Here is a 72,089-nt window from a genome sequence, read left to right as displayed (position 1 = left end):
TTGGGCTAATTGAACAATCTATGGCTTTTTAAACTGTGTCTGTGTTATTGTTTTCGTTTGTATGTATTTTTGTGTTTTTATATTGTAAACTGGCCTGTGATCCTCGAAGGAAGGGCAGTATAGAAATTTTAATAGTACTAGTAGTAACAAAGGTGTCAGGTGAGCCTCCCTGGGGAGAGCATTTACAAACCTTATACAAATTCCTAGAAGCCAAATTAAGAAGATAGGCCTTCTTCATTGGTCATAAATGCAAAATTGATAGGAAGGAAGCTGGTGTTTTGCCATACATAACTTAGAGAAATAGGGACTATGATTAGAGCTTGGGGAGCTATGACCCATTCCATCTGGATCGGGGGGAGGGGAGCCTGTTTGTGCACCAAAACTGATGCAGAAAACTAGTAGTACAAGATTATGTGCATAGCCTGCACTGCCCCAGAGACATTCCCATAAGCTGCAGATACCAGACCAGCTCTGGGCAGAGGCTAGTTGAGCTCTGAAGGCATGGTCCACATACTACATGATAGTGATCTTTCAAAGAAGTGATATGCAGACATACTCCAAAACAGTTAGCTAGCTCCCTGTGTCATTTTATAAAGCCACTAGCACATGAAGTTAAATTGAAGTAGCAGCAGTAGTAAACAGCTTCTCTCCGGTGCTTATACATTAACAAGTCTGCTTCCATTTCTGTTGGCCATATTCTAACATTCCAGCAGCCCACAAATGCTCCCAAGCAGCTGCCATTCATTAAATCCAAACTGCCAAAGGCCAGGGTCCTCCCAGAGAGGCTCACTGTTGGATTTGTAAAGAAAATAAATAATCCCCAGGTCTTCGACATTCACCAGCTATGATGCAAAGTGCTTCTGCCGTGCCGGAATACATAGCCGTGTGCTATTCGATGTAAAGGAAAGGATCCATGGTATACCAACCATTTCTATATAGACAAGTGCATATGTGGGACTACAAGAACCCAGAAACAAGTTGTTGGACTAGCAGATTCCAAACACTGGATTAAAAATATCAGAAGCTTGGGGAGGCTATGGGAGTGAAGTCTCTTGTTTCAACGGGTTTTCATTTCATGAAGGCTGCCATCCAGGGAACTGCCTACAGTACAATTCCCATGGGACAAAGGGCACATATTGGTAAAGAACGTACTGACTCCATTTGTGTTCTGGTATGATGTCCCACTTCAACTTGGCTAACTATGCTTGCATGGAACATGATGTCTCATGCACCCATCTCTAATGAACTGGCTGGAGTTCACCACTGCCACAAGAGTCCAAAGCACATGTGCTGAAGCCACATGGTGCACTCAAACATTCATACTGAGGCAATCTAAATATAGATCTGGGTACTCCATATGCCCAGATAAAGCAGAATTTTAATCAACCAATGTCATCAAGAGGAAAAGGTGAAAAGAGCAGCCCCTCTCTTATTCAGAACACAGAGCAATGCTCATATTATCCTTGCTAATCCTCCTAGTCGAAAAATAGGCCCTCCATAGCTCTTTTACAATCTCTATGGACTGGAGTCAGTTGCTTCTCTCTTTCCAGACACTTGCATAAGGTTTCTGTTGCTGGGCACTATGCTAATCCCATCACTAAACTCATGCTTTCACATATACACCCAGCTGTTATTCTGTCAATTCCCCACCTAACACCTGACCCCTAACCCAGTGGAATATACCTCAGATGTTCCTGTGAAAACTAGGGTTTCTGAGGCCCAAAGATCTGAGGAACAACATGGAGCCCAAGCCAGAGGCAGCACAGAGCCCAACTATTTCCTTACTCCTTATATCACAGGTGAGGTATGTGGCCCTCCCATGCCTCCTGAAGTTCCCCACACCTCCATCACATCAGGGTTTCATTCCATTCCTGTAAATTGGAAGAAGTGGCATTTTATTTGATTAAAAAAAAATGGTTGATGGAAGTTTATATCCTGTCCTCACAACTAGATCTGCTTTTCTTGAATCTGGCATTGAATCTGACACCCTCACATATTACCTCATGTACATGTGAAATTGCCTTAAAATTATGAGTTTTATAAAGCAAGCTGTTCTCTTTGTCCTTCTGGTTTCTGATCGTTTGGTTTAGTCATGTACCACGTGACTGTGTTTCCAAAACTTTGCTCTCCACAACCATGGGAAAAATGTCTATGAGCTAGGGATAACAAAAACAAACAAACAAACAAACAAAACCCCACCCTATGCCATTCCCCACGCCTTTGATGCTCCTCTGTTTGATTGTTATTCAGAAAATGGATGGGTGCCCTCAACTTTTGATCACCTCTCAAAACTCTTTTCAAATTCCTACCACATGATTTTTAACAGTGCAATGAAACAGGTCTGGGTTTTGTCAGTGTGGAAATGAGAACAATTTTCCTAGTTTCAAAATTGGGAAGAAAAGTAAATCTCTCAGAAAGAGGTCTTTCCAATGTGTGTTATTGTGTGCATCCCTAAGGATAAAGAGGTCTTGGTCTCCACATACAATGCCATGGTCTGATTCTCACTAACACTCTTGTCTCACTTTTTAACACTGCTGCCATGGGAATGATTCTGTACCTCTGAACACAATCTTAAGCAACCCAGTGTTGAAAGCTTTGCAAGGGCACAGGAAGATTCTACGAAATATTTACGCAATCATATGAGAAGTACAGTACATTCCGGGATCAAACCTATAAATCCAGGACTGTCCCTGAAAAATTGGGACACTCAGAGAGTCAGCAAGTAACAATGTTGAAGGCAATGTAGGTTGATGCTACGACATGAAAAAATGGCCAATATGGTCTTACAAAACTGGATATAAGCAAAAGCAGAGAGAAGGACTAGAAGTTGGGAGCTCACAGGTCTGCAATATACTACAATAGCGGTGGGGAACCTTCAGTCTGAAGTCCTAATTAAGTCCATCAGGCCTCTCAACTTGGCTCACAAGGCCATTTCAGCTAAGCCAAGCCAAGCCACACCCACCCTACCCTACCCTACAGCTGGTGGCTAGGTGAAGTTGCTGAAGGGAAGTTAAATACGCAACAGAACAAACAACAAAGGTGATGTGAGAGCACAACTTTGACCCATATTCCAGTCGAGAAACAGAATGAGAAACTGACTGGCACAGAATAAAGGAAATGATCTTCTCTCCTGCCAACAACTCATCATGACTATAAACTGTGTGTTGTGATTAAACAGCCTTTAAAAACAAACACACACATGCTTAAACTGGCCACTGAAGAAAAAGCAGCTATGGGGCCCCGGTCCAGAATTTGTTCCCAGTACAGATGAAGGTTCAGTGCTTCCAAAACCTTCCTTCATTGTTTCTATTTACAAGCAGAAAGTGGGCAAATAGCAACCCTGGGTGTGTGTGTCATTTCTTGGTGGGAAATTGGTGCAAGGCCTTGATCCACTGCTGTGGTCCGAAGGAATGTTATTGCATCTTAATACCATGCATCCTTTTTTCTTCTAGGCCAGTTCTTATCCCTGTCCCCAGAGTTTAAGAAAGGCACATCATTGATCAGACCTGCCTTCTGCATCTCACAAATAGATTCAAAGTTGCAGAGTAGTCCATTGCCTTTGCTTTGCCCTTTGCCAATTGCATATCAAACACCCCTTTCTCTGCCATGGCTATGTGCCACAGACCCTGTAGCCAGGCATCAAATGTCAACTCAGCTGTTTTCCAGATCCTTGCAACATCTATCTGAGCCACTGCTAGCACAGATGGTATCCAAGGCTTGTATAGCACATTTTCATTGCCCATTCAGGAGCGCCAGCATTGGAGAAAGCGTCACGTCCTACATGGTAATTATTCCCACGCCTCTAAAATCGTATACCAATAGGTTGCTATCCTTGGGCAGTCCCAGCACATATGTCTATAAGAGCCACTCTGCTCACATCTAGTTGTAACTCTGCTAACCTTAAAACAAGTGACCATTTTTAGCACACATTTTTTCAAAAACAAACAAACAGTATTTATAGTAACGTATACTTTGGCCCTGCCATACTCTAAGTATCTTCTCTTTGAGGGAGAAATTACAACTGGTGCCAGTCTTTAAAAGTGCTTCCATGTACTATGTGTACTTTTGTATGGCAACAGTGCAATATGGCAAATAAAATGCCTTTATATCCCACCTTAACCTTTCTTGAACAAAGCCAACCCTCCATTGCCCAGATATATGACACACTCTATTTCTTGATTGTACTAGAATGAGGTGCAGTGATCTTTAGTTTAATGGTATCATTGTAATACTGATGTGTTGCCGCCTTGGACTCCTTTGGGATGAAGGGCAGGATATACATTTAATTAATAAATACATTTTTTAAAAAAATATACATTTCCTCAAAAAAACTAGGGATTGTCACAAATAACATAAAAGACAGGTACTTCCCTATGACTTTTCCTAACATGTCACCCACAGTCACCCACAGTCACCCAGAAGGTTTACTGGGCCTAGTACCCTAGGTGTGATCTTTTTGGAGGGTTGGCACTACAACTGAGAAGGCCTGTTTCTGTGAGGTTTCTAGCAGGTATGTCCAACAGGGTCTCCCCTGCTGAATGCAAAGATTGATGTGGCCTACATAGGGGAGGTGGTCTGCTAGTCTCAAGCTGTTTAGGGCTATCTATCTATCTATCTATCTATCTATCTATCATCTATCTATCTACACACTTATGACAGTAATAAGACCCTGAACCTAGCTCAATAGCAAATAGTCAGCCAGATCCCTAAGCAGAACTGTAATACAGTATGTGCATTTACCTGTCCAGATGTGCCACTCAGTACCCTGACTGCAGCATTCTATGCAAATTTGTATTATCAGTACACTTAAAAATAATTAGCTTAATGAGTATAGCAGCACTCTACACAGTTTCAAGTATCCCTCTTGTTTTTCTCCAAATACTTTGAGGTACCTCCTTCCACAATATTCCTTGATATCTTCCTCGGTTTGACCTTGCAGAAGCATCACTTTCTTGTATCCAGGAAATAAAACTTCATTTCCCCTCATTCTGTTCATGGATGACACATTTCCCTCCAGTTTTTGACCTGCTCCAGAAGGACCACAAATTTGAAATTAAATGCAAAAAGTCCTGAAGGTCGTCACGTGAGGGGAGAACAGCTGAATGGGGTTTATGGGACAAACAGGCTGCAAACACGGGAATCCTCTACAGGTAACCACAATGGATTTCTTACTGTACATACCTGCAGCTATTCCATTTCTTCAGAAAAAAGAGGTAAGCTTTTTCTAGTCTCCGCTTTCTCTTCTGTTTGCTTGCCCCAGTTATCAGCCTCACACAGTGTATATATTTGTATTCCCATACGTTGGCCTCACAGGCAATTTCACAGATTTACTAATGGAGGCAAGTTTTTCCTCAATACACTTTCTTAGGAACTCTTGCTGAGAGATGTGAAAGCACTCCAGAAACTTGGTGAAAGACAAGAGGCAGGATTTTTGTGGCTCTTACCCAAACACACCTCAAAGTGCATTTCAGACATCAAGAGTCACTCTTAGTTTACGGAAATTAGCTGATTTCACTTAGGTCAGGAACTATTTCGGAACTCTAGGCTGTTCCTTGAGGTTATGTATTTGTTTTCTAGCAATGCAATAGATTTATGCTATTTATGCTAAGGCTGGCCCTACACATGTGCAATACGTCAGCAGAGTTTACAGGATACTGAAAAGGTACCTCTGCCTGGTGTCCTCAATAAAAAACCATCTACACCTTTCCAACTGGAATAGGTTGGAGCACAGCATTTATTAATTGCCTCTGTCAGAAATCTTACATTTGGTCTCCTCACTGTTTGGCTTAAGTGTCCTATAAATAGGGTATGTTTGGTGTTTTTCCCTTCAGCCTCATAACTATAAACTGACTGCTGGTTGGCTTTGGAAAACATGAAGAACATTATTCAGGGAATTGTATAGCCCTGTTTGATGGAAGCTTGAAAGTGGATTAATTTCAAGTCAGACTCAGTTGGCACATTTAAATATGTATGTTTTAAACCCATTTGTAACAGGTTCATCTCCTTGAGCCTTAGAAATCAAAAGCCTGGCTAGCTCCACGTCTGCAATTATTTTAGTTACAGTTAGGCTGGCATCTATTTTTAGCAGCAAATTGTTTCCCCGAGATGAATTTGTCTGCTCATTAACATTGGCAGAGCTTACTGTAAGATTCTCTTTCACAGCTCTTACCTATACCCATCAATTAAAAAATAAACAAAGTCTTCATTTTTTGAGGGAGAGGGAAGAGGAATTAGTCTTCCAAATCAACTTTTTATTTCTTAGAGTAGAGGTGAAAGCAATGCACCAAAGTAAGTTTTCCAGGCCACTAGAAGTGTCCCATCAAGGAATGTTAAAAGCTGTATCTAGACATAAGCCTGAACATCCCATGTATACAAATGAGAACAGGGACTCACATACCACCTCCACTCATCCCTGGGTGTGTGGGCTGCTCTTCAGACAGTTACAGACTTAGTGCAAAGGTCTGAGGAGTTTTTGAGTATTCATTCATTGAAAGCACTTAGAAGCTCTTGCCATGATCAGGAACCCTGCAGAGCCTAAGCACATTTAATCAAACAGTAGTTGGGTAAAGTTGTGCACCCTTGCCCTGTCCCCATCTTTACATTTTACATGTACAGCAAAATGCCTGGGCATAGCTAAAACACCCTCCACATTCAGGTTCTCACCAAAGACTTTAGGGTATAAACATGAAGCAATTTGAGCTTGGAGAAGAAGGGGTATTAGAAGGTCACGAGGGAAATAATGAGGGAATCATGTTTTTCTCCAATCTCCCTTCTGTTTCCCATCATGCCAATGAGCAAAGACAGCCTAGGACACTGAAGGAAGATGAATTGGGGGTGAAAATATATCAGTAGCTGAAGTTGCTTCATGACTGGTGGAGTTTGGGGGAATCCTAAACTCCCATTTATTTGTGTTACGTTTTGGTTTTTTAAGTCCCTAATTACCAGATAACTGAAGCCTCATCTCTACCATCCCATCTGTGATTGGCACCGTAATCTGAGGATGTGGCTCTGCCATTTTACTGAGCACCTGAAACTTACAAGCCTTCCACACAAAACTTTTTAAATGGGTAAAAGTCAAGGGGTTCATACAGAGAAAGGTAAAGCAGCTGATTGAACTGACCCAACAACTCAACAAGTTACAATTCCATTTTCAGATCCAAAATTTCTTGGGTTAAAAGTACAGATAGATCTAAACCAAGAATGGATGGTTTTTGCTTCCTCCCTGCCTGCTGAACAATTTTAAAGTAACTTTGGAAAGGCTGGGCATCGGAATGCTCTCCTAATCAAGACCACTTTGCAGTTGGATCCTTTCAGTTTTGTGATAGAGCGAAGCTTCAAAGGGAAAAGGAGCTGGAATGTGAACTCCCCCACTCCCTGCTGGACTAGGCTGGTTCTAGCCACTCCCCCCCCCCCCCGTCATAGCAAGCACATATCTGGGAGAAAGTAGTGGGTTAGGGAATAATTCCACAGACCCCTTTGCCTCTCAAAAGTCTACTCCCTTCACAGGCTCCTGGACATGGGTTTGTAGCTGAACATCTAGCTTGATCATCTAGCTTGAACATCTAACCCAATACTGTATCCCAGGGGTGTGGGCAACCTTTTGGGCCTCAAAGGCCACAAGCAACAGTTGGTGGACAGTTGGGGGAATACATGCCAGGGGGCGGTGTGGGGAGACAAAGAAGGAAACCCTGTAGCAGCAAGCCGTAAAAACAGCAGCAAATGAAAACATGGCAATAGTTGGGGCACTTGGGGGCTGCACACGATACTCATATGTGTGTCCAACAAGCTGTGGGTTTTCCACATGTTGCCTATCCAATACAGCACATATTTCATATTGCTAGATGCAACGTAATGGTGACTAGAAGCAGGCCACTCCAAGCCCAGATCCTTTTATTCTGGCTAGATTTCACCTCGCCTATACTGATGATAGAAACTCTGCTATCTCAGGGAGAAGAAAACATCTCATTATCCTCTAGTCTTTCCTTCCAAAAGCAAACCCTTGATTACAGGGCTGAGGCTTTAGGCAAACAGTGCCTGCCAGCCTACCCACTGGCATGAATAACTTAAGGGATTTTGTTACGTTTCTGGCAAAAAGAAGCACTTGTGTAACAAGCCATTAACACAGAGGCCTAAGTGAAGACAGAATCACAAGGAGGGGGAAAAACGCAATTTACAATCCAGCAGAAGCTATAACCATGGAATGCCTCATAAAAGCACGTCATTTTGCTGTTTCTCGTCTACTTTCATTTAACTTTCAAAAGAGTTTGAAGATTTCAAAGGAAAGCTACATGGGGAAAGTCGCACATTACCTCAAAAGTGCAGGAAGCTTCACATTTGAGAGTGTGCCAAAGTTGACAATTAGATGCCACATTTTACTGAAGACTTCTCCTCTCCCTCTCCCCTTTCTTAGACATTTTCTAACACCATTGCCTCCCTCCACCCCTCCTTCAGCTTGGAAGTCAGTGAATGAATTCCACATGTACTACAGTTTTGTACTTTCACAGACTGCTTAAAAGCCGAAAGTATCAGATTTCACAGTGCTGTGAAGAAGCTGGAAGGACTTCAAAGCACTTCTGAAACATCTATTACTTTATTAGAGTGGGACAATAGTTTCTCCATAGAAGGTTGAAACGATCCTGCTAATCTCAGCTGGATTCAGACACCTACCTAAGTATATTCACACGCCCTCATCCTCACCACAACTATGTCAACCCATCTGACATGTCACAGGCAGGAACAATGATCAATGCAGAAACTGAGTCAAATTTTGCCTCAAACCTTCCACAGGTATCGGGGTGTTGTTTGTTGTTTGTTGAGGGAAAATATCAGGAGTGTGGCATTGTTGTTATGGTAAAGGTAAAGGACCCCTGGATGGTTAAGTCCAGTCGAATTCGACTATGGGGTGTGGCGCTCATCTCCTCTTTCAGGCAGAGGGAGCCAGTGTTTGTCCACAGACAGCTTTCCGGGTCATGTGGCCAGCATGACTAAACCGCTTGTGGTGCACAGAACACTGTGGCGAGTGCCAGAGCGCATGGAAACACTGTTTACCTTCCCACCACAATGGTACCTATTTATTTATCTACACACGCTGGTATGTTTTCGAACTGCTAGGTTGGCAGGAGCTGGGACAAAGCAACAGGAGCTCACCCCGTCACACAGATTTGAACTGCCGACCTTATGATCGGCAAGCTCAAGAGGCTTCGCGGTTTAGACCACAGTGCCACCTGTGCCCCACATTGTTGTTATAATGCCACTTTAATGCCACTTTAACAATGGCCTGTGATGAAGAATCCTAAGGTAAATAGTTGGGTGTTTGGTTTTGCTTCCATGAGCATTGTACTGTATGTACTTTACTGTAAACCAAGGACTTCAGATGAAGCTTGAAGATCATTCATATAGCCTAACTGTACCAGCAGAAACATCATCCAGGACTTCTGTTTGCTTAAAGGAATAGCTCTTCTGTTCTACTGAACAGCTGGGAAAGATTGCTTGTTGTTGTTTGTTTGTTTGTTTGTTTGTTGTTAAAACCAAATAATTTCACATATTCTTGGTGCCTTTGGGGTCAAATAATTTCCACATATTTGGCCAAGGGTGACTGAGGCCCAAAGTATTGTCGGGTAAAAAGCATGGTGATGTTTCTCCAGAACCTTCATCTATAAGCAAATTATTGCAGTTTGGCTTTCCATTATTGGGATATAAACCATCTCATCCTCTGGCAACGTTGCTTATCAACATCTCCTATAGTCTTTGACTACTGCCTATTTTTACAGCAAAACTTGTATCCTTGTTAACATTTAGCATAGGATTTCTTAATTCAGGGATAGCTAATCATAGCACGGGTGATTCTACAGAGTGATACTGGGTGTTATTTCTTCTCTAAGACCACAGGGGGCTTATCACTAGCCCACTCAAATCTTAGTTGATGTGAATTTTAACCCGTTTTAGTATTCTAACTTTTTGTATGTTTCAAACTACAGTGGTACCTCGGGTTAAGTACTTAATTCGTTCCGGAGGTCCGTACTTAACCTGAAACTGTTCTTAACCTGAAGCACCACTTTAGCTAATGGGGCCTCCTGCTGCTGCCGCGCTGCCGGAGCATGATTTCTGTTCTCATCCTGAAGCAAAGTTCTTAACCTGAAGCACTATTTCTGGGTTAGTGGAGTCTGTAACCTGAAGCATATGTAACCTGAAGCATATGTAACCTGAAGCATATGTAACCTGAGGTACCACTGTATTGCTGTACATTTTTCTTGTTTTTTTGCTTTGTCCTTTTGTAAACTGTTTTGAGGTTTGTTTGTTTGTTTGTTTGTTTGTTTTAAAAACCTGTAGGGCTTGCATTTCTAAGGTATGATGGGTAGATGTCATCGTCATGTCTAGGAAAACCCTAGAGAGTATTGTTATGTGAATGACCATAATAATTGCTAACACCAACTGATCAAACTATAAATCCTGAGACATTTTGGGAAAGCTACTACAGTGATGTGAATTTTACATTTGCAGTGTAGATAGTCACATGATATACTTAATGGGACTGCTGACTTTTGAAAAAAGAATGGTTGCCAGATTTTGGGGACATAGGAATCTAAGAAGCAGCTTTATCCCAAATCAGACCACTGGTCCATCTAGTTTAGAGTTTATTGTCTACACAGATTGGCCAAAGCTCTCCAGACATCTCTTAGGTGTCTCTAAGAGATTGAATCTGGGACCTTCTGCATGCAACGAAGATGTTTTGCCTATATCCTAGATCATAAATACCACATACTGGAAGCCGCAACTAACAAGAGTACTGCTAAAACCGGCTCCACTCTTTCAGAGAACTCATGTTTTTACAAATCTTCCTTAAATAAGCCCATTCTTCTAAAAAATAATTGTCTGGCTAGATGATGTGGATAGATTTTGAAAGTACAGTGTAGCTTCCCTTCTCGATGTTTTCTCCAAAATTTAGTAATGGGAAACTGATCAAAGGCAAATGACATCTCAATTTTCATTACTGCTATAATCTGCCTAGTAATAAACCAGTGTCCAAAGTTCAGTCGTGGATACTGACCATTCATGGTTTATTACTAGACAGATCATTGCAGTAAAACTATACGCCTCAGAGCCCCAAAAAGTTATTTGAAAGTGACTGCAGCAGATACTGGGCTGTCATATGTTTACAATAAATCATTTTCCTTTCCTACATGATGCTTCCCTTGTGCGGATGACTTCATATAAAAATATTCACCAGCAAACACCACCCGCAGGAATGGACATTAGTAATACTTCAAAGTCTTTTAACAAATGTATCATTTTAGCATCTGGACCAGCCCCACTACAGTGGTACCTCGGGTTACATACGCTTCAGGTTACATACGCTTCAGGTTACAGACTCCGCTAACCCAGAAATAGTACCTTGGGTTAAGAACTTTGCTTCAGGATGAGAACAGAAATCGTGCTCCAGTGGCGCAGCGGCAGCAGGAGGCCCCATTAGCTAAAGTGGTGCTTCAGGTTAAGAACAGTTTCAGGTTAAGTACAGACCTCCAGAACGAATTAAGTACTTAACCCGAGGTACCACTGTACTTAGTAGCAAACTTACCACTAGGTAAGCAAAGCAGGTTCCAAACAAAAAGTTGGAGTTCATGTGTGCATAAGATCCTTGTCCCTTTCTTGTTTTCTAGAGCTTTCGGAAACCAAAGTTAAATGATATCTGAAGGACAAATGAAATGCCAAGTTTTCATGGACTAGAGTACATTTCGTCAGATGCAAGTAGGGATAAAAGCAGTATCCCAAGGAATAGAAGTACCTAATTCATGATCCTAGTCAGAAGCAGAACATGATTATCAAAGGATTCATCACATAACTCCAGCATGATGCACTTTGTTTTGAATTTCTGCCAAACAGATTTGATAAAAGGCTATGCTCAGAAGGCAAAATGTCTTCCTTGTCTCCAGCGTTTTTAATTAAACATTAAGCATGACTTTTGCTGAAACAGGTATGGTGTACAACGGGCAGCCTACATTCCTGTCAACTTTTAACATTGTTCAGTATTTGAGGAATTTCCCCCAGCTGCTGTGTCCCATAGGCCATGGGAATGTGGCATGTGTTTTGAGGACATTTCTAAATATCAAGCCAAATGATGGGCTTCAACAGGGTCCTACTACATGGCGAATAAAGACATTTATGTGACTGACTTTATTCTAGTCAATAGAGAATACCAATAGTAAATTCATTTTGTCCTGTTTTCATTCACTGAGGTAATCAGCCACTTTTGCTTTGCATTACTTTTGATATATTGTGGATGTGACCATATCCCTCTAAATGTACATCTGGGAGTTGTTTGGATGGCAAACGAATGAGATCACACCAGGATGATGAATTGTGCAGCCACTTAAATCACTGATACACAATCCTAAGCACATTTTGGGATGAATTAACGAGGGGAAATGACTTGGAAAAACACTTATGTTAACTTCTGATCATCTCATCAAACATATTAGCTATGGCTGAAATTAAAGAAGAGAGCTGGACCGTAAAGAAGGCTGATCGCCGAAGAATGGATGCTTTTGAATTCTGGTGCTGGAGGAGACTCCACCTCATGAGAAGAGAAGACTCCCTGAAAAAGACTCTGATGTTGGGAAAGATGGAGGGCACAAGGAGAAGGGGACGACAGAGGACGAGATGGTTGGACAGTGTTTTCGAAGCTACCAACATGAGTTTGACCAAACTGCGGGAGGCAGTGGAAGACAGGATTGTCTGGCATGCTCTGGTCCATGGGGTCACGAAGAGTCGGACACAACTAAATGACTAAACAACAAAGGAGGAGGAGGAGGAGGAGGAGGAGAGAAAGAACTTACAAGCTGGAAGCATTTACATTTTCTGCAAAGTGCTTCATGCGTTCTGGGAATCCAATGTAACGGTTGCCTGATATAGAATTCTAGTAACCCATGTTCACTTGGTTTCCAATAAACAGGTGTGGTTCAGCACAGGCATACCTCAGAGATATTGTGGGTTTGGTTCCAGACCACTGCAATAAAGCAAATATCAAAATAAAGCAAGTCACACAATTATTATTTTTTGTTTCCCATATGAAACTTATACAGTGGTACCTCGGGTTAAGAACTTAATTCGTTCTGGAGGTCCGTTCTTAACCTGAAACTGTTCTTAACCTGAGGTACCACTTTAGCTAATGGGGCCTCCCACTGCTGCCACGCGATTTCTGTTCTCATCCTGAAGCAAAGTTCTTAACCCGAGGTACTATTTCTGGGTTAGCAGAGTCTGTAATCTGAAGTGTCTGTAACCCGAGGTACCACTGTACTTATACTGTATTGTAAACTATTAAACCAGGCCCTGCATGGCTGCAGGGGCAGGAGGGTAATAACCTGGCTCCAGCCCTAGCCAGCTCCACTCCTGTAGTCGGGGGGAGGGAGCTTCCCTTCCCTGGAAGTGGCCGGGCTGCCTGCAGTTGCTACCGTCTCCTCGTAAGGAGCAATATCTGCAAAGTGCAATAAAACGAGGCGTGCCTGTATATTCCCACAATACAACATTATAACATCCCCGCTCTGATATCTTTGAGTTAACGGAGGGAATGCAAATGTTTTCAATGCATATATAACAAACATTTAAGAAAGGAGAACAGCAAAAGACAAACAAAACCAAGGACCTCCGTGATGGACCACATTCTAATACTGGCTGAAACAATAGCTTAATACTGCTCCACCAAGCAACACAATAATGGAAACAATGGATGATATCTAACCAAATCATACCCAGAGCAGAGCCACATTCTTTAAATCCATTGATTACAGTGAACCTAACCTGAATCTATCCTGACTACTCGGATATCAATGATATGAATGGGTGTAGCCAGGATTTATATTAGAGAGGGCAGGATCAATGTTGGGGGGGGGGGAGAGAACAGAGCTATCTTAGATGTGATTGGTCAGTTAAGTATTTTTATTTATTTACTTGATTTAGAGGGGGCAGCTGCCCCTCTGTCCGCACCCCCCTTGTCTATGCCCAGGCTGATATGATACATATGTATGGCTGTCAGATTCCATAGTGTTTAATTGAGAACATTTATCAAAATTAGTTATTTAAATACCACAATTGAAGAACTATTTCTAAAAGAAGCAGCATATGAAAGACTGGAAGGATTCGCCTAGGAACATTTTAGTACTTTAAATTATCATTTTCCATACATAGCTATAGCTTTCCACACAAGCAATGGAAGCAAAATAATTTCTGAGAAATTTTCCAGAGGTAAATTTTGAAGGTTGACTAGAACGGCTCTCCTCCCCATCTGAATGAACATAGTCCAAAGAATCTTACAAAAAACAACAACAACCCAACAGTTGTGAAGACATAATCATATTAACCAACATCTGTACAGCCTGACCCTGCAAGTTTACTTGGAACAAGGCCTAGTCAACACATGCAGCAGAACAGCACCTCTTCAGACTGCATGCAGGCAATCACATTTTTAAATGTTTCTGTATGTTAAAAGCTCCCTACAAATTAAAAGCAACTAAATGAGCTAGACTAGCGCCTCTTTCCTTGATGGCCTAGTCTTCCGTTTCCAGGCTAACAGATTGAGGTTGAAGCCTGACAAGACAGAAGTACTGTTTTAGGGGGACAGGGGGAGAAGGGGGGGCCGCCCTGGTCCTGAATTGGGCAACTGTGCCCCTGAAGGACCATGTGTGCAGCCTGGAAGTCATTTTGGACTCACAGCTGTCCACGGAGGCACAGGTCAATTCTGCATCCAGGGCAGCTGTCTACCAGCTCCATCTGGTACGCAGGCTGAGACCCTACCTGCCTGCGGAGTGTCTTGCCAGAGTTGTGCATGCTCTGGTTATCTCCTGCTTAGATTACTGCAATGTGCTCTTTGAAGGTGACCTGGAAACTAATCCAGAATGCGGCAACTAGACTGGTGACTGCGAGTGGCCGCTGAGATCATATACAACCAGTCCTGAAAGACCTACATTGGCTCCCAGTACATTTCCGAGCACAATTCAAAGTGTTGATGACCTTTAAAGCCCTAAACAGCCTCAGCCCAGTATACCTGAAGGAGTGTTTCCATCCCCATCGTTCAGCCCAGACACTGAGGTCCTGTGCCAAGGGTCTTCAGGCGGTTCCCTCACTGCGAGAAGCGAAGTTACAGGGAACCAGGCAGAGGGCCTTCTCAGTACTGGCGCCCGCCCTGTGGAACACCCTCCCATCAGCTGTCAAGGAAATAAACAACTATCTGACTGTAGTCTTACCACAGCTGCAAAGGATGGGGGGAACTTCTTCTTCCCTAATAAGCATAAGGAGATTGTGAAAATGTAATGTTGCTCTAGAACTTCTCTAACTAAAGTTTGGAGCACTTTGGACATCCTTCTGCACTTTGGACATTAGAGCTTGGTGCTAGATCTGTTAACAAAGGTATCAACGGCATTCATTGCTACCACAGCACATGCTGCAAGTGGTTTGTTGCCAAATATAAACCTAAACTAATACAGTGGTGCCTCGCAAGACGAAATTAATTCATTCCACGAGTTTTGTCGTCTTGCGATTTTTTTCGTCTTGCGAAGCACGGTGTCGGGAAAGTTTTGGAAAAGCTTCAAAAATCACCAAGGTCTTTAAAAACCTCAAAAAAGGCTACCACACCGCGTTCTATGAGTTGCTCCTCGAAGTCAAGTCGCAACTGTATTAACGGTGTTAAGAAAAAGGAAACAAACTTGCAAGACGTTTGCGTCTTGCGAAGCAAGCCCATAGGGAAAATCGTCTTGCGAAGCAGCTCAAAAAACAAAAAACCCTTTCGTCTAGCGAGTTTTTTGTCTTGCGAGGCATTCGTCTTGCGAGGTACCACTGTATTTTGTAAAAATGAAATCCACTTAACGGGAAAAGATACTTCTCATCAGCAAACATTCTTCTACAACACCAAATCTTATGTTCAGATTCTTAGCATATCAGTACACTTATTAGAGGAGCAAACCCATGATCCTTAATTTATTATTGGTAACAATTTCTGTAGATATGGTATTCAAGATATGGTTCTGGTAATCAAACATAAGCAAGAAGAAGAGCAAGCCAGATCCCATGGTCACCAGCTGCAGTTTTACTATAGTTTCTAACTCTGAGACAGTGATAGCGTTCCATGGCAAAGACTCTTGTTAAATGTGCCAAGATGTAGTTGCAGATATTTTTCTCAGAGCAGCTTCTGTTTTACCTCTGTACATGCCTGCTGGATTTTGGAATGTGTCTTACAGTTCCTGGATTGTGCAGATAGGCTGATGTCCTAAGAGTAAAACAGTTTACAGCAGACCATGGTTGGTAGTGGTTTTCTGGAAATGCCCCAGAGATGCTTCCGCAAGCTTCAGATGATAGCTACACTTTTAAAAAGAGGTTCTTAAATGATGAAAAGACTGGTGGCCTATTGAGACTGAGATGCAATTGTGGGGTTTTTTTAAAGGTATTCCTCCCCACCCCCAAATGCTAGTTTTCTTCATAAGGCTGGCATATGGCAAATGTTTGTGTTTATTCCCATAGCTTTTGGGATCAAAGTTGCTGTGGTTAAAAGCAAAATTGTGAAGGATAGAAATGCCAGCCTTTTTTCATTCTATGTTGACAGCATTATGGCTGATGTATCCCCACTTTTATTCTTGAAGCAATCAATAAGGTGGTTTAATGGCAGTCTCCACCCAACAAGTGGTGTTCAATCAGATATGTACCAGATACACTGCTCTTCTGGAAGTTATTGCGGTTACATTCCTTCGAACTGTAAGAATGTTGTATTATAGGGCTTGACTGTTGAAAGCTCATCATGTATGTGCATCAAGTGATAGGCTTGGAGGCAAACAGCTACTTGAAGGATGGGAGTTGTAGTCCAAAATATCTGGAGAACACCACACCACACTTTAGGGAGAAACCATAGCTACATGGAGTACAGTGGTACCTCGGGTTAAGAACTTAATTCGTTCCGGAGGTCTGTTCTTAACCTGAAACTGTTCTTAACCTGAGGTACCACTTTACCTAATGGGGCCTCCCACTGCCGGCGCGCAATTTCTGTTCTCATCCTGAAGCAAACTTCTTAACACGAGGTACTACTTCTGGGTTGGTGGAGTCTGTAACCTGAAGCGTCTGTAACCCGAGGTACCACTGTATCTTGGGTCCCTGGTATGATGTCCATAGACAGCAGTGTCCTCTTAGCATCCATCAAGGTATCAGGTTTTTTAAGAATGGGGGGTTAGAAAACTTTGTTTAAAACATGGGTGGTGGGGGGCTGGCTCAAAAGCCAAATGAAAGCATCCAGACACAACACCTTACTTCGCTTTCCCCCGAATGCCTCTGACTGGTTTTTTATAACTGCTTTTGGTAGAGGTTGTTTGGTTGCAGCGTTTACTTATGTGTTGTTTGGTTCTTCTTTTCTTTTGTTTGTGGATGTATTGCCTAGTTTTGCTTGGGAGTGTTATGCAAGTTTTGGGGGTGTTACCTGCTTTTTGGCTGTCTCCTTTTTGGTTTTGGAGTGGGTACGTTTTGAGGGGGGGGGTGTTCTGAACATCAGTTTTTCCTCTGTGGAATGGGCATTTCTTGGTGCTCATTACAGCTTCCCAAAAAAAGTTGAGAACTCCAAGGTTACAGGATGTGCAACGTTTGGTATTCCAGATTTCTGTTGGAACTTTTCCACCCCACGGATTCTGATGACGTGTTGCAAGGTGCTAATAGGTGAAGCCTCCAGAAATGCATACAGTTGTGTAAATATTTTTCAAAAATGAGGGCATACCCTGATGAAGCAGAATGTTGCCATCTGGAGAGTCATGGCAAAATAAATAAACCCATTGCTCTTTGTAGTATGTGTATTCTTACTGCTGAAATTCGGTATAGTTGCACTTCAGAAATTACCAGTGGAGAAAACATCTGAGGCCCGAATTATGGCTAGGGGTGCGGGGGGAGAGGATATCAGGTTAAAGAAGGGAATCAATCTACCATAAAGGTTTCCTGTGCATGCCCTATTCAAATAATTAGGAGCTATAGTTTGCAAAGACTGGGTTATGTCCAAAGTCTAAGGATCAAAAAATGTTCCAACTTGTTTCCTGGGTGCTACATTAGCAGAAAGTGAATCTCAATCAATATGCTCCGTAAATGCTGTTTTTACAGTATCTCTATTAAGGTTCATCTATCTTAGATTTTCAAACTGGGTTCAATTCACATCCAATTCACTTGTTGCTCCTATTCTTGTGGTATAACGACCTATGAGACCTGAGGGTAGTTCACTGAAAATAAAATAATCAGCACAATAGTTTTCTGTTTCAGTGATAAAAGGGAAATTAAGGCTGCTTTCCTAAACACTGTTACATAAGAGCATGTCCCACTAAACTCATAGGACTTAGCTCGATGTAGATAGCCACAGGATTGCAGACTGATATACAAAACAGTGAAATAAACTGGATATACAAGACAGGGCAATAGACAGCAGAAGAATTACCTTTGACTCTCAAGAGTACAAAAAGGAAAATGAATATGCTGGCGCAATTCTTGCTTTTTAAAGTTATGGGAAGGTCTTCCTAACATGGAAGACATTTCAAAATTCTCAGTTAATGGAAAAGAAATGGACCTCAATCTATCAGGCAGTGAGTGAACATAAATTCCAAAGTATGAGTGAAATTCTATAGAGATGTGGTTTTTCTATTGAGAGATCTCATTACACAAGTACATTCAAAATATCGATTCTAAAGTAAGGACCTGACCCCACCACAGAGAATGTGAAGATACCTTAATATATGCATTAAGAACAGGGATACGTTTTTAGGGGGGTGGGGAACAAAGTAAGTATGAGAAATAAAGATAAAACAGTATCTAGTTTATTATGTATAGAAAGAGATTTCCAGAATTTACAAACACCCACGTATTTCATTCCAGGGATATTTTGATTTAAAGAGTTCGCCCAAGTTTCATTTCTTCTTCTTCTATATATATATACAATGGAAGACTTAGATTTGTTTTTCTGATGTTTTCAAAGTTCCTGTGCAACCAACAATTTTAAAACCCACACTTGTAAATACCATGCACAGTTCATTTGCCTTTTCATTAATACAGCCTAATGTTTTACAGGAACAATACAAAATATTATTTTATTTTTGAAAGAATTCAGCTCAGTCACAGGGTTATCTTACAAATCATTAGATTGGTAAATATGACTGTACAATCCAGATCCACGGGCCCATTGATCCATATTATATTATATTCTGAATTACAATCTTAAAAAGAATAGTACCCTACTCTATTCTTAAATCGCCTTGTTTTTTAACAGTTTCCCCCACCCCAACCCCACTCTGTTTACAACAGAATATAGTATACCTCAGTTCCACATCAAAAAAAGATGTGCTGTAGGAAAAGTTACATTTTTAATTAAAAAAGTACATGTATAAATCAAAAACCTATGTTAAATATTTAATACTCTTCAACCAACATTAACAGTTTGTATGTAATAATTTACACTGGTGATTTGTCGTACAGGTTTTTCAGCAGCAAATTAAAATGTCATGTCTTATGTAAATGAGCTAGTAGCATGCCCATTCTCACCATTTTAAAGTGGGCACATGAGTTCACTGTAGCCAGCTAAGTCTTTATGGTAGAGGAGTAAGTAATCATAGACTCATTGTCCAGGTGTCACAGTGCTTTTGCTTGGCACAAAAAAAAAAAAAAAAAAAGAATAAGAAGAAGTAAAAGAAGAATGTGCAGTTCAGTCAACTAACTCCTGAGGTTTGTGTAAAGTAAACAAATTGAACTGGATGCATCGTACCCATCTACTGGGGAAGAAGATGTGAGGTCCTAGTTGTGATACACAAAACAGAGTCTGGATACTCATGAGTTCCAAGAAGGATATTCTGAGGTTGTATAGGTCATCGATCTGAGAATAAAAGAAAGAAAGTTCATGTAAACAATATTTTAAAACATCTAGTGCCATAAGCAAAGATTAACAATAAAAGCTGATGCAACGCTCATAAATCTTTTGCAGCTATAAGGGCATCTGCAAAAATGACCATTCTGAATAAAGGTCTACATATTACATGCATGTCATTCCATGATTCTTTCTTGGAGGGCTGTTTGAACAGGTAAAGGAGATCTTGGTCAGGGAGGGACAAAGAGAAAATGGCTTAGGGGAAGGGCAAAGGACTGGGAATTCCAAGTGTGAAATACCCTCTTTGTCTTCTCAAGCTACCTCATCCAATCTCCACCCAAGCTAACATCACTTGCAGATGCCTTTATCCATTAAAAACAACAACACATTTTCAGAGTGCAATAATAATGGAACTATACATAACAGGTAGTTGGCTCTTCTGTTACAAGTACACGCTACAATTGGCCAGACATCAAATCATCTATCAGCTCTCATGTTATGTTATTACATAGGGTCGGAGCCAGAATTTCCATGAACACAACTTCACTCACAGGACACTCTTGTTACAGTAAAGGAAGAGAGATGATTTTCACTAGTTTCTCATCCGCCCTGCAGCCCCTTGTAAAACTTTTCTGGGGGCTGAAGAACCTTCTGGAATGAAGGCACAGGAGGCTGCGAAAATTGCCTCTCCTCCCTCCAGCAGGAGTTCCCACTGGATCTCAGTCCATTCTGCCAAAAGAATGAGTATTTCAGCATCAGAAGGAGCACTCCAGGTCCAGTGCATAGTTTGTAAGTTGAAGTAAAGTAGGGCTAGGAATGGGGGGATATTTTGTTTTGTAAGATTCAAAGCTAAGCACCAAGGATAATTGTAGAGTTTTTGTGCACATTAGACGTGATGAGTGGTGTAACTCAAGAAACCCAAGGATAACAAATGCAAATATGGATCATTGCTTCTAAACCAGAGGGCAAAACAATCACTGATAGAAAGGTGTTTTCTGGTACTGTACCTGGTTATTATTCTTCCTTATGTTAGCTCAGCTTTTTGATGCCTACAAACCTTCACAGAGCTAGAAGGACTTTCCCAAAACCTGTCTGGCAAAAATGTGAATCAAAATTCCTACAACTGCTGAATTTGTTTTGAGTCGACTGCAGTGAATGATTTGCCTTTAAACGTTTTGCAATTCTCAACTAAACAAACCAAATTGCTTACGTCAAGTCTTAGATGTGTAAGAGTACCTGTATGTATTTTAAAGACTGTTTGTTCCTAGAAATAGAAATAGAGCATTATTCCGCTTTAATAAAATGTTGAGACTTTCCACAGAGACATGGAAAGACTGAAAAGATTGCCTGTGCTTTATGCGCTAATTGCTCAAGAAACCAAATTTATTTTGTATGGCCCTTCACGTGAACAGGAAGCCTCTCCTTGCAAATGTGTGGTATGTTGTGAGTAACACCCCGGAGAATTCTCTCACAGATCTTTTTACATACTTTCAAGCTTTCTTCTGAACTCCTGTTGCCAATCTACAGAAAAATCCCAACTGGAATATCTATAGGAAATTTAACATAGCTTCACAGCTTTAAACTGTGTTGGGCCTAAAATTAAGGTAGTACTGCCATATTTTATTTAAAAGGCTTGTTAACAAAGAAAGAAATTGCCTCATTTAAACTGGGAAGGAGCTAGGTGTACATGGTTTGCTTTTCGTTTCATATCTGGCTCCCTTCCAGTATGGCTGAATGAACAAGCTTAGTGCAGGAACAAACTGTACCCAACAGAATGGTCACATGCTCTAACCTGCAATGGCTATACAATCACAGAAACAGAGAGTGAAACGTATAGCTCTGCTACGCAGGACAAAGCTTGTTGCTCTGAGATGTTTTATATAGCACCACACTTCAGCTAATGTTGCTCTCATCTACTTCCTCTCTTCAAACATGACGGAAGGTACTTGGAAAAGAAGAGGAACGTCCCTCCAGGGTGGGTAAAAGTAAATATTTTTTAAATTTAGATTCTTAATGTAAGTCCTTTAAGAATAACCTGCTTTAAATATATATATCAGTATATAATACGAAACAAACATTCAAGTCTATACTAGCCATCACTTAAAACTAATCCATGGCCCTATATTTTGTCTGAGTTAAAAGCTGTTTTCTATGTAAAATGTGTGTGTGGAGAGGGGACAAGCAGAACAAGAAAAATGTGTGATTTCTGAGGTTTATCATCATAAAAATAACAGTCAGTTGTGTACTCTGCATATCATTGGTCACTATGAGTATTTAAACTGTCCTGAAATTCCCCAAGAAACTGGTGCTGGTTTTAGACCTGCATAAGTATGCATATAGCATTTCTGTGCAAGTCCAGGGTTCTGAAAATTCTTGAGAACAGTAACTGGCTTGGTTTTATTTCTAAGTAAATACTTAGAAAACACCAAGCAAACACACAGGACTCCAAGCACACACACACACACACACACACACACACGATCTCTCAATGATCCCATGGTCAGGACAGGAAACCATGGGTTTGTCTCATCTGTAATTAAAATTTGCAATGTACATCACAATATTGGCAACCCCTTCTGCTTCTGCTTCTCTCTATATATAATACCTCCTTTTTGCAATGAGTGTGCAACATGCCTCATTGTGTGCAGGAGTTTAGTGTTGCTACATTTACCAAAATACTTTACAGCTGGCTCAAGATGGTATGCTCTGTTCATTTATCCCATGCACGAATAGCAAGGTATTGTCTATTGGTGATATATAAACACAAGATTTCTGCATAGGAAATCAAGAATTTATCATGGACAAATCACCATTGTTAGCAGTTTGTGTACTTTTGCAGAACCCAATATGGAAGAAAGAGCACACTAGTTGCTTAAGGGTATTTGCACGGGTAGACAAACGGGTAGACAAAGATCAGGCCCCATCGCCTTCTAAATTGGAATCAGCGTGTTTTTACATGAGTAGAATGTGTCCTTTTATTTAAAATGCATCTCTGGGTTATATGTGGGGCATAGGAATTTGTTCCTCCCCCCCCCCCCCCCAAAATATAGTCTGGCCCCCCACAAGGTCTGAGGGACAGTGGACCAGCCCCCTGCTGAAAAGGTTTGCTGACCCCTGGTCTAGAGTAATATCCTTGGGCAATTAATATGCTGTTTAAAGCCTAGACACACAGAACAACTTCTGAAAATGAAGCAACTGAGAAGTAGCATGAGATGCAACCTTGGCATGATTCTTGCACATCTCCCACTGCACAGCACAACTTTTACAGAAAAATAACAAAACATTGAAAAAGGAATTTAGCATGTGCAATCATGTAATTCTCAGGTATAGCTTTAGGGTGGTATATAAATCCATATTATTATATATCTTGACATATAATAGATGAATATACTGTTGGGGTTTTTTTTTAGCAACTTGACACATAAGATTGTTCGCTTCTTTCTTGAGAGCCACCCTCACGTACAGGTTTATCATTTAACACCAAATAGTGTTGCTTTCTGAATGCTAAATATGGGGAAATCTTCTTTTGGTAAGATTTTAATGTGGGCTTTTCAAAACTGCAGTACAGCAACACCCTATGATTTAAGCTGATCTGATTCACACATACAATAGTGTTGCCTTGTGGACATTTGATATGTTACTAATATGTAGTGGATGCTGCCTAAGAAACTAATCGAAAACTTCTGAGACGATTAGAAGTACTCCCATCTTTTAAAAATCAAAATTCTCTCCTCATTAATAGTAAATGAATTGTATAAGATGTTGAGTAAGTTTGGAGGAGAGCGTCTTTCCCAACATAAGTTAGCGTTTGGATACCCCTATTGTTTCTTATCAACAAAGATCAGTGTTTCCTTAACAACGCGTAAAACTGTGCAGAGGACAGGAGTTTTAAGAGAGGGTTCTCTGACTTCAGTGTGTTGTGGTAAGGGTCGTTAACATTAATGACATCATTGTTGGCAGCTTGAAAATAGGGAAAACCTGTGTTTAATCCATTTCCTACTCACCACAGGCTTCAAGCTGGATTCCCCAATAATATGGCTTTGTGGCTGACTTTATGGAAGACATTGGTAATGCAAGAAAAATGTACTTGAAGGGGGGGGGGGGAGCCCTAACTTGCATCTTATACTACAAGCTACCTTTGACAAGTGGTCTCTGCTCAACATCTGCTGCAAAATACATGAAGATAACACTAATGCATGATCCAGCTGGCAAACCATTTCCCTTTTTCAAGGCTGTTCAACAAGAGGGATATAAGGCATTTACGTCATGTGCATAGTGCTATTGAAGTACACTTTAATATTACAAATATTCACAATGTTTACCGAAGAAGCTTATTCACATTCATCTGTAAAGCTACAAAGCTCTAAGCCCTTTTCTTTAAAGATCTCCTCAAGCCATTCAAGCTCCTGATGGGTATTCCAACTAAACACCAGGATGAACTTTCTGACAGTAAGAGCTGTTCGACAGTGGAATGGACTTGCTTGGAAAGTGGTGGACTCTCCTTCCTTGGAGGTTTTTAAGCAGAGGTTGGATGGCCATCTGTCATGGATGCTGTAGTTGAGATGCCTGCATTGCAGGCGGTTGGACGAGATGGCCTTCAACATCCCTTCCAACGCTCCTGATTCTACGATTCTATTCTAGGGTACAACTTTCACATAGGCATTGTAACAAGAATTGCTGCGAAATCAAGTGGAATCTTCTTTTTCCAAAGACTGGAAATGTGTCGACGTTTTATTCACCCATGACTTCTTGCCCAACTGAGAACATGCTTCCTAGGTGTCTTTAAACCTAACGTTTTTCAAAACGATGAAAACGCACTTACAAATCAAGAGATAAGCAGCAGCAACTTTGTTTTCCTTCCTTGCCTACTCAGGCTGATTCCCATGGGCCACCCAAGCTCAGCAATTAGGTCATAACTTCTAGACCCAGGAAGCTCGTGCGCTGCCCTTTATTCTGAAGTAGGTCTCAATTTCTTCTAAGCCTCTGGGAAGCAGCCTGGTCTGGGAAAGCATGCAAGCACTCGCCTAAGCATAGGCCTACCATGGGATTCCTCTTCCAGCACCAGCACCTCACCATGGCTCTCCTGAGGAGTAACTTGCCTCATAAGTGGCTAGGAAGCAAAGAGGACCTCCCATGGCCACCATGAGTTCCTTGGAGCAGAGATTAAATAAAAATGTAAAAATAAACCATAATAATAACCTTGTACCCAGAATTTACTTGTATCTGGCAGCCTAAAAAATTAATTAAACCCATTCATGATCCTTGACTGTTATGTTCTGGACAGCTCTGATGGATCAACTTCCTCTGACGAAGTTTGAGAGTAGACTGAGGCCTTTTATGCCCCTGTTTCCAAACTACCTTCTCCAGGCTCCAACCCTCTGGCCTGAAGACAGGCACCTCTTTCATTCCATAGCCTCCCTCCTGGTGCACTCCCAGCACTGCTGGCCTGGTGATGTGTGATGGGAGATATCTGGTTCTTCAGGCTCCAGGGAAGAAGTCAACGAGATGTCCAGACTCTGTCCCTATAGGCCTTGGGGGTCTGGGAGGTTCCTCTGGGAGTTCTTGTCCAACCTGCTCAGGCATAATGGCCTCCCTATTTCCCACAGCTCTGAGCTCTGGCCCAGACCTGGTTCCCCCTCTGGTATCCCTGCAGCCTCTGGCTCTGCTGGTTACATGGATCATGACATCCTCTTCTCTTCCCTTCCCAAGTGCAATGGTCACTAGTTGTCTGCTATTCCCTCACCCTTATAAAGCAATTCAGGTTGCAATCCTACACAACTACCTGGGAGAAATGATAACTGAGGTGCATGGGACTTACATCTGAGTAGACTTGTAAACACCATCTGTATATTAGTCCTTCTGTAGTAAAGTGTAAAGATCTTGCACCCCTGAAGCTTTTCCTCGGACTCACCGAGTTAAGGCTAGGCTAGGATAGGATGGGATAGGATGATGGGAGATATGCCCAATTATGTCTTAATATAGTAAACTTTCTCAGTTGAGAGGTGGCCTATTTCTTTCTAAATCTGGCCTTGTATAAAGGTAAAAAGAACAAACTAAAGCCCTTAGGAGTTTACTGAGTGAGACTATGAGGAGAAAGGAAGGTGGTATGCAAGTACTCTTAAGTGTTAAGAGATAGGCGGAAGTCGCTGAACACAGAAGTCAGGGTACAAAGCAGGGAGAAAAGTAAAAAATGTAGAGTTGGAAAGGATGCCAAGGGTCATCTAGTCCAACCCCCTGGAATCCTGAAATTAATCTGCTATTGGGATGGAAAGGAGTCATCATTTAAGATGCTTTTAAATAATTCACTGTAAGTAACTTCAAAAATCATACAAAGACCTACACAGAAACAGGATGAGCTGTTCCTTTCTTGCTTAAGCAAGACGCTCTTATGTGGAAGTATACAGGCCTCTCGATTTAGCTATCAAGGTATTTTGGACTTCAGTGGGATTAACCTCGAAAGCAGCATGGAATTACTTAATCAGCTCACACAGCAAGAGTTGAACTTGCTGGTGCACGTTTTTCCTACATTTATTGTATACTTCAGTATCTGTTTCTGCACTGCTTTCTCAAAAGCACTAGCAACCTCCATTTCAATAGATAACGTGAACAAATTTAACAAATAAATACATTTTACATTTTGAAGTAAATATAAAGTTAAAGGAGCACTTTAATTAATGAAGGTCAAGCAGACACAAGTCCAATTTTGATCAAAACATTAAACCATGAGGACACAGCTAACGGAGTCTGAATCAGATGGGATAAAACAACAAACATATTGCAAAGCCCCAGGTAATGTTTTGGATACAGCCATGGATAAAATTAAAACCCATGAGGATTTTGGCTCCTCATACAAAATATGACTGAATAGAGGTATGTTAAAGCTATCTGCCTGCTAAATCATTTAGCAACGTTAACAAAATGATATTAACGGAATCTCTCACTTTTGGTGGTGGAAATTAGGTGGGAAGAGTTGGGTGGAAAACTGGTGAGGTGCAAGATTAGCAAGCTAAAAACACACACGTATCAAATACATCATCATTTCTGTTTGCCTTGCTTTTACCGCTGGAAACTAATTATCCAAATACAGAAGTCCTCTTCAGGCAGAGAGGTCATGCACATAAGCCCTGCTCTCAAAACGCACACCCCAGAAACAGCCTCAAAGAGGCTTCTAACTATAGACAGCTGAACTCTGAGCAATAAAAAATGTGGTTAAAAGCTCCCTTCAGACTTCTCTGTTCAACCTGCTTAAGACCTTCCCATACACTCACTTTCTTTCTCTTTCTTTCTTTCTTTCATACCAACCATCTGACTGGGTTGCCCCAGCCACTCTGAGTGGCTCTCAAAAAAATATTAAAAACACATTAAAACACCAACCCTTAAAAACTTCCGTGAAAAGAACTGCCTTCATGTGTCTCCTAAAAGTCAAATACCTCCACAACCACTGCTCCCAAATGTTGCTTGGCTACCCAAATGGGCTTAGAGGCTCAACTTCCACATCTGGTGGATGATTTAATTAAATTGGCAGTCGCCCCCCCCTAAAAAAGAAAATTTCTTATGCGTTCGTACAATTCAGAGTCTAAAAGGCATGTGATTTAAAGAAGGGGTGGGCAACCAGTGGCCCTCCAGATGTTGTTGGAAAACTGCCACCATTCCTGACTGCTGAACATGCTGGTTGGGGCTAAGGTGAGCTGGAGTTCAACAACATCTGGAGACTCACAATGGTATTTCCTTAATTGTAACTAGAACCTATTCTTGTCAGAGCACATACAAGTCATATCATATGTTTACAGTATTAACTTGTAAATGAAACAACTTATTAAAACCAGCCGTCAGACAACCCACTTGGTGCAGACTACTCATCAATTAAAAATATGCAGTGTTGCCCTGCCTCCCACCTATGCTTTGAACTCCAGTACAAAGCAGATGCTTTTCAGCCTTACAGTAAAGAAAAAAAGCACCCAACTTGCCAAGACACCTTGAGCTGGCAAGTCTCCCATCAATGTTTATATCAAAATGTTGGGCTGCCATAATCCCTGGCACAAATCCTCCTCTAGAAATGGAAGGATCACCAACAAGTTGATATGCTAGCTTAGGATGTTTCAAAACCAAAATCTCTCTCTCACACACAGAAAAACTGAAGAAGTATCTGAAGAAGTGTGCATGCACACGAAAGCTCATACCAAGAACTAACTTAGTTGGTCTTTAAGGTGCTACTGGAAGGAATTTTTTTTGTTTTAAGAAAAACTGAAAACATACAATGGAAGTTACAATAAAGGAGAATCCATCCCAAAGATGCTGGAGGAGTTATTTTATATTATTATTAATGCCCAATGTGTTTGGCACCAAAAAAAAGTCTCTCCCCACCACCATATTTTTCTCTGGTTTCTTTAGTTCTGATGGCTTTGAGCTGTTTACAATGAAGCATTAAGTTCTTGTGTTTATATATGGAAGAGGAAATATTTTTAGTGTCACTAATAAGGGGAATTATGACAATGAGGGCCTTACAAATATGTGACTTTTGAGATTGTGTTTCGAAGGTGGTGGGTGGTTTGTTTGGAAGCATGATTAACTGTTGTCCTATCTTTTTGTAGAAATGTCACAGAGGAAGGCATTTATGGGCCAAACACATTGGGCATTAATAACAGCATTACCCCTCAGCACCCTTGAAACTGATTTCCCCTTTATTTTCATCATCCGTTTAGGATGACTGATGCTATCTGGTATTCATATCAGGCACTTCACTGATCACACAAAACAAAGACTCATCACACAGATAACCATGTGGTATGAGTGTAACCTCAAATATATCCCATTATTGCTTTATTTCCATCATTTCTCGGGACTGTGGCAAATCTCCATCTCTCCTGCCCGACTGCATTTTCGGATCCACTTTGATGTTGATATAGAATTCTGACATCTGCTATTTGTTGCAGCATCCAAGTTGCCCCAGTTACATTTGTCCTCTGCCTGCCCATAAAACTGCACCAGGTGCCTATGTGTCCTCCTGTAACATCATCGTGATGCCACAATGCATGACAGGAAACACCATATTCTGCATGACAGCACAGAAGGTGGTGAAACCTTGCTATAAATAACCATGTGTTCAAAAGCAGGTGTCTACTGTCCTGAATATAAGCCTCACTTTTCCCCAAAATTCTGACAGTGAAAAGTTAAAGTGTGGCTTATATTCACGACCTTACACCGCCAGCAAAGTGGCGCGACTCCCCACCCCCCGGAAGCAGCCCGGGAGCGTGGGGCAACGGCGCTAGCCCGCTCACCGCTACCAAGCCTCCCCTGAGCTGCTGGAAAGGAGGGGGAAGGCCACCGGCAAAGCGGTGTGCTGCCCCCCTCCCCCAAAGGAAGCAGCCCAGGTATTCCCCCCTTCAATTTTAAAGGTGTGGCTTATTTGTGGGTGCGGCTTATATTCAGGCCAATACGGTATATAAAGATCTAGAAAAGAGGATTCTTAGGTGTAAAAACAAATACAAAATGTCAAAGATTCATAGAGTTGGAGCAGGGCCTTGTACGTGATCTAGTCCAATCTACTCGTGCTCGGCTTATGTGGGGAGAGCTTATCACCTTCTCCTCCACTGAAGTGTTGAATAAGGTAATTGATTTATAGTAGTAGCATGTGCAGTTTGTACTGATGAAAACATCTTAGGATAAAGGCCACTGCAAAATAGTGAAACGAGGTTGTATAAACAGTTGCAAACTATTATTTTTTAAAGAAGTATCAAGTCTACAAGTTGAATGCATTATCTTGGATTGCACCCAATATAGAGGTCAGCTTCTGTCTGCGCCAAAATGAGCATTAGCCTTTTTTTGGAAGCCAGCACAGGGCCCACACCGTAAAGTCAGCATTGATAAAGGCCGCTGTATAAAAAGATAACCTTCATAATGATCTACTGATAAGTATGCCTCCACCTGTTGTTAAAAGGCAGTTTGTGCTTTTATGCAAAGAGCTCTGACCTTCTATCTGGTTATTTATTCCAGAGTCAGCGCTGTGGTATCTGACTTTCAGAGAACAAGCGATGCCCTAACCCCATTGTAATTATCACAGTTTTTGTTCTGGTCTGAGTCATTCATACACTCCTGAGTCACACACTTTCCATGCCAATAGTGCAGGAAGCAGCTACATGGGAGATGCCCAGCATTTCCTAAGACTGGGATGAAGGCCCTGCCCCTCTCTAGAAATGGTAAGACTACAACTCTCTTCATCCCTGACCATTGCCTTGCTGGCTGGTATGGGAGTCCAACAACATCTAGATAGCCACAGTTTCCCTGTCCCGGAGCAGCAGAATTAGTAATAATTTCCCCCTGGAAATCTAGAGTTTTGAGCTGGTTGCCCTTACGTTCTACCTATGATCAATGCCCATCCCATCATATGTATAAAGTATCCATCTGCACCTTTAACACATCTTCACACAAAGATCTTTTGATCATCCCGTAAGAGGAAGAGAAGCCCTTCCTTCCTTCCTTTTATGGGACGAGCAAATTCCATTTTGCTCCCAGCTGCATCCCATAACTGTGGCATGTTGTCAAGATACCTTTGCATTTGTCTTTCATTAAGCAATTTGAACTAAGAGAGATGGAGTTCAGTCATTGACACAATGCTTTTACAGGAAACCTCACCAATACTTTATCCAATGACATGAATACTTTCTTAAGCCTAATGGAAAGGTTTAACCAGTAGCCATAAACTCCAGCTTCCTCATCCCTGCCCCTCAGCATGGGTCTGATCAGCACATTGCATAAGCAAGAAACTCACACAGTACTGCTGCAACTCCCATGACTGAGGGTGCACATTTTGGCACTTCTCACATAAAGGCCACGGGAGCTCTTGCTTCTGGCTCAAACACAACATTGCTTATGCATCTAAACCACTGGTGTGAGGGATAGCTGTATCACAACAGCAGCCTATTATAATTTTGAGACTAACCAAGATTTCCAGTTTCTCGCATTTTCCTCTGGTGTTTCCAGCTGATGAATTCTAGGCTAGAGAGTGTTCATTATTATTCCCCAAGGGCAGGCCATTACACTTTGTACTAGTAAATGTCGACCCATTTCGATTACTCCAGTCTACAAGTTTGTTCATCCTAAATACATTTTCCAACCAGCAGCTTCTCAGCAGACTTTATCAAAGTTGATCACAAAGCTAAATGGGTCCCCAAACCAATCCTAGATCATTGCTTTCCCACTTGAACCCTTCAGCACTTCTTTCAAATCATAAAATGTTGGTGTTCTAGTTTCAGAGTATGAGTTATTAGTGCAGAATCTGCAACTTGTCCAACCACGTTAGCGATGAGACACCCAGCTTCCTTATTAGCAGTTCCAATTGATTCATGTACACTGATGCTACAGTACTTAGCTCATTTGTTTGTTGTACTCCATATTACTTATTCCTCCAAGGTGCACAAGCTACATACATGAATTTCTGTGCTCCAGTTATACTCACAACTCTCTAAGGCATAGGCAAACCCTGCCCTCCAGATGTTTTGAGACTACAATTCCCACCATCCCTGACCACTGCTCCTGTTAGGGATGATGGCAGTTGTATTCCCAAAACATCTGGAGGGCTGAGTTCGCCTATGCCTGCTCTAAGCTAGGTAGGCTGAGAGAGAGAGTGCCTGGCCCAAAGTCACCCCATGAGTATCTGGCTGAGTGGATATTTAAAATTAGAATGTTCCGATCCTAGTCTAATACTCCAACTACAATGCTACACTTGTCTTATGCAACTGAATCCATCTGAATTATTGGACTACCACATCCATATCTAGACCTTGTCCAGCAGCTGTAATCCCAGTCTGCTACTGCTTGAGGACCATCTATGAGCCCATTAGATCATGCCACCAAACAGAGCTAGGTAGAGCTGAAATCCTAACCTAGAAATCCTGTCAACCTCATTTCGAAAAACAAGTGTTCAAAATGCTTGTAGACACACTTTTTTTACTCCTTCAAGTCACACAAATACTATGGTAACCCATGTTCACAACAACTCCTTTATCTGCTCATTCGGACACATGCTTATACTGGCACAATTCTCTGGACTTCTGCTTTTTTATATTTGTGCTTCTGCCCATTTAAATTATAAAAAGTCCTTAGTGTTGACACAGTATCTTCATTTATACCCAGAACAAAGCACACTGCTGACATCTGAAAATACTCCTTAGGCCTGTACCAGTTTGAGATCTGCAGATGAAGGGTGTGACATAATGTGGTCATGTCCATTACTGCTATCTCCAAAAGCTTTCTTTAGCCAAACCCACTAGAAAAAGGAACTACCAAAATCTATCAACAGCAGAGTCCTATTAATCCAAAATTTCACACTACTGCTCAGGTTGCTAATATCCCTTTAGGGCTATTGCTTTCAACACACACACACACACACACACGTGTACAAGGCTGGTTACAAGGCACAGATTCCGTTTTTGCAGCAAATGATACCTTATATTCTTAACTGTTGCTAGCACAAACTTATATCCCTCAATAAATATGTGTTATTCACAATGATAGTATACCACTCTCAATTAGTCTAGTTATTATTGATAATATGATATGAACTATGATCAGGATGTATACATGGCCAAGGGACATGGTGTTATTTGGTCATTTACATGGGACTTTTAACAGATATTGTAAGTGAATTCATCACAAGCTCTGGGCGAGATCAAGTGTCCTGTTTTGAAGATCATATTATAATGATACTTGATATAAATGATGTCATACACTACTTGTGTCATCCAAGTGGAAAAAGAAACTCCTACACCTGCTGTATCATCGCCACCAAAGACATGGTCAATGAGAAGTGATTTCACAATGGAGCTGTAATACAATATTTGTACACAACTTTCACCTTTCAATCACTGTAAACAGCTTATTCTTTTCCAGCACATTCCTGGTGCATTACAACGAACTATAGGTAGGTTTCTGACACAAGTTGCCTATGTTCTTTCTAAAATTTGTATTAAACAGCTATTAACATTGTGTTTTAATGTTAATGTTGTGTTTTAATTGCTGTAACCAGCCATGGGATCTTAGGGTAAACGGTGGGTAATACACTGTAGCAATCATAATCACCATCACCATATTTGCTCTAGTTCCCAAGACCACTGAAAAAGGCCATTACTGTTATTGGCACTCCAAATCAAAACTCAAAACCAGAGTCATTATTCAGGCAACAGCAGAGAGAAAAGAGTTGGCCAGCTCAAGGCAATAAATAGTAAGCCTAGAACTAGACCTACCTTACCCACTTACCCTGGTTTCGTGTTCTCCCCAGTCACACTGCTGACCTGATATTGCTACTCTAAATCAGGGTAGCCAATGTGGTAGCTTCCAGATGTTCTGGACCACAACTCCCATTACCTCTGACCACTGGGCCATGATAGAGCTAAGGCTGATGGGAGTTGTAGTCCAAAACATCTGGAGGATACCATGTTGGCTATCCCTTCAGATCTCTTCACTTGGCCTCCAGGCCTGCCAGCCCAGGTAGGATAGAACTAGCAGCACATGCTAGCAGTTGGCTACAGCTCATAGTTAGCAAGAAGAGGGTTATTAACAACTCCCAATTCAGACGACATATTAAAAAAAACCTTGACTTAGCTCAGCACAGTGTGAAAGTACAACAGACTGGGGAGCAGCAAAGAAGCTGTGAGCTCCTGCCATTGTCTGGGAGCCTAGACATTTGTGTGGTCTGGCTAAGTTTGGTGTGTGGTGCTAACCAACCATGAACACCATACAACAGATGCCAGAGATAATCAGCTGAAAGCTGCAACACTGGAGCTTCTAATGTCCTCTCTCCATTGAGAGCCCTCTCCAATATACCACTAGCATGGGAGCTACTGCAGAGTGGCTCTGTCCCACACCACCAGGATAACATAAGAAACTCAGAAAGTTCCCATACCAGCTCCACTTATAGGCTGGCTGAGTAGCACTGCAACTGCTCCCAAGTCACTACGACTAATGCAGAGACAAGGTGTTGAAAAGCTATTGTCTGAGCACATAAGTCAGCACTCGCACGTCTCTTAACACAGTACCTTGGAAATTGCAAACCCTTTCCATCTCAACTAGCCTCACAGCTTCAGTCCTAACGTCTGAGGATTTGTACATTTTACTGTTCGTATTTTTCTTCCATTCCTTTTAAAACGGTACATTGTAACCAGGACATTTGTAATATTACAAACCACGGTCTCTCATATGCAGCCAAAACGTCCCATAACATTAGAAGACATTGAAGTGCTCAAGATTAAAAACTAATAGAAAACAGCTGCCCTTTCCTTTCCCTATTGTTTATGTTTCTTCTGAGGCCTCCACTTTGTAAAATATTCCCTATACAGATCAAAACATGCTGTGCCTGGATAACTGCTAAACAATGACGCTGCTTTTAAAACACTGCCAGTTTAGCAATACAACTGAAGCCATATTTATGAGTATGACCTCAATTGACATTAATGCAATTTAGTGATAAATAAATTATGATCGCTTGCAGAAAACTCTGAAAGCATACACAAACCAGAACCTACAGCTCACATTTTTTGCTATTTTGGTGGTCTGAGCAATAAAAAATACACTCTGCTTAGTGATCGCAGACTATAGCTAATAGGTATGCTTTTATTTCATCAATGTTGCACCAGAACAAGACTTTATAGCTGCCCAGGTGAATGTTCATTGCACCGTGCAAAGGCATGCTTCTGCTGCTCAACCAATCATTCTTTCACTGGAAAACTCAGCACACCAAAATAGATGCAAAACATCAACAATGCTTCCTAAACTACACACTTGGAAATAACTTGTTTTCAAATTGATAGAAAATGCATTTACCATATCGTCCAAATTTGTGTGCAGAAATCAACGGCATCCATATTTAGTAACTAGTATTGTCTCAGAGTTGCATCCAGTTGTGTCCCTCTACTGAAAAAAAGGCTCCTGGATTCAGTGGAGGCTCTCGTAAATGGGAAGGCATGGAAGGAGATTTTCAGTAGTTCTCCCTTGCCTCTGCTGCTCCCTGCATTGCTACCTCCCATGGCGTCTGAAAGAGTCCTCCCAGTCTCCAGTCCGGCTTGGAGGTCTAAAGCAGGCACCCACAATAGAGTCACAACTGTTTCCCTCTCCTGTAATTTTTACTCATATGCTCTCACTCTGCCTTACATGTTCCAGGTCATGAATCAGAAGGAAAGCAAGGTGCCGAGTGGGTTTTTATACGACTTGCTAACTTCTCTGTCAAATTGTGAATCTTTGCACGGGTGGAAGACAACACACCTCCCTAGGCGGCTTGGTACCTCCAAACACAGCTGCCTCTGTCCCCCTCAGTCAGGAGTCACTTACCACTTGAATAAAGCAGTAGCAAGGGTCGAGTAGGAAGAGTTAAATACCGTATTTTTCCGTGTATAAGACTAGGGTTTTTCCCCTAAAAAAATAATGTCAAAAATTAGAGGGCATCTTATAGATGGATACACCTCCCCCCATTTTCTTAAATCTGAGTCCACAAAAATAGTCTTATACATGGGGGCGTCTTATAGACGGAAAAATACAGTAATGAACGGCATGCAGAAGTAGACTCTTCCTAGTTTTATTTGCCCTGTGATTGAAATGGTTTTATCCGTTTTTATGATTGTATATTTTGTCCTTTATGGTGAAGGGGGGGTTAAGAACTCATATATAAATACAAAGCATGCAAACTAATCAACCAATAAATAATTTAATTTAAATAAGTGAAGGTGCTACCAGAGTATTGGGTTTTCATATTTCCAGCTTAAACTTCTGACTTAGAGCTAGTCACGACTTGGAACCCAGCAGTATGAATGGACTTAAATCAATCCACCATTTATAATGTGGTGTAACATTTGTATAACGGGGAATAACTTGTTACTGGCTTTGACTTTGAAAAGAATTTATCTGCTCTTTGGATTAAGTTACACTGAAGGGGCCCCAGCCTGTCCCACATCAAGTTCTCCATTGCCTGGCCCCAGGCCAACTTCAGAAAGTGACTCACTTAGTCCTATGTGTGATAGCAATTTTATTTTTGAACTGCTAGTGTTAAATGCAGCACATATGTAAATAAAGTTAACAGATTTTATTGTTCCAACCATTCAGGTCAAACAACACGAAATTGGAGCATTCAGTACATTTTTGATAGTACTAAATACCGCAATGCGTGCTGTATTCTGAATGCCTGGGTTTTATTTAGTTTTAGGAAATAAAGCCACAAGGCATCTACGTCATTTTTCCCAATGATCGTATGAACATCTACCACCGTATGTGGGTTCCTGTTTCATTAAAAATAAATAATAAGTGCTGTTAACAGTATTTCATTTGGGAAAATAGAAACTCCACTGTAAATGTTTTGGAATAATTAAAATGACGCATAGTATGCTGCAAACCCACACAGTGTCACTCGTGCCATGAAATGCATGATTAAATAATGCAAATTAATAACTTCTTTGTAAATAAAAGGTGATTACAAGGAAACAGTACTATAGCATTGCAATATCTCATCTATTACAGTCATACCTCATCTTACGTTTGCTTCATGTTACGTTTTTTCAGGTTGCGTCCCGCGGTGACCCGGAAGCACCGGAAATCACACTTTGCGCATAAGCACCAAATTGCGCCACGCACCTGCGCAGATACGGCGCTTCAGGTCGCAGGCTTTTCATGTTGCGAACAGGCCTCCGGAACGGATCCCATTTGCAACCAGAGGTACCACTATATATCCCATAGGATGGAGCAACCATGCCTATGCAAGTATTCATAGAAGCTAGCCAAAGAAAAATAAAATAAAACCATAACAAGGCCAAAAATATCAGACATAGTGGTGGAGCACAGCTTTCAGCATGGCTGCCCCATTCTGTGGAATAGCATTCCTGTTGAGATACAACAGACACCCACTATCTGAACGTTACAGAAACAATTGAGGACATTTTTGTTTCAACAAGTTTTTGCAAATGGATGAAAAGGTCTCTCTGCCTTAGGTATGCATTTTGCATTGTTATATGACCTATTTTCAGTTGTGAGGCATTGTGTGTGTTCTAGGTGCCATAAAGGAATGTCATGCAGACACATTTTCTGCCTGGAGGACTTTATACTGGCAACATGCAACACCAAAATGGAGGTGGTGAAGCGTTAAGTCAGGAAAAGTCAGGAGCCAGGGAATGACTAAGTATGTTGCTGCTACCAGGCATGGCCAAACTGGGCCCTCCAGCTGTTTTGGGACTACAGTTCCCATCATCCCTGACCACTGGCCCTGTTAGCTAGGGGTGATGGGAGTTGTAGTCCCAAAACAGCTGGAGGGCCAAGTTTGGCCATGCCTGGGCTAGACCAAGTTCCATACACAGACACTGGAAAATATGTGCTGGGTCTTTCTCAATGACAGCTTAAAAATTCAATTAGTCTTCTTCCACAAAAGGAATACATATACCATTAAGGCCTACGTGAGTAATATGACTGACCAAAAACTGAACATAAGCTTTCCCCAATTCAGTCACTCCAATTCCTTCCTGTCTCATTCAAATCAAGCCAGCTATGCACAACCAATGGAGCTGGTACTGTTAAGAATTAAGAGTGTTACCTGGTCAAGCAAAATGACCTAAATAATCAGTTGACTCCTGGAAAGTATTCAATCGCCAGGCTTGCAACAAGGTCAGTGTAACTCAGGACAATTTTGAGTAATTGCCAGCTAAGAGTACACCAGCAGTGGAGATAGCATTGTTCAACGAGATCCTTGGCCAGAGACAAATCCTACAAGGATCCTAATTTGAAACAGATAAGCTGACTTTCTGAATAGCTTCTCAGCACCCCAAGTGATAGAATACTTAAAGCAGGAAATGGAAGAGCGAACTGAAAGCTTTTATGAATGCAGCAGATTTTTGCACTTGGTACACTGGAACATTAAATAATAAGAAAAGATTATGTAAGAGGCTGGTTTCAGAGATATAACCCCAGTTCATGAATCAACTCTGGGGTTAAACTGCAAATATCATGGTAGAAGAGCAATGCAAGGCCCCTACCCTAGCTGCAGACCTCACCACCCACCACTCCCCTAAGTGCCCTGTAAGGCAGAACCGCCAGGGGAAGATGACTCAAAGAGAGCCTCTCAATGGTGGGTCCTCATGAAGAACGCCTTGTAAGCAGTGAGGGTTGCAGAAGGGACAGACTTGCACTATTCCTCCACATCCTTGCTGCTGTGCTTCCACCAGCAGGCAAAGTAATCCAAACTGCTTGCTGACTTTGCCCAGAGCGGCTGCTGCAAGTCCAGACACTTCAGAAAATGGGCAGCAGGTAGATTGGGTCTGATTCCTGCGTCAGCTTTAGGCCATCGCTGGCTCCAAGGTGCCGGCTCCAAGGGACCAAGGCTCTTTGAGTCCCATCAATATTACTTGGAGGGGGCCATCCTCCCATTGTTAAAGCCAACGGTGGAGTAGGGCATGGAGCGACGTCAGGACATCACGCTGGGGCCCCTCAATGTTCTTCAGAAGATGGTACCTGTGGCTGGCTGTGAGATCAGCTTGGGATCCAGCAGATCCCAGGCTGGCTCTGCCCAACCTTTGGAACACTGCTTTGGGGCCTTCTGCTAGTCTCTTTGGACAGAAATACCACCGGCAGACCTTCTGCCCAACCGTTTGGAAGGCGGAGGTCAGCACTTGTAGAATGATGCAAGTGTCATTTTGTTGGCAGTGGGGTGTCAGTTTAGCAAGCAGAAGTGAACAGAGAGATTCAAGCCCCCACAGCCTGGCATAAGGAGATCTTGGACTGCAGCCTGAATGTGCAAGTCAGGGTGTAGTAATCAAGGGGGATGTTACTCAGAAAACTCCACCGCCTGTCATTACTGGAGGAAGGTACATCCATATTGACAGTCAACATCAGTGCAGAGAGCCTCAGGGAAAATCTGCTGCAGACACAACACTACACCGTATTTTAAAATAAACTATGCTGCTCCACACTGCTCAGTTTCACCCGCTTGGCTCTTTTGCCATTCCTGGCTTTGCCACGCTGGGAGGCAAAAACCAGGAAGTTGGATTAGCATTCTATGTCAACCAGTTTGTTTGTTTTCAAACCGCGATCAGAAGTCAAGGTTTGTTCTTATCGCTCATGGTTTGTTTGGTGGAAACAACCCATGAGAACTTGTTTCTTCCCAATGTGGCAAAGGTAGGAGCAAATTGGACTGTAGAAGCATGCACCAGAATGCTGCTCATTCATGTTAAACCATAGTTTAATCTATGGTTTAATGTAGCATGCCAAACAAGCTGCATACCAATATTAAACAGCACTATGCTTCCCAACAATGAGGGTGGCTGTCCTCTGAAATTTTGAAAGAATGTGCCACGATTTTACAGGCATCAACACTGTTGCTGCATAAATGCATACTTCTATTCAGCTAATCCCCCTTGCCCCCAGGGAGGAGAAAAATACAAAATTCCCACAATCAAATCAAACCTCCTTCCCACAGGGCTCACTTAGGCAGTTCTTCACTCCAGGTCCTTAATAGGACAACTTAAGCTACTTTATGCTTAATATAGGGTTTGTTACCAGGGCTAATCAAAGTCTCTCGCCCCCTCCCCAAAATGCAAGACATCATAAAAACCACACACAACTGGAACTTACACCTACCAACACTGAATAAAATTGCTTTTACACACTAGTTTTAGCATCTGCAAACATGGTGCTGTTCACAAAAAGAATGAAGAGAATTTGCCAACCTAAATGATACCAATTGGCTATTTTTGAGAACCTAGACCATGGGGCAGCTGGTAAATGTCTTGTAACATTAACCACAGAAGAGCAGCTGTGGTAAATCAAGTTCGGAAACTTTGCTGTACTTGCTATATTACAATGTATTTTGGTATGTACTCTCCACTGAACAGAGATATCAAGCCAGTTGCGTATTCCAATGAAAGTTTAATGGACAGATAAAAATGGGTAGGTGGGGAAACTACTATTTCGCTTTCCAATAAGAGACTACACGCATCCAATCAGAAAACTCTTTCCCCACAGCATCAGTTTCTGCATTTTCTTTCCTCTTACGTGAAATTTGTAGAGGGCATGCAGCTACAAGGTGGTTCCTTCCCGCACTGCTCTAGAGACATGGGAGGCCATGTGGAAGGATTCTACACCAGCAATCCTGGAAAGTCCCATGTGGGTCAAGGGCTGCTCACATTACCTGTCTGGCAAAGAAAGGAGCCACGTTTGCAGCATTTTCCATGCTGCGAACATACTGCAAGAAGCAGTCCTGGTAAAAACAAACCATTTATTGGGGGGGGGGGGGAGCAAGGGCAGCAAGAGTCACTAAAATATGGCACAATATGTCACCCTTCTTTCAACTGCTGTAAAAATATGATACCATCTGCATCAATTAGTATTGGAGATTTAACCGTCATGCAAAGAATAAACCAAATGATTGTATGTGACTGGGTAGTAATACATCAAATTAACACTACTCAAGCCTGATGAAAATTTGATACCTGCATCCCATAACATTTCAGATAGGCTAAAAACCTCCTTCTGTAGGCCAAAGGACAAAGCATGAGACCATGAAAAGCAGGCAGTAGATCAATTACTGATTGTGGCTCTCTTGTTCGAAATTCTGCAAAAAGTACACATATGCAAAAGCGGCTTCTCTATATAAAAGAAAACAACTAAGCATTGCAACACCTTGCTTAAATTCAGGAAGGTGTGTGCTTTTTTTACTTAAGCTTCACATATACAATCTGAAATACAGTGGTACCTCGGGTTACATATGCTTCAGGTTACATACACTTTAGGTTACAGACTCCGCTAACCCAGAAATAGTACCTCAGGTTAAGAACTTTGCTTCAGGATGGCACAGCAGCAGAGGCCCCATTAGCTAAAGTGGTGCTTCAGGTTAAGAACAGTTTCAGGTTAAGAACGGACCTCCGGAATGAATTAAGTACTTAACCCAAGGCACCACTGTACACAATATCACCCGTACTCCTAGAATGTCTGCGTCATAGGTAAAACAGAAAAAATTCCTTCCAGTAGCACCTTAAAGACCAACTAAGTTAGTTCTTGGTATGAGCTTTCGTGTGCATGCACACTTCTTCAGATACACTGAAACAGAAGTTACCAGATCCTTCTATATAGTGAGAAGGTGGGGAGGGGTATTACTCAGAAGGGTGGTGGGAATGGGTGATTGGCAGATAGCTGTGATGAGCCTGTCCTTTGTAGTAAAACAGCTACTTTGAGATCTTGTATAGAATGTCCTGGGAGATTGAAGTGTTCTCCTACTGGTTTCGTCATAGGTATTAGCCTAGAAACATAGTGTTGATCTGAACTTACGTACGGAATGAAAAGTGTGCCCCCAGGATCCAAGTAGAATTGCCATTATTTTGTTTTTTGGGATAAAAGTCCTTGGTTTTAAGGCCTTTTCCTATCTTAAGAAGCGAACTGCCACTCTCTGAAAAACTGACAGAGGCATAATCAGTATAGTTAGAATACACGGATATTAAAATGCACTAGAAATTAATGTGCATAAGAGGGGGAAACCTTTGGAAAGAAACAGTGCAATGTAACACTGCAATAGAAGACTCCTCTGTATAGTTATATGTGCCCATTTCAGCCACCAGCAAGGGCTGCTGAAGTCTCCCTCGCTAGCTGCAGGAAAGCCGATACTGCTAAGTTTCACTGCTGACTGTTTATGTGAACCTAAACTTAGAAAACAAACTGAGTATCATCATCAAGAAGGGTAAAAAGGCAAACGAGTACAAGTATGAAAGTACAAAAGGAGTAGCTGTCAATGCGGCAGGATACATTCACTTCAGCATGGTGATTCCACCTCCAATTTTACTGATTTATTAGATTTCTTACCCCCACTTTACCATATGGTCTCAGGGCAGGTTCCAACCATTTAAAAGTGTGCTATCAAAAACAGTTAAAACAAATTACAGTCAAAATAACAAGGCTGGTCCTAAAACAGATATATCGGAAGTCCAACGCCAGGGTAAAGAGGTGTCTCTTCACCTATTAGGACTCTTGTTATAGCGAGTTTGACATTACCCATGAATTCAATATGCAGAGTAACAGACATTTCTCCTTTGTGTACCACAGCATGTCTAGAGACAAGGACAGGAATATTCCATTTGGTTCCAGCTTGGCGGCCGCATAACCAACTTTCAATGTAGCTGGAGGTAAAACTCCAGAAATTCAGAAAGCAGAGCAGGCTCCCTCCCTGCAAATGCCAGCACAGGGCTAAGGACACAGCTTGCCCTGAGGAGAAGACAGAGATTAGAAATGACAATTTGGTGAGCTACCCACATCTAGCTCCTAGTATTCCAATCCAAAGCTGCTTTTCCTTCCCACAACCATCACCACAGGGCGACTCAAGAATCATTTTCCCCTGAGGAAAGGAGATCTACTAAAAAAAAAAAAAAAATCCTTCCAGCTTGTGTTTTGTTCATTTTTATAATGTTGTTTTATATCATTTTAACTGATGCTTATTTTAATGTTTTTATATAAACTGTTTGGTGAGGTGTGCATGAAAAGTGATAAATATATCAATTAAATAAATAAACTGGATATATGTATTCCTCCTTATATATCCCATACATTTGCAATAAATACTTCATCTCAAATCAAGGGATACATGACTCACATTGCAGAAAGTCTCCTTGGGGCTCAAAAAGTCAATATCCATTACTGCTCACTACTAGCAAAAAATGGTTCATACAATCAGATTTTTCATGTCAAAGAAATGTATCTATGCAGTGAAAGCTTTGCAAACATAGAAGCAGTCCTTAAACATTATTAGGAAGCCATCGTGTCTAAATTTTTTAGAGAAACCAAAACCCAACATCTAACCCAAGGGTTTAGCAAGTTTCCATATTTGCACGCAAACCTTTTCTAGAAGTAGAGAGTTTGCTATGACAATTCAAGTTTGCGAAACTGCCAAATGCCACGCTCTTATATTAAAGGGATATCTAGGGCTATAACATCCAATGGATCATCAATTAATTATATTTTGTGGGAATTGAGCAGTGTAACTAGTAATCTGCTCATTTCCCCTCTGCTACCTGTTTAAGGGACCTCTATGATACTACCTGCTAGTTAATCTACAATTCTGACCATACAATGTAGCTATATGACCACCAGTGGCAGTAACAGAATTAACAGAAGCCTCGGATGATGTGCTAATGAAATTATGCCTGCAGTTTTCACATTATCATTATCCACATAGTTGAGCTTTACAGTTACACTCCAGAGAAAGGTAGGCACATCCCATAGTTATGTGCAGTAAATTCCAAGGATTTTAATTGGATTTAGGCATGACTAACATTCGCTGGATTACACCCAACCATTCTAATTGAAGAGCCAGGGCCACCAGCAGAATCAAGTGAATAAACCTCTGCAGCTTTACCCTCCCCCCACCTCTGAAGCTAGAATCCAATTCAAAACGACAGATAACATCTTCTGTAGATATGAATTTGCAGCGGTACATATAATAAGATGATTAACTTTGAACAAAAATAAAACAACAAAAAAGAACTGGTAGGAAGAGCGCGGAGGAAGCGTAAGCAAAGAATGTTCCTTCAGGGGTGGCATTAATGAGTTGCCTCAAATTGGAATGTGGTCCTTTTGCGTGTGGCCTCTCTGTGCCTAAAGTCATCTTCTTTGGGATTCCCAGGGCAATTTCAAACAGCCTCTGGCATCATGAGTGTATCTGATTTCGGAAATGTGAACCTGCAAGGTTGCAGGGGAGTTGTTGCCCAATTGGCTTTTATGAGAACTCACTTCTGATTGAAGCCTAGCCTAGCAAGAGGACAGCTAGCAGATTTCGGTTATCAGTCCGCAAATAGCCATGCATAAAGAGCTGTAATATTAAATGCAGTTCTACGTTGCTAGCATCGTTTTGTGATGGTATTCACCGGTACAGAGCACTAGCACCTCATATTTTTTTGCTACCCTTGGCAATCGTTTTGCACTAGCGGCCACAACATCTGTATTAAGAACACCAGCATATCTTGTTTAAAAAACAAAAAGGCACAGATAATAACTAATAACTTTGGGTAGTGTATTCCTGAATACACAGACACTACCCAAAACTATGCTCCTGTTGATTTTTATTCGTTGCTAAGAAATAGGGCACAGGTAGGAAGGCAGAATATGACACTTGTCCCTTTTGTGCTATATAAATACTTTCCGCCTCATGTTTCTTCTGCCCAGTCTTGACATAATTTGTAATTACAGTTGTACCTCAGGTTACAGACACTTCAGGTTACAGGCGCTTCAGGTTACAGACTCCGCTAACCCAGAAATAGTACCTCGGGTTAAGAACTTTGCTTCAGGATGAGAACAGAAATCGCGTGCCAGCAGCGGGAGGCCCCATTAGGTAAAGTGGTACTTCAGGTTAAGAACAGTTTCAGGTTAAGAACGGACCTCCGGAACGAATTAAGTTCTTAACCCGAGGTACCACTGTACCACTAACCGCCTCCTCCCCAAGTTCTCTGAGCATGCCAAGAGTCCTTGGAGACAAGGGTGATAATGGGAGCATTCTGCTACTCAAGCATCCACCCACAAAGGGCTCAGCTGGAAGGAAAAGTGCTCTCTGGACCTTTTTTCTTTGGTTCAGCCAAAGAAGGAAAGGGCTGCAGGGAGCTTCCCTTCCCTTGGCTAAATGAACACTCAAGCTCTAATTGCCAGTTGCCCTGGGACAGCAGAAGCAAGGGGAAAGGACACACTGGCCCTATCCATTTGCCAAAATGAGCAACAGAGGCATGAAAACCACCAAGGGAATATCAGCCTGATCTGGGTACAAATGTCTGCTTATAGCTTGTCACTTCATTCAGGTCTTGAATAGCTGATCTCTTTCCTTTCCCATTTTCTTCTACTCCTCCTTGCCTTGTGTGCATCTTGCCTGTTCCGTTCATAAACCTCACAGCAGAGCCTGCCCATCCCCACACCTCTCTCCCTTTTTTTAATTGATGTGACATAGAAAATAAATTTGTGATTCATTGCACTGTTAAGTGGCAAATCATTCACTATAAGGCCTATAGAGGATCTGGAATTCCTTGGGACTTTGAAGTTGTAGGGTGGCTCATCTAGAGTTTCCTAAGGGAAGATGTAATAAGGCCTCAACTGTTTTCACCAAAGAGGGAAATTCCACATGCAGACACAACCCCCCCCCAAAGGGTATGTAATAATAAACAAGCAGCAACCTTCTAAATAGTTTGATACCAGGTAGTTTTCCCAGGTTTATTTTTAAAAAAATAAAATCAAAAACTTTTTTTTTTTTTGAGGCGGGAAAGGCACAGAATGCTTTCAACTAACTTTTAATCAGAGCAGACCCACTAAAATTAAAAACTAAAATAACTCAAGTAGGTCCATTCATTTCAACAAGTCTACTTTGAGAAAAACTTAGTGAAAAAATTGCATTTGGCCTTGATTGTTTCCTAGCGCTCCAGTTGACAACCATGTTCCAGTTCCAGTTGACAACCATGACCTCCAACAGGACCAGTTTCGGCTTAATGCACTAAGGAAAGAAACAAATAAGTTAGGAGCCAAAGTTAGATATTTGGGTGTGGACAGACTGGAATTATCACGAAGTTCTTAATATTATCTTTTACCATCTAGGAAACATAAGAAGCTGCCTTAGAATTACGGAGTTAGAAGTGACCACAAGAAGCATCTAGTCCAATGCAGGAATCTTTTTCTCTGTGTGGAGCTCAAACCAACAACCATGAAATTAAGAGCCTCATGCTCCAACTGAACTATCCCAGTTAGCCTTATACAGAGTCAGGGCATTGCTCCACCTAGCTCAGTATTTTCTGTACAGATTGGAAGTGGATCTCCACGATTTTGGCAGGGGTTTCTCTCAGCCCTACCTGGAGATGCCAGGGATGGGACCTGGGTACTTCTACACGCAAACCATGTGCTCTGCCGCCAAGCAACAACCATTAACTATAGGTTTATGCCTCTCACAGTCAGGATCAATCAGCTCAGACAGGAACTGGGATGATTCAATTGCAGAGTGTGGACTTTGTTCATGGACTGCATGGTTAAAGCAGCTATACTTTGTCACTTGGCAATATTTTCACCTCTGTAGGTCAACCCCAGTTTATACTGGCAAGTTCCAAGGATAAAACGAGAACATTTTTTTTCCATTGCTAGAGCCAAAAACTATGAAAGAGGAGTGCCTCTGAGCATATGCAGAGTACATTTTCCACCCAGACCCAGTCCACCTAGGCCGCACACACCTGCCATTAGTATTTTACAGTGCAGCTGAAGTGATTTAAGTCTCAGCAGTGCACATTCAGGAAATTGTTACAACACTTTTCCAGTTGACTCCTACTTCTTGTGGTGAATTTGAACAAATCGGGAAAGAACAAAAATGCGTAGGAGGGCATAAGCTGTGAATTCTTCGCTTTGACTGCTAACTACCTTTAAAGAAGACTCTGGTCTCTTGGAAAATCACCTGCTCCTGCAAACATACCAAAACAACAACTGCAGTTATGGTTATGGTATGTAAGCAGACCCACAATGGAAGAACACGTCCGCATATTGGTTTCTTACTTAGGTAGCCGTCCCTCTAACATGCCCGCTTTCTAAAAAGTAAGAGGGGGTGAGGCCTGAAGGAGAGAACTCTTGTGACAATAACCAATACAGTGGTACCTCGGGTTAAGTACTTAATTCGTTCCGGAGGTCCGTTCTTAACCTGAAACTGTTCTTAACCTGAAGCCCCACTTTAGCTAATGGGGCCTCCTGCTGCTGCTGCGCCGCCAGAGCAAAATTTCTGTTCTCATCCTGAAGCAAAGTTCTTAACCCAAGGTACTATTTCTGGGTTAGCGGAGTCTGTAACCTGAAGCGTATGTAACCCGAGGTACCACTGTATTTCTTTCCCTGACTCCAAACCCTCCCTCACTTCTAACTATGCAATTCCTTGAGTTTCTTAGGCAATAATCTTCTGCAAAACAAGTGGTTTATTTATTTACACTTCATTGCAGACATAACAGAAATAAATTCAAAATGCTGTATTTTTAATGTGAAATAGGTGCTCCATATATATACCTTAGTCCAAAAGCTAAGCTATGCAAGTTTGTCTCTGTAGCTCAGCAAAAGCCTCTCCTGTAGAGACATCACTGATCTACACACACCTGCAATGAAAAGGGCAAGAGGTGTAGAGGATATATGTATGTGGGCTATTTCGATAGAAATGTTTTGTTTAGGACCAACTCTTCATTTGTTACAAATCACACTTAACAAACACATGCATCTATATATGCCAGACTTGCTTTAATAGGAACCATGTGGGGCAGAAGAACATTAATCCTTCAACAGTTTCCTTTCCAGACAAGTCAGATTTGCAGTTAAAACAAAATGCTGTGTGATGCTAGAAAGACCAACATTCAGTAAACAAAATGAATTCAACACAGAAACTGAGAGTCTGGGCAGAGCCTGCATGTCCTGATTCCCCCACACATCTATTTGTCTCTTTCTGCAAGTCCGCATTCTTCTCCTGTGCCATTTTGCTGCCTATCTTTGTGTCCATGTCTTAATATATGCTCACTTGCATTTAGTGGACATCTTGCTAATATACCATAAAATTGCTCCAGCTGCAAATGCAACTCTTGTTTCCTCAACATAACGTTTGTTAGGTTTTCCCTGGCAAATGTCTATGATTCTCACTGTTCTGGCCATGCATATTCTGTAACCACAGCACACATTTTTGTTGAAGAATTGACAAAAAATGCAGGTAACACTCCCCAATGCGTTTGTTGCACATTGGAACTTAAGACTGCAATCCCATTGACATGGAACTTGCTCCCAGATAGACATCTCTAGGATTGCACTCTCAGCCTTTCAAATCAGTAATTCTGTATGCCTAAGTTCCCATAAGAATGAAGGAAATGAAGGTTAAAAAAACTGATAAAGGCTGAGCCCTATCTATTCTTGATGGGGAAATACCAAACATTTGCACAAACCTAAGAAAAGTAGTTTCCCATTGGTTCTATTAATACAGGAGTCATTCAGTATTTCCAGATCAGCTTAGCATATATACTCTTGTTTGTTATAGAGGTCTAATACAACCTGTTGCACCTACTGAAAAGCAGATTCTGCACCTTCCTTTTCTTAGTGCCAACTGAGGAGAAATGGCTCCGTTTGATAGAGGCAAAATGGCTGAACTTGCAAAGACTGTTTTGGTCTTGTGTTTCTAATTTCTGTTTTCCACAGTACTGCTAATAATAAACGGCCAGATGGCGACTGAAAGGAAGAGTGTGCTATGTGACCTTCACTTGCTAAGGCAGAATGAACTTAAGGGAATCCTGTCATAGAGTGACACAGAGAGATTAGAAGGTGCCAAAATATTTGACACTGCCAGAGTCACATAAGGTGGGGAAGAAAACTACTGCTTCGATCTTGCTCTGTTGAATTGCATTTGTCCCGCCAAGAAAAGAACATATGCCTCAAAGGGTATAAAAATATTAACAGAAACTGTTTTGCACGCTCACAACCAAAACAATAGGTTGCAACACTACCTGCCATTTCTAATCTTTATTCCAGTCCTCTTAGCAGGCCCCATTTCCAATAGGTTTTCTGCAGCAGTTGGAGATCTACTTGGATGCCCTTAAAATGAACGGCAGTGCACTCTGCCAGATGATTCCAATGGCAACCTCTATATAGCTGTTGCAATTCTCTAACCACTTACTCTGCTGTAGTATTATTTAAGGAATGGCATAAAGTAATTTGAAGCTTACAAGTAATTTGATGACTACAATCAGATTCTCAGGAAGTGCCAATCTTCTTGAAGTGACAAATTACACACCACTGCCCATCCACTGCCATTCTGCTCCTACTGCAGGGCTACAGCAGGTGCCTCTCGCTACCCTACCCAAAGAAGGAGCAAAAGGGACTCGGGAGACTCAAAGCAAGGGGAAGCCAAGCTGCCATTCTCAAATAATTGTTTGCCAAGCTGCTGCAGTAAAGACTTGGAGGCGTTTGTATTCCAATTTGTGCTTTTAGGCAAGTTGCATTTGCACTATCAGTTGCCTGAGGTGAATTGATGTATTTACTGCATTTGTGCACCTACGCCATAGGACGTCTTCTCTGGGCAACTCACAAAGCAAACAAAAAAATTGCACATGCTTTAAAATACAGTGGTACCTCGGGTTACATACGCTTCAGGTTACAGACGCCGCTAACCCAGAAATAGTACCTTGGGTTAAGAACTTTGCTTCAGGATGAGAACAGAAATCGCATGGAGGCAGTGCGGTGGCAGCAGTGGGAGGCCCCATTAGCTAAAGTGGTGCTTCAGGTTAAGAACAGTTTCAGGTTAAGAACGGACCTCCGGAACGAATTAAGTTCTTAACCCGAGGTACCACTGTAATAAAAAACGTTAATAAATCAATTTAAGAAACGGAAGCACAATTATAATTCTGTTCAAAGCTTGAGAAGCCCAGATTATTAAACATAATGGTCAAACATGCTTACATGAAATGTGAGTCAGCAATGCCAAACAGGAACTCTTGTGCCTTTCGTGGCTATGTTCTATCTCCCATGCCAGAGGCACTATGTCTTAGAATACAAGTTGCCGGGAATCACAGGCGGGAAGAGCGCTGTTACACTCAGGTCCCACTTGCAGGCTTAGCGTAAGCATCTGCTTGGCAACTGTGAGAACAGGATGCTGGACTAGATGGGTCTCTGGCCTGATCCAGCAGGGCTCTGTTTATGGCCTTAAGTTCTCTTCCACCCTAGGATAAACAGGCATGCAAACAGCAGCAGGATATTGATTGTTGCTAACCTGTAGTCAGGAGAGCTTGTATTCCTACAGTGGCCTAGGAATAACCAAAAGACAGTCAACAAGGGGGTAGTGGGAATGGTTGAAGAGCCATGGAATTTCTTCAGTCAAAAATAAGGAGCTGTTACTTCACAGGATCTTGATCGTGTATACATAACCCGCGTAATGTCCCAAAATGTACTTTGAAGAGTGTGACTTGTGCCGATCCGGCAGAATCAATGACTATTAATGTGCCTTCAATCACACACCATTAGGTCAAATGATAAAACCACAGGGATTTCATTGCAGCTGAAAGGTGTACAGATTGTGGCCGTGTAAAAGCTTTCTAAAACCTGTCATCTGATTCAAATATAAGAGGCCATCTAAAGCACCACCTTAGGAGGTACATAAGCAAGTCTAATACAGGGGGAATTGCAAATTCTACAACAGGAAACCAACTAATTAGCATCTGATCCACGCTTTATGAAACGTACACCCCCACCACATTCATACTTCTGTCCTCAAACCTAAATGCAGTTGCCGTGACCTGAATCAGTAAGAGGTAATTAATGTCATGAGAGCTCTACAAAAACAGAATAAAACTTGATGAGCTACTTTAGCAAAAAAACTAAAAACAAACAAAAAAACCCCAAACAGTAAACAACTGCATCAAAACAAAGCCAAGGTCCTGTCAATCTTTAAGAGCATGATTTTTTGAAAAATGTGGAACATCTAAGAGTATTAGTATAATTAGACACTTAGTCACAGAATACTATTTCTCTCTATTGAATAATAATGTAATCGCAGCAATTACATTTCTGGGGTGCAGCAATGCAATCCTAGATTTGCATGAAGTCAGGAGGAAGTGAAGACCAGCAGCAGCAGTCCCAGCACGGGAGCAAGAAGGAAGGAACACTGAGAAGGGGAAAGTGGTGGTTTAAAACAACGGCAGAAGTTTGAGGAAAGCAGCGATGGAGGAAATTTGAGAGGAAAATGGTGGTTTTAAACAACGGAAGGATTGAGTACAGTACTATGGAATGTTTTGAGGGCTCCACATCCTTTATCTCGCTCACATGTAGCAACTGCAGGGTGAAAGAGGGAGAAGTTTGAGTGTTGCAAGAAGGTAGGAAAGACTTTAAAACAATGGCAGAGACTTAAGTAAAAGTCACTGGGAGGGGGGAAAGTGGCCATTTTTAAACAAAAAATCACAGGTCTCTACTTCTTTTATAACATGCATGTTCCTATGGGCTTGAAATATTCCATTAGTTACCCATGCATTGCTCAGTCTTTTCATGCTACAGAGCAGCAGTCTTCAACCTCTTCAAACTCAGAACCACCTTTATGTCAAACATGCATCTGGGGACCCATTTCTTCTTCTTTTTTACTCTATATATTTTCATGGCAACAGGGCTACACTTGCGACCCACCTCAGTTCAAGCCATGTTCTGGTAGAAGGTCAAATTATTTTAGAGTTTGGTACTGCTGTATCTCTGTTCCTGCATAACACTAAATACCATTGCTACTGCCTGTCTCTGTTAAATGTTAACCAGGATGTTAAAACCCCAGAGCTGGCTTGGCAAAGGATAATAAAAGATGGGATAACTCAACAGGACAGTTGCCAACGTTAGAAAAGTAGCGTAGGAGTGATAATTGCACACAACCATTGGCAGCCATCAATAAAAAATACTAGCAGGACACTGATTTGTGTGATCTTGGTTATGCACCTTAGCTCTAAATATCCCCCCTTCCCTAAATAAAAAAGACAGACTGAAGTTGGTTTACAATGTCATATTATAATTTGCACATCCTTCAGATTCTTTTCTACATCTCTATTCAAGGAAGCCACTTTGGGGAGCTCTTTTTGTTGTCGCTGCTGCAGAGTGCTTGATAATAACAAAGACTCTATCCAAGATCTTGTTCAACAAAGAGGTGTGTGAAACAGGCTTTTGAATACATGGTAACATTCCTCTTGTGAGTTTCATGCCCCGAGGCAAAAAGCACTATCCAACCATTCATTCTTCCATCTTGAGAACATTCCTTACCAAGTTCAAAGGCCTGAGAAACCACATACCCCAGCTACAAGCCTGCACACCTTTCCCCTTGCAGAAACTTGCAAGATGCAAAAAGTTGGTTGAAGAAAGTATTTATTACGAGTGTTTAAAGACTGTTAATTAGGTGACACTATTATCAGAACTTTTGACTTAGATAAACTATGCTAATTTAATTCACAGGAGTGCAACATTTCAATCTTTCATGCATTTATAAAACCACAACATATTACAGCATGGAGTGATTCCAGTCCAAAGCTGCGCAGGTGCTCCAGTTTAAACATGGAGCTGCTGGGGAGCTCAGCCTTTCCTGTTTACTACACTTAAAACTTATGTGGAGAGCTCTTTCAAGAAGCAAAGTGAACGAGGAAGTTCTTATGTGCCTGCACATTGAAGCACTGGATGAGGCTAATGAGCGTTGATATATTCACAAGATGCACATACCTTTATAAGTTCTGCTTGGCAAAAACAGGTGCCTGGATTTTTAAAATATGATACCATTTTTTAATGTCAACTCTCCCCTCCCACCCCTTTCTGTTTTGCTGAGTGACTTCTCACCCATTCCATACAGAAGTAGCTACACCAGCTATTCTAACTAAGAACTTCCTTGCATTTTCATTTGTTTACAAAAATGGAGGGTGTTGTAATGTAAAATGTAGATCTGTCACTATTTGTGGGTGGGGGACGACAACCATGCAAGGGCTAGTTCCATCTCAGATGGTCTCTGCCAGCATCCTACAATAACAGGTTTTAACATTTTCTGCTGAAACCTGTATCCTTGGGAGTTTTCCTGTTGTTATTCTGTCTCTCACAGCTACAATAAACCTACCATTAAAGTTATGGTCTGGTCATTTCTTCGTCAGAGGGCAAACGGGCAAATTTTGCAAGGGATCAAATACTTCCCCCCCTCACTGTATATCTTTAAGGATAAAGCAAAACAAGTGCATTTATTTCATTTGTGTTTACAATAAATAATCCTCTAAATAAAAACGAAGCACAACAAATAACTGCAGATTGCACACAACTTTGTTTGCAATTGAGATGGATGTGATGCTCTTAACATTAATAATAACTTATCATCATTTATACCCTGCCCATCTGGCTGGGTTTCCCCAGCCACTCTAGGCGGCTTCCAACAAAATATTAAAATACAATAATTCATCAACTATTAAAAGCTTCCCTAAACAGGGCTGCCTTCAGATGTATTCTAAAAGTCAGATATTTGTTTATTATCGTGATTATTATTATTAGTTGTCTGCTATTGCAGCCTTGGCTGAGCTAAACATCTTTAGTCTTTGCTCAAACCCTCCCACACCAAAAAGAAAAGAAAAGAAAAAGATTGCTGAGTTTTCTGCTACTGAACAAAAACAACCCCAGTTGAAAATTATCCTATTTATATTACTCTTTTGGAACTTATTTCTACTATAAATTCCTGGAGCAATTTGATTGCACAGATCCAGAAACCTACACAGGGAATCCAAGTTGTTTTTTTTTAAAAAAATACACACAATTATTAAGCATATTATTCTAAACTGGTCTCTTCTGAAGTTCTTGAAAAGTCGTATGTCCTACTTCCTATTACTTATTCTATAGAATACACATGGGAAGTTGCATCTAGCACTTCCACCAAGAACCACAGGGTGATATTTCAGGAAGTAGGTTGGACCAGATGGAGGGGAAAGAGTCAGCAGTGACAGAGCATGAGAAAGTTAAGGTGGGAAGATGTGGTCCTCTCTCTTCATCCACATGCCTGTTAAAACAAGACCACTCACCCTGCTTTGCAGGTGAATGGGGCAAATGCATTAACAAACACATGTTTCTGCCTTCATCATGTCTAGTTTGGTCCAAAGAGAGATTCCAACCTGGAATGAGGAATGAAAAGAAGAGCAACCTCCTTTTTTTTAAAAAAAATAACATCTTCATGGTGATCACAGTTTTACCTTTTTGGCAGTCCAAATGCATTGATAATTTCCGTAGAATGGCTAAATATAGAATCATAGAATTGTATAGTTGGAAGGGACCACGAGGGTCATCTAATCCAACCCCCTGCAACGCAGGAACCTTTTTGCTCAATGTGGGGCTTGACCCACCAACCCAGATTTAGGACTCTTAGGCTCTACTGCCAGCTCTTAGGTAAGAGGCAGCTGAACTACGCAGCTCAACTTGAAATAAGGCAGAATATCTGCAGCTAAGGTCTAAGCAGCCTGACAGCACTTGGGAGATAGTTTCTGTTTGTAAAGTCTGAATGAAGGGGCGGGGGGAAACGAAAGCCTTACAATCCGTCAGCGAAGACGTTTCAAAATTAAATTTTCTATATGAGAGGAGGAGTTTAAGTAGTATCTGATCTAGAATTAAGACACTTGCCACAGGACACCCCCCCCCCAAAAAAACCCACACATTTTTCACTAGCTTCCAATTGCACTGTAAAGTTTTGCAAAGAAATCAGCAAACCTTTCAATTATAGAAGGTTAAATGTGACCTAGATATGTCAAAGATGATCAGAGAGACATACTTCAAGCCATCTTTTGGCTGGTTTTTAAAAGTGCCAGACTTATTTACATCCCCTTTAACTATTTACACTCTGTGTTGGTTAAAATTTGTCACACTGATACATGCATAATATATGATGTTTACTCAAGCATCCCCAACAGAACTTGCATATTGTCCTCCTTGCCCCTGCAGAATTTCATGAAAGGGTTTGTAATTTATATTTTATTTTGACATGTCTGAAACCAGATTGAGTTAAGCAAAGGTGTGCATATAACATTGCGTATAGTCAAGAGACCAAGATTGCCCTTTCAGCATTGTGGAGAACTGGAAACAGAGCTGGATTTGCGAACTACCTACCCTATTTCAATGTGTTTCATAAAAAGCAGTAAAAGATTATTGAAACTGGCAATTATTGCATAAGATGTCCTTTATCAGCACTCTAAATTTAAGCAAATTATTCTGCACTCTTTCTTTGGCTTACACTCTAGGGAGCTGTTTCTCTCTCTCTATTAAAAATTATTTTAAAATTTACTTCCTCACTTTACAATATACCGTGCAAGGAAGTCCAGTAACTTATAGGCTACCACATTGGTGTGTTTTTTAAAAAAATGTCTATTTCCATCTGAAAAAGGACACACAGGTGAGAGAAGCTGAACTTTCCTCTCTTCTCACCTTACCCCTTTATGCCCCATTGCCCCAGGTACTTTTCTCCAGGCCTAGCTCTAATACCAGAAGTTAGCCCAGGGGTCGACAACCTGCAGCCCATGGGGGTCGTTTAACCAGCCCATGGACCCCCGCCTGCTCGGTAGGCTCCCGTGCGCCATGCTAAACCAGCACGGAGCAGAGCGGGGACCACCTTCCGCAACGCTGGCCAGCTTCCTATTGGCTCAGGAAACTCCTGCAGCCAATGGGAAGCTGTGCATGCCTCATCCGCGCTGGAAGGAGGGCAGGAAATAGCGTTTGCGAATGCAGGCGCATGCACACACACACTCTGGCCCACTGCAGGGTCTACGGGACCGTGAACCGGCCCAAGCCACAAAAATTTTGCCGACCCCTGAGTTAGCCAGACTAGGAGGAAAAGAATCAGAAGTGATGCAGCACAGGGAGGTAAGAATCACACAGCACTATCTGGTACTGTAGACAGCATCACTTCAAAATGGGAAGGATGCCATCTTTGAATACTCTTTGAAGGTGTTTTTTTCAAAAGTAAAAAAACCCAAAAACCTCTGTAAGTAAAAATCTATAAGAAGGGGTGGCGCTGTGGTCTAAACCACTGAGCTTCTTGGGCTTGCTGATCAGAAGGTCGGCAGTTAGAATCCGCTCGATGGAGGGAGCTCCCGTTGCTCGGTCCCAGCTCCTGTCAACCTAGCAGTTCGAAAGCACACCCAAAAGTGCAAGTAGATAAATAGGTACTGGTTTTGGTGTTCCGTTGCACCAGAAGCAGCTTAGTCACCTGGCCACATGACCCGGAAAAAATGTCTGTGGACAAACACCGGGGTCCCTCGGCCTGTAAAGCGAGATGAGCGCTGCAACCCCAGTGTCATCTGCGACTGGACTTAACCGTCAGGGGTCCTTTACCTTTTAAAAATCTATAAAGGCATGGAGAAAAGTTCTAGTGCAGCTTTCTATTAAACAAAAAACAAAGGAGAACGTTCATAAAATGTTATCCCCGTCAGCAGCCTGAAGCGTGATTATGTATTATACCACCTTCCACCTCATTCAACCACATGTGTATGCACATTCCAGTGCACAGCACAGTGACACACACAACATGGATATGTGCAATGATTCCTTTAGCTGGGCTAAGTTGCAAGTGATGGAAGAAATCTTTGATGGCAACTGGGTGTAATTTTGAACAGTATGAAAGCACAATGCTTAGATAAGTTAATGAGAAAAGTTCAAATACTTAAATACAGAATAAGACACATAGGGTAAGGTTAGCAAACAATTACTAAGGGGACAAGGAAATCAAATGTCTATAGGAGGAAGCATACTGCTTGGACTTGCATACCTTACAGATTTTCAACTTACTGCCCCAGAGCCACAAAAACTTCTGCAGATTTTGTCTTTGGCAATACGTCAAGTTTTTTCTTTTCTTTTTAATGGTCTACAGATAAGAGTATTAGATTTAAAAGTTGCTCCACCTTAACTGTACACAGTATTTTAATTGGGAGTCAAGCTGACCTGTATTTCGACAGAATGTCTGAAGTCATAACAAGTAGGAAACTTGAAACCTCTGGCAGGAAGTTCCCTAAATTTGTATGCTGACATATATAGAAAGCTTATGTCCTCATCGTCACATACCTACCTACCTTGGCTGCAAGCGTAACCACATCTACTCAGAAGTAAATTCCATTGAATTCAAGTAGGAGCTTGCAACCAGGTAAAGTGAGGTTATTACGGCAGTCTAAAGCAGAAAAGCTAAGGAGTTCCCCAGTAATCTGTATCTTCTGCCTTCTGGAAGAAGGTACAGGGTTATAAAGATTAGGAACAGCTGCCTGAGAAACAGTTTCTACCCAAAGGAGTCTCTATGGGAGTATATTGTATTTTAAAATGGGGTATCAGAGTTTTTAGGGGGCTAACTAGGCTGGGATAGCTGGCTTGTTGGTTTCTGAATGTCTTATGTAGATTTTTCAATTTCGTTGTTCTGTATGGGACAATGACAAAAATTATCGTATCGTAGCATAGCAACTCCTATGTGCACCCACCCTAACAATAACTATGTCATGCAATGTGAGCAGAACTATGTGCTGGAAGCATGCAGAGTTACATAAAACCCAGAAATAACTATGACCAGTTTTGGAAGCAAGTTTTGCCCGTTCTGCCCCATGTTCCCATGCCAAAAAGTCATACCTACCAGCAAACCCAGCCTACGCAGATGAAATGATGTCACGGGGTAGTGCAAGCAGGGGTATAGGTTGGAATTAAATGTGAATTATTCAGTGTGTGCCCTCCCCTAGTAAGTGTCCCTCCTTGTACAAATAAAGAGGGGAAACTGAATAAGAGGCATAAAAGAATGCATTTGCTATTATAACTTTAATGTGCTACATCATTTTGGGTGTCTAAATAAAGAAAGCAAATGCGTCTCACAAATACTACAAGAAATAAATTAATGGTCACTAAGCAAATGTAACAGCCAAGTTACTGCAGTAATTTTCACATGGGGAGCTGGACTCTCACCAGAGCAGTCATGAATCACATGGCTCCCAAGAGCTGTTGTTGGCACTGTTATTTCTAGTTCAGTATTTGTATCAGCAGACAAACCTTAAATAAAGGCAACATTTTACCAGCAGAGTAATCAAAAGTTTGACCAGAGTTTTATTTGATTTGCTTTTCTGATGTCATAAAACATTTTCACTAGAGAATGAAAAAGCAGATTATCATAAAACCTAGTATTAGGTTATTACTGTCTTGTCTTGATAGTAGAACTTGATTTTACATGCAAAAAACTTTCCCATGTAGCACAAGCACAAGACATTCGGCACATCAGATGTCTGCTTGGTACCATGGCTTAGTACAAACATTTGGGCTCTAGGAGAGGAGCTACTTTGCTCCTCCCTGGTCTATCTGCAGCAGTATTTAAAAACCTCAATTATGCCATGTTCATAAAAATATGCACTTTAAATCCTAAATACCCTTCAATTATGATCCTCCTAGTGGCACAGCTATAAAACTGCTAGCACGTGTGCAAAGCTAAGCAGGGTCAAACTGGATGGGGGACCTTGTGTTGAGATTCCTGCATTGCAGGGGGTTGGACAAGATGGCGCTTGGAGTTCCTTCCAGCTCTGATTCTATGACCTCTGCACTGACCATGCTGAGTTAAAGTGAGGAATGAACAGGCATAACTTAACTTTAATGAGGAACCACCAGCTCCAGGCTGGTCCTAGCATGCAGAGCCTTTTGATCCAGCTCATAGCCTCTCCTCCTCTGCCTCACACCTCCACTTCCAGGGTTTTGGTGCTCCTCTTTTGCCAGTTGTGCAGCATGTGGTTGTTTGATACTCAGCCCTGCATCCCCCTTGCCTCACTGGGGTTCCCTGGTGCTGTCTGTGGACAGCGGGTAACGTTCCTCCTTTCAAGAACAAGCCAAACTATGCAATACCTGAAGGAAATTCACTGTCCCTTTAATTCACCCTCATCTTGGGTTCCTCCCTCACACAGAGCAGGAAGGGGGCTTCCATATTGTCATTGTGGATCTTGCATAGCAGCTATGGCTTCCTGCCTATGATCTGGTCTGGTCTGGGAGCTGGGGGAAGGAGGTGGTTTTTAAGAAGTGTATTCCCTACCCCATCCCACCAACCAAGATGCACACACAACACCAGGCACCTATCAAGCAGTTTAACAGAAACCCTCCACTAACAGGAGACGAGTGAAGGAGGAATGTACAAGACCATCCCCCCCCTTCTTTTCTCTCTCTCTCTGCCCTCCAACATTTCTCCCCCTCCACACACATGGCATTCCATGACCTTCTGTTATTTAAAGTTCCTTTGCCTTGAAGAGTTTGCTGAACTTGTAGTGGAGAACAGGATACAAAGCATATCTACCAAGACCGAGGGTGGCATTCAGCTAAGTTTTGCTCAGACCTGACCCACTGAAGTGAATGAACACGACAAAGTTAAGGCCATTACTGTAATTTCAACAGGTCTGCCCTGAGCAAAGCTTGGTTTAAAACCACTTCTTAGGACCAGGGCTTCCCAAACTTGGGTCTCCAGCTGTTTCTGGACTACAATACCTTCCTGCTAGTTAAGGTGATGGGAACTGTAGTTCAAAAACAGCTGGAGACCCAAGTTTGGGAAACACTGCCTTAGACCAAACTGCGAGACAAGGAAGAGGAGATTGCGGGTTCATGCCACAGAAGCACCCCACTCCTAGAGTGAGTCACAGATGTTAACACTCCCCACTTTTGCCCACTTTCCTCCATTTTGTTCTGTGAATGGGGGGCATAGTTACATAGGGTGAGAAAGAATACACCAAAGAGAGATCTCTTTTCCTTCTCCCCACCAGTGCTGGAAACTAAGATATGAAAGCTAGGAGCTAAATGGCACCATAAACCTAGGTTATGGGCGCAACGGCGGAATGTCTAGGTGCACTTATTTTATAACCAGAGTACAAAGCTGAAAATGAAGGAACTGTAGCTAAAACATTATGTTCATTTTTCACATGGTCTAGTCCAGGGGTCTGCAACCTTTAAGACAAAAAGAGCCACTTGGACCCGTTTCCGAAGGAAAAAAACTGGGAGCCGCAAAACTCGTCATTATAAAAATAACTTTTTTGTCACTTTTTTATTATTTCTTTGTTTGACCCCTCAGAATTACTCCTCCTCATAGAAATAAATGTTAAATTAACAAGTTACCTTTTTGTGTGTGTGTGTTCTTCACTCCCCTTCAAAACAGTGACCAGCGTACATGCCCCCTTTCACTGCAGTGACCAATGTACATGCCTGTTACAATGTAGCGGGTGGGCGGCCGGGCGGGAAGGTGACGTCGGGACGGTGCGTGACTAACACATGCACCGCCCCCATGCGACGTCACAGCCAGTACAGCGCCCGCCACAGTGGGGAGTGTCGGGGCGCACAATGCGCCTCCTCCCCTCGCTAGTATCCACCCCGGAGCCGCGGCAAAGGTGTAAAAGAGCCACATGCGGCTCCGGAGCCGCGGGTTGCCGACCCCTGGTCTAGTCCTTCCCCTGCCCACTCTACCCCCTAATATTCTTAAAAGGGTCTCTTCTCCAGTCTTCAGAGGGTAGCTAGAAGTGGGAAGGCACAAAAAGGTCCTCCTTTCTTTCCACTCTGCAGTTTTAATCTGAAATCTTAGGCGCAGTACTGCAACCAGAGCTCAGAAATTGCTCACTCCAATGAAATTCCCTGTCGCAAAATGTGCTTAGAACAATGGGAGTTTCGAACACTGAACCCCACCCTAAGGTTCCAGCAGCTGTGATTTAAATTAACAGGTCACTCTTTCCTGTATCTTAAATAGGTTTTAAATCCCTCTTTAAAAACACGAACAAGGAAACAAGAGTTGTGTTTTATCTTTTCACCTTTAGCGGGTACTGCTCGGTGCCATACAAACAATTCCTTCTCTCCGTTATTTCTTCTCTTCTTTAGCCTCATTTATTTACAGAGACTAATGCCTGTATACATGGACCCTGCTCACTACTGGTGTGTGGCTGCAATAGATTTCGTATTAAAGGAATGTGGCCCTCGAAAGAAAAATGGCTCATGTGAACATTGCAGAACATTGGCTTCATTCTTTCCCTTCCCTGGGCAACACTGTCAACTACAGGGAATACATTACAGATAGCATAGCCAAGAAACGTGTGATGTCCACATACAGCTTCACTGATCCAATATTTTCCAGGGAGAGAACAGCGGTATGTATTCCTGTAGTTAAAACATGTGTGAACAATGAACAAGTAAAGCACGACTGCCCAAATAACCTCCTCAGAAGTACTTAATGCTGCTTGTATATCTTTGTGCACAGTCTTAAGCATAGACATATTCCCAGTTCCACCTGAATAAAGATGCAACAGAGGCCAAGACATCTCCACAGTCAACAATCTAAAAACAGGCCAATAACAGACTTTATTGCTTGGCTCAGTGAAACTATATTGCTAACAGAATTCCACTCCCAGCCAAAGCAGTTCTGTCAGTCTAAACGCTGTTCTTGCCTATGTCTGAATGAGAAGTGAACAGAATGTCTTCAGCTATGAATCAAACTAAAAGAAAACCGCACCAGTTATTAAAAATGTGCAGGAAGAGCCAAACTCTACAGGTTGCAGCAGACTTGACATGGGTTTTTGCTTCAAACAGGACATGCAAAATATTCATTGCCTTAACGTGCACAAAAACAAAATGGCAGCAAAATAGCCCCTCTCATAAAGCATCAAAAGAGCAACGTAAGAGGATCAGGAAATGTAAATACTCTCGACTTTAAGATGTCTTAGGAACTGCATATGTTCAGCCAAGAAGGCAAGGGAGAACTGTGATCCCATGTGAGGAGGAATTGAACTCTCTACAACATTTAATTTTCCCACTACCCTTCGCTGAAGAATGTAAAAAAAGACTGCATCACACCCATCCTCCCAGAAAACCTCCACAATGGCTCAGTTAGCTGAATATTAGAAAGCAACACAGGGGCTAGAGTCTGTCTACATTTCACTATATGATTGTGCTAGTATGTTACTTGAGCTCTCCATAGTTCACTGGACAGCACCCTTGAAAGCCACAACTGATTTATTGAAACAACCAAACAACAGAAGTCCAGCAAAGCAATGGTTTCCATTAGACAAACCATCAAGGAATAAAACATTAGCCAAACAGCCCACTTTCATAATCACTAGTATTCCATGAGAAGTTGTGTTACCCTGTAACTGTTCTCAGGATCTGCTGGTAACATGACAAAGGAACAACCGAGGAAATCGAGGACCATAAAACAAATTAATTAACTGCTTATATATATTATGCAGCAACAAAGCTATAAACTCTTAGAACTGAAGCGTCTGGGGAAAGTCAGTAAGAGCAGAAACAAAGTGGAATCTAGAGAATGGTGTCATGAAGATTATTTAGACTACATTTTGAATAGGCAGCAAAAGAATGAGGCTCCCCATAACAATTCATAGTTGTGCCAGGGATATTGTGACTGCAAATAATGTGGCTGTCAAGAGCGCATCCATGAAAAACATTGTTTTCATTATAAGAAGCACTTGCAAGGCGGCCTACAAATCTTTACTATCTGTATTTATAGAATTGTAGAGTTGGAAGGGACACTGAGGGTCATCTAATCTAACCCCCTGCAATGTAGGAATCTCAACTAAAGCACCCATTACAGATGGCCCTCACATTGAAATTTAAAGGCAGTAAGTGGTTAGAGTGTTGGAACAGGACTTGGGAGAGCCAGGTTTAAATACCCACAGCGATGAAGCTCACTGGGCGATCTTGGGCCAGTCACTGTCAGTATAAACTACTACAAAGGGTTGTTGTGTAGATAAAACAAGGAGGTGGAGAACCATGTACAGCACCTCAAGCTTTTTCTAGGAAAGGTGGGATATGAATGTAATAAATAAATTTACTTGGTGGACATAGGAGAAGCAAAAGGATTTACATGACCATTTGTGATTTGCTATGTAGTAAAAAGCTGTAATAAAGGTGCTTACTTTGTTTTTCGATGGTGCAAAATGTTTATTCGGGGTATTCACAGTTTTCGTTTTCAATCCTCACGTATTCAACTACAGGAAAACCACCTCTGTGTTTTGTAAGGGCATTTACCACTCCCATCTCTCAACACTGTTAGTACTTCTACCCAGCAAACTCGTAATTAAAACACGTCACAGAACAGAAGAAGTGTTTGTTATGACATTCTAAGATCAAAAAGCACACTGCTGAATTTGCCTCCATCTGTGCCAGTACAAACATTTCCTACGTCTCACCAGTAATTGCCATGGATCAAAGATAACGGGGTAGTAGGAAGAGGTCAGATCAGGAGGAGTGTGATAATACAAAGCTCAGGGCAGAATCATAACTACAGAACATCAAGATTTCGACAAGCATGAGTGGAAGAAACACTGTAAGAGTGGCAGCCATATTCGTATCAGCAGTACACACACCCTGGAAAACCTACAGCGGTGATAAAGCATCTCATTATTTTATTATGCTTCCTTGTGCAGACTCATGGGACCATAAACGAACCTAAAACATTCTCTTTGCTACTTCACTCATCACCATAATTTAAATGCAGAAAGTTTATGGAAATTCTGCTTAATTTACTATTTAAGAACTGCTCATTCATCTACTTTTGCTCAACGCAACACAACAGCAGGAAAGCTTTCTCAACAACGTCAGGCATATTCTAAGTTAGTGTGCCTTTTGTTTCATATACACTGTGCTTTGCAAACATCATCTACTGGTAATTAATCCCCATAGCAACCCATTGAGGTAAGTATTACTACACGTATTCTACGCATAGGAAAACTTGCCCGGAGCCACAAAACTTGTCACTGGCTCATTCAGGATTAGACTGCAGAGGTTTCCAATTCCAGCTCTCATGCCCTAAGTTAAAGACCACACCTCTTTCTCATATGCAGCATGCACACTTGCTCAGGAACACGCAAACACAGGATTCCTTTCTTTTAGACGGCAGTTTTCTGAAGGTTAAACAAGTAGGACAGCAGAATATTCACAAAGACGCTTCTCAGAGTCTCAGCCAAAAGTGGATTAGGGGATTTCATAGAGAAAAGTATAATGTAGTAGCAACAATAATAATAACAACAATAACAATGGTGTCTACACGTAAAAGATTATGCTTCGGGAGTGCTGTATTATACGATATATTGTTTCTAAAGGTACAAAAGCAAATGAGAAACAAAGAAACCCATTTAATATCCCACTATCAGGGTTTTAAACAGCTGCAACATTTTTGCAATGATTCCCCCCCCCCCACTTTGTGCAACTGCCTCAATTTCCAGATCAAATGCCATTAGAAAGGATATTAGAAAGGGATATTACATAGCAAAACACAAAGCAAGACAGATTTTGTTTGTTTGAGATATATTAACCAGTATTAACCAGGCTTCAAAACCAAGCATAGCCTGAGATTTCATCTCATGTTTGCTATCTAGTAGCAGTGACTTCCTCCTTTCCCTATTAACAATCCTTTCATAGGACTTTGTTTCCTTGACAAATGTTTATATTATGACCATAAACAGAGCAATATAACAGACCTAACCCTCCTTAACCAGAATTAATGGGATTTGTATGCCCTGACCACCCGTCCTTTAAAACAGACTTGTTCCAGTTCTAACTCACCAGTAAACTGAGGAGCTCTAAACACACACACACACACACACACACACACACACACACACACGGTATGTAGGGGTGACCAGGGGCAAAATAGGGGACTAGACGCAGTGAACAAGTAGATGGCAGAACAGTCAGATCTATTAATGATTACATAATTTAAACCAACTAACAAAATGTGACCTAACCCATGCCCAAGCTGAGAGCATGTTCACTGAAGGGCTTACTGGGGGTACCAATTCAAGTCATCTTATTTGCAATAGTCCAAAGCAGTTTCCCCACCCCACCCCACTGAACCAACCATTAGCTCACAGCATGCTCACCTTGTCTCTGGCTCTTGCCCAGCTACTGGATGTCCTCCCGCTTGTGGAAGCTGATGCTGGCATATGCACTTAATTCATCACCCAAGTGGCTACTCCCACAAGGCTGATTAGGAGATTTAGGTGGCTGATGCTGCTGTGTCGGCTGCTTGACCCCTAGCAGAGAAGTGCTCTCCTGAGGGTGGGGGTGGTGATGGTGATGATGCTGGCGGTGATTAAAATCCTTCACTAAGTCCAGGTCGATGTAATTGAGCCCATTCTCCACGCCACCCCCAGCTGCCTGCTCCCTCCTGAATGCCGCTGTGCCAAGGCCGGAGAAGGCCCCTGCCTCCCCAGATGCAGGCTTGAGCCAGACATTTTCGAAGGAGGCTGAGCTGTGGCGCTTGGCGTCCTCTGAGCCTCCTCCTGGTCCATGGGGCAGGGCTGAGGCCCCGAGGCCACCACCAGGAGTGGTGGAGGAAGCAAACGTCTCGGAGCTGTGGCGGCGCCGGCCTCCCTGCGGGTCAGCGCGGATCACTTTGGCACTCTGGCTGCTGCGGCTAGGGCTCAGGCTGACGTGCGTGAAGGCGCTGCTCATCCCCGGAGGCCCCATCGTGGACGAGGAGCAGGAGTGGGGCAAGACGGCCGGCAGCTCCCCCGGCTGCACCTGGGGGTGTTGAGAAGGCAGCCCCACAGGCGGGGGGCTTTTCTCCGGCCTGCTGCGACCCATCCTCATGTCAGCGTAGCTGAGCAGGAGGGCCGGAGGGGGAGGCGAAGGGGTGTGGGCACACACTACGTACTGCCCCCTGTTGCCCAGCTGCATGCTCATATAGTCTCGGCCACTGGGGGGAGCTGCCCCGGCCCGGCTTGGCTGCATGGATGCTAAGGTAGGTGGGCAAGCTGCCCCCCAATCCATATTCATATACTCCTCTGAGCTAGAGCCAGCATCTCCGTGGGGCAAAGGCGATGGGAAGGCTGGTTGCTTAAACTCAATGTTCACATACTCACCAGGGCTTTTGGGCTCTGGGAGCTGTTCCCGAGCCCGCGGCAGAGTGCTGGCCTTTGGGCCATCCAAGGACAGCCGGGTAGGCCTGGCCAGGCGGCTCTTGGTCCGCACAGCCGCGTCCACAGTACAAGAAGGAGCAGGCTGCAATGGCTGTGTCTGCGCGGGAAGGGCATACCCCACACCCTCCTGTCCCCCAGGGCCACCAAGGCTGTCACTACTAGTGGAGGAGGAGGAGTCCTCGGCAGCAGCGTAGAGCAAGCGGCCGGAGCTGAAGGACACCCGCATCTGGGCATTTCCCTCTTCGCCTGTCCTGCGTTGCATGTGCTTGAAGGAACGTGGCAGGGAGAAGTAGGAGTAGATGGGCTTGTGGTGGGGCCGGGTGGGTCCTTGCACAGATGGCTCTTCTGGGCCTGGAGGTCCTGAGCTGGCGAAGTAGCAATCTGGAGGGGTGCTGGTAGCAGACCCACTGGCTGGAGACATGTTGATGTAATCGCTCCCACCACTCGGCAGCTTCCCCTCGTTGCTCTCCACGGAGAGCTTGGGGTGGTGGCTAGTCCCGTTCATCCATAATTTGCTGTAGGCAGCAGAACCACTGTCTGGAGAGCAGCTGCCGCTGGGAGACATCATCATGTAGCCATTGGAGTCCACCGTGGCCTGTACATGACGGCCTCCTCTCCCAGGGTTGATGATCTGCTGTGGGGCAGACACACTCTTAGGGCTCATGGGCATATAATCACCACCTTTGGGAGTACTACCACCATTGGGGACTGGGGCCACTCCTGGCAACATTGGCATGTAGCCATCATCAGTGTGTGGGGTAGAGTTGGTCCGGTGGTGGTTGCCCTCCACCTGATGCATCTCTAGACACTCCTCAGGGTAAGAATGGGTTGGTACAAAGGCAGAATGTCGATAAGAGGAGAGCCTGCTGCCGCCACAGGAATAAGAGGGGAGCATCTCGGTATATTCCTCAATGGAGGCAACTGAAGACTGCGAGGGAGTCTTCTGGTGGGAGATGGTAGGGGAGGTACCAGCTGAATGAGTCCTTTTCCTGAAGCCTTTCTCCGGATCACCCACATCCTCACCGCCAAGCCGGGGGCAGCAGGGGGCACCAGGGCAGCGGGTCTGCTGCTGTTGAAGGTGGCAAGTGCGGGGGGTGAAATGACCATTAGGAGCTGCGATGCTGCAGCAGGACGAAGCAGCCTTTCCTCCCATGCATATGTAGTTGCTGAGCTCCTCGTCTCCCCGGGCAGGTGGGGTGTGTCCTAGAGAATCAGGGGTCACGCTGCGGAAGGAGCTGCGGAAGTCACAGGGACTGGATCCATACTCGTCGGACGAGATGAAGCCCCCGTCGCTGGGGGAGCCAGAGACCGAAGCACTGGAGCGACGCGGGAAGAGGCAGTCCGAGGTGGAGCCGTGGCCGCTTGTGCTGCTGGACGACAGGCTGACCGGGCTCGTAGCAGAAGGGGAGCAGCGCGAGGAAGGCATTGGGATGGAGCGGCTGTGGTTGAGAGGGGGGTGGAGCCTAGAGCTGCCGCGGTGCCTATGCGAGTGGGTCCGGTTGGCGCTTGGGCTAACTGGGCTCCCGTCCACCGAGGCTGGCCTGGACATGGTACCTTCTCCATCACTGGAGGCTCTGACGCGGAAAGAGTTGGGCTTGCCCCCTGTCCCTCCTCCCACACCACTGCCAGCAGGTGAGGTAGCTGTCACGCTCTCAGTCCTGGACCTACGGCTGAGCCCCACCTGGCTGGGTGGGGGGTTGTTGACATGGTGCCTGCTGCGGAGAGGCACCGATATAGGGTTGGAGCAGTTGGAGGAGGACTGGCTTTTGCTACGGGGCCGGAACTCCTCGCTCATGGCCCGCATAGCCTCCAAGATGGTCTCATGCATGTTCTGGGCTACTACCGAGTCATCTACTTGCATCCAGAACTCACCTGGTCCGGTGACCGCAGAACGCCCCACCTCAATGAAAAAGAAGTTCTCAGAGTGGCCACACCGCCGGATGTTGAGCAGCTGCAGCACCACGGCTGCCGCGTCAGAGTTCAGCTTGACGAAGCTGATGGTCTTGTTGGTTAGGCACAGGCGGTAGATGCCGATCAGATTCTTAGTCTGGCCCAGACCCTTGGGTTTCAAGATCACCTGCCAAACTTCCTTGAATGCTGGGCCAGGAGCCATATCACCGTAGGTGTCCTCCCCTGCCTCTCCCATCCCAATGCTTCCACCACCCATGGTGACATCCCCATGGTGGTGGTGGTGGTGATGATGGTGGTGGTGGTGGTGGTGCTGATGGCTCTTGGCCCGGTTGTGCAGTTGTAGCAGAGCCTGGTACCAACTCTCCTGCTCAGGCTCGCTGTCAGCAGCAATGGCAAAGTGTTCGTCCTTAGTGTAGAGCGCCACAAGGTACTTATTTTTGGAGTCTGCCCTCTTGTTGATGTTGAAGCAGCTCTCCAGCGGGATAGAGCGCTTGGGGCCCCCCGACTTGTGCCTCCACTTCTTTTCATTTTCATAGTACTCCAGCCGGGCGGGTCCGGACTCGCTGGCTGCCCTCAGCACGAAGAAGCGCTTGTGCATGCTCTTGGGTTTGCGCAAGTAACCCACCTTCCTGACATCTGAGAAGAAGCCCTCGTTATTATCCGTGGGGCTCGCCATGCTGGAAGGGGAGAGAGGTGGCGGAGCAGCTCTCCTCCTGCAAAGGGGCAGCTTCCGAAACAGCAGAGGGGGAAACAAAGCAACAACAACAACAAAAGAGAACTAACGGAGCAGCCCAAAATCCAATTCTTGCAGCAGCAGCAGCAACCAAACAAAACAAAAACCCAGCAAAATAGAACTGCACCCCCCCCTTTCCAAAAAGGGGATAGGAAGAGAGTAGCAGGCAAGAGAGCAGCTGTTCAGCGTCCTTCCAGCTCCAGAAGCAGAGTTTGGGTTGCTGTTTTTATTTCCAAATCACCCCTCGCAGGAGAAACGTGGCTTTCAAAAGTCCAGTCCAGGAAAGTCTCGTCGGAGCAGCCGCCGGGAAAGGGGAGAAGTGCATAATTTCATCCGTGAGGGGTGGAAATTCCTCCAGCGACGGGAGCAGGATGGGGTTCCCCCGTCGCTTCCCTCCCAAATAAACAGCCCCCTCCCCTTCTCAAGTTACCCCTCAGCAAGGAGCGAATTTCAGATGCCGATTAAATATCCTCTCGCGTTGGGAAGGGAAGATTTGCTTTTGCAAAAAAAAGAGAGAGAGAGAAGGGAGGAAAATCTTCGTCGTGAACGCAGGCAACCCTTCTTTCCGAAAGCAAAAAAACAACAACAGTCAGTCAAAACACCACGCCAACCACCTTGTTTTTCTTCCCCGCCAAAAAAATGTCAGTCAAAATATCCTTCGCGGGAGAGAGAGAGAGAGAGATTGGGCGGGGGGGGGGGGTCGTCGAAAAGAACCCAAACAAACAAAATATCCGGGGGGAAATCAGCGCCGCTGAGACTGCAGCTCCTTCAGCTTGTGCAGGAGAAGACTGGCGACCCCATTCAGTCCCGTCTGGTTAGGGCGAGAAAGTGCCATTTCGACACAAAACGCGGGCAGGCGGCTGCAGGGGCGAGAGCCGGGAAGGAGAAGGCGAGGAGGGGAAGCTGCCCGAGCGGAGGAGAAGGAGGAGGAACATCCTCGCGGCGGCGGCGGCGGCGGCGACTCTTGCTTCCACCTCCTCCGCCTCTTCTTCATTCCAGTCGGGAAAGTCTCGGAGGGCACTCGCAGCAGCGGCGGCGGCGGCAGAATCCGTCTCCCTCCTGCACCACCGCTACGTCCTCTTCCTCCTCGTGCGCCCCAGGATGAAGGAGGCGAGCGAGGGGGGAAAACAGCAGCCGCCGGACTTGCTTGCTTTGCTCGCTGACTGTCTCTCCCTCTCCCTCCTCGGGCTGCTGCTGCTGCTTGCGGCGGCGCCTGCAGTAGCTGCAGCTCCGCAGACTTTCCCGAAGAGCCCCCGCGAACCAAAACAAGCGGCTGCCGTCTGTGTTTATTATGAGTCCAGCCCCCTCCAGCCGCCGCCGCCGCCGCCGACACTCCGTCTCACTCCTAGGAGAAAAACACGTGATGGCGCCAGTGCGTGGACCATCCCCATCTCCAGCCCCAGCCGCAGCAGCAGCAGCAAGAGCGCGGGAGAGCAGGGCGAGGTGGGAGGGAGCGGGGTGGAAATAAGCGCTCACGCGCAGCCTAGCTTAGTTAACGCGGCATTCCAAGCCCGCCTTCCCGCTCCCATGCCTGCCGCGGCGGCGGCGGCTTTTTCATTCAGCACGGCAGCCAGAGCGCTTACCTTTAGGCGCTGATCGCGTCCGGAGCCTCGGCGGGGGGTCGCTTTCCTATTGGAGCACCTGCCTGTCCTTCTGTGGGCCTCCTAAGGGTTGTGTGGAGAGAGCCAGACGGGGAGGCAAACCCAGGCTTGGTTGAGAAGCGCGGCGTAGTAGTTTGTTATGTATAATATGTGTGTGTGCGCGCGCGCGGGAGCGAGCTCGCGCCTTCTCCCCCCCCCCCATATATATATATATATGGGAGAGAAAGAGTAGACGCCATTCACTGGCGTGATATTTGTAAAACGAGGGGGTTGCGGGTCTCGCTTTGCCTTGCCGCCGCCGTGATTGAAGCAAAGGCGGGCGCCGTGCCGGGTTTATTAATCCCATAACCCCCTCATTATTTAAAACAAAATGATTTGTAGGGAATTAAAAGGGAAAAAAGTCACGATTTGCAGCGCTTTGCGGAATAATTAATATTTTCCCCAGTCGCCACGAATTGCTCCTGTTTTCCCTCCCTGCTCGTTTCCGCTTGTCAACCTAGCATTCAGGTCCCCCAATCCTTAAACGTTTACATGGAAGCAAGTCCCATTGAATGTCATGGATCCAAAATCCATGGATCCAAAAAAAAAAAAAGGGTCTAGGATAGGAGGATAGGAGAACTTGTGGCCCGCCAGGTATTGTTGGACTGCAACTCCCATCATCCCTGGCAATTGGCTCTGCTAGTGGGGGCTGATGGGAGCTGTAGTCCAACAAAAATGTCTGACGGGCCACAGGTGCCATATATATAGGTTTAGGATCCATTTTCCAGCAATTACTCCTGAGGGGAAGGTGACCAGAAAGCATGACTATAAGAAGAGGGTTGGGCAAAATATCAACCAGAGGGCAAGAAGAAGTCATACTCCCACTTTGGGGGTCACACATACTGAAATCTGAATAGCCCAACAAATGACACAGAAATTGATTACTTTTTCTTTTCTATGTTCCCCTCCCTTTCCACAAGATGTGGCGATGCCCCTTTGTTTACATGGCTAAAAGGGTGTTAGACAACCCTGTGGACAGATCTATCCAGAAGTATGTTCAGAGACAGTGTGCAATGTTTGCTACGCTGAAACACTCATACAAAAAGCATTCTGTGATCAACTCCCATCCGGAAACCAATGTCCCTACTGTGGAAGGACGTGTGGATCCAGAATTGGCCTCCACAGTCACTTACGGACTCATTGTTAAAACCGTGTTTATGGAAGACAATCTTACTTGGCTACAAGTGATCGCCAAAGAAGAAAGATGCATTTTGTAACAGGCATCTGGTCGCCACACCTCAAAGAGGGTGTTGTAGTGCTGGAAAGAGATGCAGAAAAGGGCAATCAACATGATCAGGTGATTAAAAAAATTCCCTAACACGAAAGCTCACAGTGTTCGGGGCTTTTGGGGAGGGGGCGGTGAATAAGTGGGACATGAAATCATACATATTCTGAACAGGGGTGGTTTATTTCTTTCTCTGCCATTCATAATACCAGAACCCAGGGTCATCCAGTGAAGCTCAATGGTGTAAGACTTGTAACAAACCAAAGTACTTCTCCACACATTAGATAGTAAAAGTTTGGAATTCATTTACAAAACAGTGTGGTGTGGCTTCTAATTTATACATCTTTAAAAGGGGATGCGGGTGGCTCTGTGGGACGCGGGTTGCCCTGTGGGTTAAACCACAGAGCCTAGAACTTGCCGATCAGAAGGTCGGCGGTTCAAATCCCCGCAACAGGGTGAGCGCCTGTTGCTCGCTCCCTTCTCCTGCCAACCTAGCTGTTCGAAAGCACGTCAAAGTGGAAGTAGATAAATAGGTACCACTCCGGCGGGAAGGTAAACAGCGTTTCCGTGCACTGCTCTGGTTCACCAGAAGCGGCTTAGTCATGCTGGCCACATGACCTGGAAGCTGTACGCCGGCTCCCTCAGCCAATAAAGTGAGATGAGTGCTGCAACCCCAGAGTCGGCCACGACTGGACCTAATGGTCAGGGGTCCCTTTACCTTTAAAAGGGGATTAGGGAGGTTTGTGGAGGATAAGGCTATTAATGACTATTAGTCATTATAAATACCTCCAGCAGAGCAAAAGCAGAAGAGTGCAATGATGTTCCTTTCCTGTTTGTAGGTTTTCCATAAGCATTTGATTGACTACGGTGGGGAACAGGATACGGGACTAGATATTGGCCTTCGATCTGATCCAGTAGGACTCACCTTATATTCTTATGGGCTAGCAGCTGATACTTGGAATTATTTGATCAAAACTAAAAAGTGCTGATCATATGTATTCTTCCAGGCAATAATGAGGCTACCCAATGGTAATGAATGTGTGGTGTAGACATCCAATTTTATCTCTAAATTTACTTAATCTGGTAATCATTGAAACAACTCAGCAGGAATATGAATGTGCAGGCTGTTAGGATGCCCACTCTTTGTTCTTGCTATTATCATTGTTTAAAGTTTTATGAAGCCTTCTGAGTATTAAACAATGAACATGAAGCCAATAACACCTTTTCTATTACAAAGTTTTAATGTTCCTATACTCTGAGTCACATGAACTCAGCCTACAATTAAAGCATTGGTTTGGTGATGACACTGGTA

General features: G+C 43.2%; 1 protein-coding gene across 1 annotated transcript; it reads right to left on the bottom strand.

Annotated features, from left to right (window-relative positions):
- Positions 1 to 18,796: 18,796 nt before the first annotated feature.
- IRS1 (insulin receptor substrate 1) lies at positions 18,797 to 69,297 on the bottom strand. The gene is made up of 2 exons (XM_028731109.2): positions 64,228 to 69,297; positions 18,797 to 19,867 (listed from the first exon to the last, which is right to left on the bottom strand). Exon 1 carries the CDS (start codon positions 67,853 to 67,855, stop codon positions 64,250 to 64,252), a length of 3,606 nt encoding a protein of 1,201 aa, XP_028586942.2. The 5' UTR covers positions 67,856 to 69,297; the 3' UTR covers positions 18,797 to 19,867; positions 64,228 to 64,249.
- Positions 69,298 to 72,089: the final 2,792 nt, after the last annotated feature.

The sequence above is a fragment of the Podarcis muralis genome, chromosome 6, assembly GCF_964188315.1.
Source record: "Podarcis muralis chromosome 6, rPodMur119.hap1.1, whole genome shotgun sequence".
NCBI lineage: Eukaryota > Metazoa > Chordata > Lepidosauria > Squamata > Lacertidae > Podarcis > Podarcis muralis.
This window is presented reverse-complemented; position numbering and strand designations above follow the sequence as displayed.

Coding starts and splice junctions, on each gene's coding strand:
- IRS1 (XM_028731109.2), bottom strand. CDS start 67,855: ATGGCGAGCCCCACGGATAATAACGAGGGCTTCTTCTCAGATGTCAGG.